Source organism: Polyodon spathula, chromosome 18 (genome assembly GCF_017654505.1).
Source record: "Polyodon spathula isolate WHYD16114869_AA chromosome 18, ASM1765450v1, whole genome shotgun sequence".
NCBI lineage: Eukaryota > Metazoa > Chordata > Actinopteri > Acipenseriformes > Polyodontidae > Polyodon > Polyodon spathula.
Window position 1 is genome coordinate 1,878,683 of NC_054551.1, and position 72,089 is coordinate 1,950,771.

At 39.2% G+C, this 72,089-nt stretch overlaps 4 protein-coding genes across 7 annotated transcripts in view; 2 read left to right on the forward strand and 2 right to left on the reverse strand.

Moving 5' to 3' along the window:
* Window positions 1-7,922: 7,922 nt before the first annotated feature.
* On the reverse strand, window positions 7,923-37,052 carry LOC121331116 (ubiquitin carboxyl-terminal hydrolase 31-like). 2 transcript variants are annotated; one of them, XM_041278320.1, is made up of 16 exons: window positions 35,435-37,052; window positions 23,560-23,697; window positions 23,224-23,312; window positions 22,328-22,420; window positions 17,089-17,224; window positions 16,125-16,272; window positions 15,633-15,807; window positions 14,527-14,638; window positions 13,967-14,061; window positions 13,207-13,284; window positions 12,823-12,952; window positions 12,134-12,253; window positions 11,498-11,723; window positions 10,596-10,754; window positions 10,222-10,374; window positions 7,923-9,959 (listed from the first exon to the last, which is right to left on the reverse strand). In XM_041278320.1, the coding sequence occupies exons 1-16, from the start codon at window positions 35,957-35,959 to the stop codon at window positions 8,464-8,466; spliced, it is 3,873 nt and encodes a 1,290-aa protein (XP_041134254.1). In that variant the 5' UTR covers window positions 35,960-37,052; the 3' UTR covers window positions 7,923-8,463. The 2 variants fall into 2 exon arrangements, with proteins under 2 accessions (XP_041134254.1, XP_041134253.1); XM_041278319.1 differs by having other exon boundaries at window positions 7,923-9,962; window positions 35,435-37,051.
* A 2,236-nt stretch (window positions 37,053-39,288) lies between these two features.
* LOC121331146 (conserved oligomeric Golgi complex subunit 7-like) lies at window positions 39,289-48,225 on the reverse strand. 2 transcript variants are annotated; one of them, XM_041278357.1, is made up of 18 exons: window positions 47,870-48,225; window positions 47,034-47,266; window positions 46,394-46,542; window positions 45,405-45,521; window positions 45,139-45,307; window positions 44,631-44,713; window positions 44,256-44,378; window positions 43,520-43,718; window positions 43,250-43,377; window positions 42,918-43,072; window positions 42,460-42,576; window positions 42,040-42,105; window positions 41,683-41,869; window positions 41,138-41,278; window positions 40,624-40,707; window positions 40,372-40,486; window positions 39,885-40,028; window positions 39,289-39,630 (listed from the first exon to the last, which is right to left on the reverse strand). In XM_041278357.1, the coding sequence occupies exons 2-18, from the start codon at window positions 47,194-47,196 to the stop codon at window positions 39,464-39,466; spliced, it is 2,307 nt and encodes a 768-aa protein (XP_041134291.1). In that variant the 5' UTR covers window positions 47,197-47,266; window positions 47,870-48,225; the 3' UTR covers window positions 39,289-39,463. The 2 variants fall into 2 exon arrangements, with proteins under 2 accessions (XP_041134291.1, XP_041134292.1); XM_041278358.1 differs by lacking the exon at window positions 47,034-47,266.
* Window positions 48,226-51,500: 3,275 nt separating this feature from the next.
* LOC121330669 (interleukin-21 receptor-like) lies at window positions 51,501-66,136 on the forward strand. Its single transcript, XM_041277359.1, has 9 exons — window positions 51,501-51,729; window positions 54,232-54,348; window positions 55,102-55,210; window positions 55,719-55,909; window positions 56,805-56,953; window positions 57,117-57,288; window positions 57,882-57,972; window positions 59,716-59,803; window positions 64,122-66,136. The coding sequence occupies exons 2-9, from the start codon at window positions 54,291-54,293 to the stop codon at window positions 64,932-64,934; spliced, it is 1,671 nt and encodes a 556-aa protein (XP_041133293.1). The 5' UTR covers window positions 51,501-51,729; window positions 54,232-54,290; the 3' UTR covers window positions 64,935-66,136.
* A 5,027-nt stretch (window positions 66,137-71,163) lies between these two features.
* The window catches only part of LOC121330614 (interleukin-21 receptor-like), an 8,942-nt gene continuing 8,016 nt past the window's right edge, over window positions 71,164-72,089 (forward strand). For both annotated transcript variants that reach the window (XM_041277254.1, XM_041277253.1), the window contains exon 1: window positions 71,164-71,285. The gene's annotated coding sequence lies outside the window, so the exon portion shown is untranslated. The remainder of the gene's footprint in view (window positions 71,286-72,089) is intronic.

Sequence of the window (72,089 nt, forward strand, 5' to 3'; positions counted from 1 at the left end):
CATTACCCTGTACCTACTACAGAGAAAAAGCTAAAGTCAACATCGTCCATCTGGAAAGCTACTGGCAGAGAAATAAGTTTTTTTTTGTTTTTTTTTTCAAACATTTGGCATTTCATATTAAATATTTAGCATTCTACCCAACAAATAACACAGGCTCTGGAAATGAAATGTGATTAACATTTTGCCTAGAACCCCAAGCAACGCTTATCTAATTTATCTGCATTTCAGATATTGGCACAACTGCACAGAACGAAACTAAATGAAACTTTCCCTCCACCAGCTGCTTTCTTTTACAGGCTGATTAATCAAAGCCACCTCAAAGGGTTCCACTAATTATTAGCTGCGTGAATCAGCTCCTTCCCATGTCAATCTGCAGGCCCACCACTCTGCCACACTAATTGCTGGATTACGTTGGAAAAATAAACCTCACAAATCGATTTAAATTCTTAACCCATTTTTCTCCATTCCCTCTGAATTTATACAGCAGCGGTTCTACTGTATTGTACAAATCCAAAGTAATAAACTTTAGAAATACCGTGGTTAGAGTGCCCTCTAGTGGAAAAACAATCAATCGTCTTTTGCAATCCGCATCATGTGATTTACACCTGGACAGAAGCAAGTCATGACACAGGTTCAAATACTGCCGCTACAACATTCAAATGTGACAGTACATTCATACTAATGCTGTGACTACTAACACAGATAATAGCCAAGGTCTCAACCAAATAGAAAGTGCATTATATGTACTTTATGGTGAAGCCGTAGCTTGACAGGAATGAAAATGAAAAAATAAGTATCTATTCCTTTCATTACAGAGATGCTGATGCCATCTGGTCAAAAATATAAACTGCTTCACAGAAACGCAGGTGGCGATCAAATTTATATTCAGTGCTAAACTAGAGCAAGCCAAACAGCTGAGCATGTTTCATGTCAGGAAAGCTGCCAGGCTGTCAGATTCATGGAATTAGATAACTGCCTGCACCGCATAACTGCCTTCACTTCAGTATTTAAACTGGATTCAAAATGGATTTCAAAAAGATTATTTTGATATTCAAAAATGAATGCCAGGGAAGCAAAATATGCTACTCAGCTTGAAGGAAAGACTGAAGGGTGCCAGTGGAGCCAAAGGCTAAAATTCATTTCACAGCGGAACTATTGCCCTCTAGTGGTTGACTATAGTGACTGCATGTACATTTATAAACAACCAGATTTACCTCCAGGCCCTTGTGGGCTAGCAAGAGCTAAACCGCAAAGCATGGCTTTACTAGTTAAGACAAAACAAACTGTATTTAATTGATGTTATTACCGGAGAGTTACTGCACTACCCTGTATTTAATTGGTGTTTTTACCGGAGAGTTACTGCACTACCCTGTATTTAATTGGTGTTTTTACCAGAGAGTTACTGCACTACCCTGTATTTAATTGGTGTTTTTCCCGGAGAGTTACTGCACTACCCTGTATTTAATTGGTGTTATTACCAGAGAGTTAGTGCACTACCCTGTATTTAATTGGTGTCTTTTTCTTGGAAGTCAACATTTCAGTGAAGGAGGCTGACAGAGCAGGAGGAACTTGCAGACCTGTGTCATTGTCTGTGTCTTGAACAGGACTTCTCTGTAGCAGAGCAGAGAGATGGATAAGCCTCCCTTAGCTGTACGGTACACCCTGCAGAGACAGTATACAGGTAGAAAATGCAAAATAAGATTTCAGCTCCAGGATAGCTGTGTTCCTGTGTCCAGTTTGAGTAATCACTGTCTAATGGCTCCACAGATCACAGCACAGTTGCACCAGTTCGACCACCATTAGACAGCAGAGGTGGTTTATACAGTGCTGTAGCTATAAGATGCCAGTCTTTTAGGGAAAAAACAGAACTACCAAAACTTAAGTGATGACGCCAAGCAGGGAATTACCTAGTTACGGTGACACTTGAGTTTAAGGATCCATTTACAGTACATCTATAAGATTACAGTATTAATTAGTTTGACAATTATTAACAATACATTTCTTACAATGCCCATGTCGTATGTTTAAGCCTGTATTGGTTAACAGATATTCTGAAGGGACAAATCCAGTGTCTAAACTACAGAGAGTAGATGCTGAAAGGAACCATTAGCAAATGAAGCATACAAATTGAAATGCTCAGTCTTGGAAAACAATACATCTTGTGCAAACTTTAGCAACTTTAAATGAAGTGATCTCTTGTCCACACAGCATCTTTCACAGCAAAAGACATGCCGGGCTAAAGCAGCCAATCAAGCGGAGTTACACGGCAAAGTTGCAGATGCTTATCGCGATACATGACACAGCACGGTGATTTTCAAGTACAGGATGCAAAATCAATTTGCAAAAACTTAAAAAACTGTGAACGCTGGCATGGAGATCGATCTCCATCACATGAGAGTGGATGTTAAAACTTCATGTTGATTTGAACTCAGCTCTCGCGAAGATAAGCGCCAACTAAGCTTTACAGTAAACTAATGTGTTCCATCTGCATCTCCATCCATTTGCGTTACTTTCCATCTGTAGAGCTCCTTCTGCCTGGTGTTGGTGGCTGAAGTGTAATGCTGGCTCCAGGGATCAGCTTATTTTGCCTCCCCAGCGCATCAGCATGACAACCGTCTGGATTGAGCTAAGTAGGGTACATCTCTGGGGTCTTCAAGCGGGCATCTTCCATCCTTGGTGTTCCATCGACCAGCCCACGATACCTCAAGAGGGCTCCACAGTGATTCTGGCATCCCAGCATCACCCTCCTCCGTTCCCCACTCAACTCAGCTCAGCTTACTTACCCGTACATCAGCACTGCTTTCTAATAAGTTAGAAGCGGCATCATTCAGCGAGCTGACAGGCCTGAAAAGAACACCTTCGTGTTCACAGGAAGCATCGTTTAAAAGGGTTTTGATGGGCAGCTCAGCATCTAGATTGTGTGCTGGCATTCCAGTAGAGATTTGTGTCTGAACTAAAGGCTTTAAATTCTTTTGATGCTTATCATACATCAGCAAAAAGAGACTATCAAGTTCTTACCTAAGGCACACAGTTTTAACTGTAAACACAGAGCGGAAGATAGCTGATGCAATATATAAAACACATGATTCATGTAAGATATGGAATATTTTTCATTCGCAGCAGCATTCATATCTCTTTATATACTCAAATCACTGTTTCTCCATTTACAAAGCTATCGATAAATTAAACAACTGCATCTAAACAACAGTATTGATGCTAATGCTTTTTTTTTCTTGAACGAAAATGATCATGCTAGTCAACCTTTATTATACATAATGTAATCTGATGTTTTAGTAGATCTTATAGGATGTTTTCCCAAGAAAAGGATACCAAAATGCATTTTTCCTCCCCACAGGAATAAGGACTCCATACACACACACACACACACACACAAAGCCAAGAAAAAATAAAACAATGTACATTTTCAGTGTTTTATTACATTTCACGTTTTTGTCTTGCATTGGTATGCCCAACTTTATGTATACAAACATTTTCACTCTTCAAAGAAATGCATTCCTTCAAACATAAAAAAAATAATAAAAACTTTGCATATTAAAAGTGCATACACCTCAGATAATAAAACATACAAATAAATTAACAAAAAAAGGCAGTGACAGATCACACACTTGCCACAGAATAAGTTAAATGGTACATTTAAATTTGTTTTAAAAAAAAAAAATCTACAAAACAATTTTCTTTTTTTTTCTGAACTACTGTACAGTATAACATTAAAATACAACCTAAAAAATAATAAAGTAGTGTAGAGTAATACGGCAGCCGTCCTGCTTCGTTAAAGGCCAGTGTATAAATGAAATGAGAAAACATGTGTTTCTGGCTCAAGGACCTAGAAAAACGAATAACACATTTAAAACAGAATCATGCCTTTCAGGATTTCCACGTCTCAAACCACTCCAATACGTACTTACAATACATACAAAACTAACAGTAACCTCCAGGGCCAAAACGCAGTAAAAGCACCAAGAACCAAGTTCCCAAAAAACTACAAACACACTGAGACCGTACTGCAACGGTGGTCAGATGGCATCGATGCATGAATTGGGTGCCATATTGCGTATACTGTATGCAGCTTCCGTAAATTTCAATGACGCTGCTCTTTTATGATTTTGAGAACATGGTCACAGGTCAATGAAAAAATGTGTTCATTTGTTCCTTTGTTACCTTGTCTGAGGTGTATGCCACCAAAGCAGCCTACCAACTCAACCACAAAATCAGAAAGGGGGCAGGGTGGTAACAAGCAACAGCATATAAAGCAAATGTAACAATTGCAAAGGCTGAAAGGTATGCTACTTTACACAACTGATACAGAAATGTTATTAGCATCTCGGAAGAAAAAAACTAAAACAAGGCTTACCTTCCCCCACAGACTTGTTTGTGGAGAATTAGTGTTTAAAACAGCAAGGGACAGACCAATACCAAAAAGCACTAAACTGCTGTAGAGAGACACTCTACAGGGTAGTATGATACTACAGACCTAAAATAATTCTACAAAATGCCTATTGCAGTGTGGGAACTGACTATTTATACTAGAATGAAAAAAATGTTTAAGATATTAAAAAATAACCTAGATGTGTATAGTATTATATATATTTATAAAGGGTTAAAACCTGAAAGGTCCAACATGCCTGTCGGAGATTTTTTTCCAAAAGGTATTAGCCTATATCGGATATATATATATATTGTGTGTGTGTGTGTGTGTGTGTGTGTGTGTGTGTGTGTGTGTGTGTGTGTGTGTGTGTGTGTGTGTGTATATATATATATATATATATATATATATATATATATATATATACACTTGTTTGTGACAGAGTCTTCAGGGACAAATGAAATGGGGTAGACCATGCATCGTCGTTAAATAATCGTGTTACCATCATTCTCACAGCAAAGAAAATCCATTAGAAACATATATGCAAATAAAAGGATACTGTCCATGCTTTCTTGAATACAGTTAGCTTATGAAAAAATAGGAGTAAAAATCGTCTACTCTTCTACATTAACTGCTTTAATAGCTCAGTGCAGCCATTTTTTTTAGCAATAGTTGCTTGCATAGTTAAGTGCATGCAGAAGCATAATCATGCAAAATTGCTTTCATAAATCTTAAAATGGCATTTTCTTTCTGCTTGTAAATTAGTGCTTTGAAAAGCTATTAGCTACGCTTTTAAGCAAAAAAAGCCTCAATTGGCTACATATAGAAATGGTGCTGTAATTTCACTTACATTATTTACTAAGGAGGTGGGTACGGCTGTATTTTATATGATAAAACAACAAATCTTGAAGAGGGCACTGTGATGTGTTACAGTAACCTTATCATAGTGCATATTACTTATTCCTAACTCAATTCTTAAGAAATGGTTACCTACAAACTCAATTCGGTCAAGCATTTTCTATTTTATTCCAATATATTAATTTACGCAAAAGTTCCTTAAAAAGGCAAGACATTTGGAGTCAATCTTTCATGAAAATGAAAGACTGAAACATCAGATTGAATCTGGCTATAGGTTGCCAATTCTATTGATATTGTTTGTAGTCCAATGCCCAGCCTAGTGTCTGGAATTGACACCAGGGGGTCTATTATAATGATATAAACAGTGGTGAATCTAAATACCACCGCCCTTTAATTCAGTGTTATTCTTGCTGGAGTTTTCCCATGGGGTGATTTATTGACCCTGCTTATTAACATTATTACAGATCAGCCACTTCCAGTTCAAGAAAACAGCCCCCTAGAATGACTACAACATAAACAGGGTGACTGCTTAAACAGTGACCCCCAGAAGCTTGATGGCAGGCAGGCTACTTTTAAGACGGTATTGGCTCGCTGGCTATAAGACTTAACCCTGAATCTAATAGTCACGTACAGTATATACAAAGGATTTGACCTAAACATCTTGCAACGCGCTCAGCAATTAGATGTGGTGTGTCAGACTGCAGCAGTGAACAGCAAAAACACGACTGGGCGTGGTTTGCTATCATCATTCAATCTGGAGGGCAATATTTCACAATGTAATTTGCAGAAGTGTTAATATCATCTCTGTTGCTGCTGCTCCTGCTGCTGGTAAAATACCACACATTGATGAATGGGTACTAACTCAGTAAAAGGGGTGGAAAAGGTTATGTAAAACAATGGTGTTCACTTCGTCATAGGGGATTTGATTTTCAATGGGTTTTTTGGGGGGTTTTTTATATATAGATTCAGTAACTGCTTTACAGAACACCCTAGTCACATGCTCACTATAATGGCCTTCTCAAACAGAGTAACACTTGCTTTTAATTCATTACCCAAACAATACAGATGGCATACTACTGTTATCTTAACATTTACTCTGTGATACCAGAGTTTAATGCTTCAATTAGGCTCAATTCATAAAATATTTAGTTACCAGTATAGTACTGGTGATAAAACTCTTTCCTGAGTAATATTTGCAGTAGCAGAAGCCTTTCATGCACTCACAGGTGTGAGCAGCATTAGAGATTACAGTTAATGTTTACCTAGCTCATATCATTCTGTACATTTTGTGTTTATTTGTATGAATTTTTTATTTTTTTTTTTTAAGTGGAAAAAGCATTCCAGGATTATCTGATGCCCTTGCTGTTCTGGGAAACCACACGCTACTGATTCTTTGCATACCAAAGGATGTTCTCCCTTTCTGTAGTCCTGATGCTAGACACAGTAAAGTTTGAAAATGTCTAACCAAGTCTGGTAAAGAGATCCAGCATTTCACTGTTTTAACTCAACCTGTTGTTAATCAAAGGTTTCTGCTCATCACCTTGTGAAAGTCTGAGATTTCAGAATTCATTACATAAATCGACTTGCACGGCTTATGGAACACAGTGAACAATTTGGTCACAGTATGCTGGAATTCAAAACCTAGAGCGAAAGCATTTATTCATTGTGTTACTTTTGCAGTGTTATAGAGTGGAATGTACACACAGATCGTGCTTCATCAATCATTTCCTTGTAATATTCTGGTTTTATTTACATTAAACTAACGTAAACTATTTGTTTCGGGGCTGAATGGAGTGGAGTGTCACAGAAAATAGAAAAGGATATTGTTATTTTATGGATTGGAGATTTGTTCAGTCCCTGCAAGTTGTAATTCACTGAGGGGAGCAGGTGGTTTGAAAGCATAAAGACATGCTCTCACCCGACACTTTAACGATGCTCTGAGCTCTGAAGCTAAAGATTATGAAGTTAGTTATCTATTTCTATTGCCCTGTAACCGAGCGGACAGTTATGGGTCACAGTTGTAAACACTGTCCTCAGTAGGTAGTAAGAAACAAATATACACACTTCTCAAAAATCAGGCTAAATTACATTGACAGTTTAGAAATAATATTTTACTAAGTGCGAAGCCACTACATTTCTGATCACTTTTGAAAAACTCCTTTGACATTTGATCCTTGATTTAAAATATTGCCCTTTAAATAGCTTGAGTTACAAATAACACTATGTAACGCAATTTTTGTTCCTGGGTAGTAAGTGTTATTTCCTAATTGCTTATGCCTCGAAAGTACAGAAAATGGCTATTATTCCCCACAAACTTTGCTTTTGTGACCAGGACAGTGATATTTCAAAATATCACTATTTCCAATGGGAAAACGGGCAAATGTGTGTCTTTTCGTTCACATAGTCAGAAAAAAACAACATATGAATCCAAATTAACATGTATTTCTACTAAATACAGTATAATTGTAAATCTCGAAAAACTACTCACTTCTAAATCTTTTGTAGTCATACATGTTAATTTGGATTCATATGTTGTTTTTTTCTGACTTTATGTGAACGAAAAGACACACATTTGCCCATTTTCCCATTGGAAATAGTGATATTTTTAAATATCACTGTCCTGGTCACAAAAGCAAAGTTTGTGGGGAATAATAGCCATTTTCTATACTTTTGAGGCATAAGCAATTAGGAAATAACCCTTACTACCCAGGAACAAAACAAAAATATTTTTTTGTTACACAGTGTAATCAGCCTGTCAGTTTTTTAACTTAAAGTCTGTGCTGTACAAATGCGACACATTATACTGTAAAATTAATTTGCCCCTCGTCCATTAATAGTTTTTTAAAAATCTGCCTAAAACGTACCTCTTCAAAGCATGCTACAGTAACAGGGAGTTTAAAAATGACCTTGTAATCAAATGTACAGTTCATTAAGTTATATACCATTCTTCGGCAAAAAATGATTAAATATATACAAAGTGCTTTGTTAAAACACACTTCTATACAACTATTCAGTACGTATACAGCAGTAGACTTAGTACCAGATCTTGCAAATGGCAATTATTTGGTTTGATGGCAGGATAGAAAGACGTTTCAATAATTTACAGTACGTTTTCTTTAAGGAAAAAAATATATAATTTATATTAGGCACATCAACAAAAGAAAAATAATCAAAAATTAGCTGCATTACCAGAAAAAATAAATAAACTGCTATGCAAAATATCACTGAGGTTTCAGAACAGACCGTGCGGATGATTGCATGTTGGAAGAAAGCTTTCTGGAGGATGATGTCTTTTCAAGTGGCTTTTTCCCATTAGCAGGAGACTGAGCACCTATTTCTGGTGTGGAAGACTTTGCTTTACTTGCAGACAATAAAGACCGTTTGACAGGGGTGGAGCTCTTAGCAGACTCCTTTTCTTTCACAGAAGCCTTGCCTGTTTTAGGTTCTGGTGACTTACTTGTCACCTTACTTGTCCCCTCAACTGCCCCGGTGCCATTTCTCATACTAGATTTCGTGACTGCTTCTTGGGATTTCTTAGACAGAATCGTGGTCTTGCCGAAATCTGCTGACCTGCGAGTCTCCTTTTGCCGCAGCGCGGTTTTAAAGAACGACAACCCTTTGTCCTCTGACTTGCTGTTCCTTCGGAGATCAGTCTTCGAGGAAACACTGGGAGATCGCAAGCTTGTAACAGAAGAACTGCTGCTGGAGCTTCTAACTGGCCTGCGCTCTACTCGAACGCTGTCACTCCCTTTCACCAGCAAAGACCTGGTAGAGCTGCTGGTTCTGGCCACACCAGGTGTCTCTGCAAGGGGGCTTATGCAAGAGGACTCCCTGCTCAGGCTCCTTTCGGACAGCTTTTTCCTCCCAGCAGACGGGGTGGAAGCGCTCCTCTCGGTTGCTGCCGACGTCGTCTTCCCCGCTGGCGATGGCGAAGAGGACTGAGGTGAAGATACCCCGTGCTTCTGAGGTGTGGCACCGGAATTAGTTTTTTGGGAGGAATCCTTTTTGGACTGAGCCGATGATGAAGATGCTTTCTGGCTCCCTGGCTTGGTAGAATCTGCTCTGACTTTCAAACTAGTCGTCTTCTGGGAGCTTTTGCCTTGGGGACTGGAGGAAGCTTGAGAAGCAGCAGATGACTTTGAACTCTTCTCCTGCTCCAGAACTGCCTTGGAGGAGCTCCTTGCAGGAGCTGCTGTGCTCTCGGCTTTCTGACCCGACGCCCCTGAGCTGCTTCGATGTCTTGTATCTTTCGATGAAGAGCCGTGACCAGAACGACTCTGATCGACAGAGTTTGTTTGGTTGTTGTTATCTATAGAGTCTGCTTTGGACACCTTCTTCTCTGTCTGTGTTGTACTCTTGGTATACTGCTCATTTAGACACGTGCTGGATCTCTTGTGACTGTTCTCATCACTTGCTATGTTTTCCATAACGGCGAGAGGTGCTTTCCCGCTGGACTTGTGCTCGTGTTTACTGGAGCTCCCAAAGCAGGAAGTAGAGACTTTATCATCACATGCTTCCCCGATCCTTTCTAAAGTAGAAGAAGAGTGTGAATCTAAGGAGAAGCGTGATGGGGAACTGGATCTCATTTGGAGTTTGGCTGACAGTGACCACAAGGGCTTGCTTCCATTTTCATTAATCGTTAAAGGGCTAGCCATTGAAGATCTGGAAGATAAGCTCTGGCGTTGGACACTTTTTACAAAAGGTCGGGTTGAGAATCCTCCTTAACAAAAACAACAAAAAATTATAAACTATTGCACCCAACACACAGAATGGTATGCACACAAACGCTATTATAATATTTTTGGATTGCAACATCCTCACATTTATTTCATATTCAAAAAAGTATAGCAAGAGAAAGCCTTGCAGGTTTCAGCTGCTTCTACTGATCAACACACTCTAACAATGGGCTTCCTCTTGTGTGAGGACCCTTCAGAAGTTCAATTCCAACAAATAAACAGACACACATATATGCTGCTCACCCTCATCCTCGCTCCGGTCCCCTGCAAACTCCACAGATTCCGAGAGAGATGCCAGCGAAGTGCGCCTTGAAGACGCTGCAGAGGCAACGCTGGGCGGCTTGCTACCAGGTAGCCTATTGACCCAGTGATCACACAGAGACGAGCTTGTGGAGCCTGCAATAACCACAGCACATCACAAGATAATTAACAACCTGGAAATTTAAAACATATTGATCCTTTTTACATATTTGCTATCCTAAACACCTGTACCTCCTTCCCATCTGAAAAAATTCCCCCTTCACAAATACTGATAACTGTACGTTGTAAAATGATCGGCTACTGTGATACTGCTACTCCTAATGTGCGATTGCAATTGCTTAGGAAGTTCTCCTCACCTGCTGCAGAACTGTTGGCAGACCAGGATGGAATGGTGGTCCTCCGCTGGTAAAACAGGATATACGCAGTCTGTTTGCAAAGATCTTCGTCCGCGATCGGCTGAACATCACTGTCATCAAAACAGTACCACTGGCCATCGACCGAGTTCTTACAGTAAGCTGCGAGGGGAAAACTTTACTCATACATCCACAAAGGAAGCTCACCGAGGGGGTTACTTCAGGAGTTGGCAAGCGAGTTTATGTTTTCCATTACAATAAAGAAATGGAAAATATATGTGGATTAATGTGCGTATGAACCAAGGTGGGCTGTTGGTAAATTAGAGACTTAAATTATTTTTTTGTATTATTTATTTAGCTATCCAAAAAGGAAACTGGCAAAATGGCATTTATTGCAAACCCTTTCATGGAGCAACTTGTCATATTATGTGTACAAGCACTACATTGAACAACTGAATATTTATCTTGTGATGCAAAGTTATTCACAGATAAACTGCTAGTTCCACTTATACAGACCTGATGAAATGAATACACATTCAGAAAGCTTAACTGAAAGCATCATCTCCTTCCACTCAGAACACTGCGTGCTTGACCTCCAGCACATGTTGACACAGTCTGAACAGAAGACGGCTGGTAAACTTCACTTGTTTAAATAAAAATGACCTGAAGGTCACAGCAGTAAGTAGTTTGCTGCTAATACAGTAGAATTATTCAGTATAAGCCCTGCAATACTTTTTATTGAATTCAATATTAACTTTTATTTCTTTTTTTTGCGAGTTGTGAAAAAAAATTGTTTCCTTACCAAGAACTTCACTTATATGAATTCATGTATGGTAGATCAGTAAGCCAAAGCACATTCGCTGGTTTGATATCATTGTCAGGTGCTGTTCTGCTTGGTTCTATACCTGTATAATGGCCTCCATGCATTGTCCCGTGATGATTGCACACAGCATACAGATCATACAGGTAGTCTTCAGGGTCTCTGCCCAGTCCATAGGGCCGTCTCCAGGGTGACCAATGGGAGGGCAAGCTCCAGCTGCTCTGACTGCGCTTCACTACGTGGGGGGTCATGTCCAGGCCAGTTAGGGGGAACTTGACCATGTTCTGCATTTTCATTCTCCTGTCGCCTTCCTGTTAAAATACATACAAATAATACAAATAATACAAATAAATACAGCTGAAAACTTGCACAGCATGAATTGAGAAGTTTCAGTAAAATAAAACAATGAAATCACTACAAAACAAGAATAAAAAGCAAGCTAAAAATGCAGATGCCTCTGGGGTTTAACACGGCAGCCAATCAACACCATAACACCATGAAACAGCTTTCACCTTGTAAGTAAATGAAAAAAAAATACACACACATTACAGAAAGCACAAAGCGACTTACATCCTGTATAATACAATATAAAAACCAACACATAAAACCGAAACCAGTGGTTCCCAATGCCAAGATCTAGTTTAATTTTCATTTGTTGTTGTTGTTGTTGTTGTTGTTGTTGTTGTTAATATATATGGAAGTTGGGAATGCATAGCAGTACCTGCCTGAACCTTTTCAGGTGCAGTATGAGAACATCAGGAAGGGTCCACAGATTCAGCTTGATGCTTCCCTGCTGCAGCTGCTTACAGTGAGGACAGCGCCATGCATCATCGGGAGCCAGCTGGAACAGTTCAAAACAAGGAAGAGGTGAGGGAAACCCTGTCTCTGTGTGTGACCAGTGAGAGAATGAACTGCAGAGCAATGTAACTGATGGGGGCACCAGCTGACAACAAGATTCTAGAACCACCAAGTGCACTGCATTCCATACATATTAGTTATTTTCTACTCCCTAACAAGAGAGATTAGTTTCATGCATCAGGACATCAACCAAACAGCAGAAGGCAGCATTTTATCACTTCATGACTCTTCCCAGATCTCATCTTTCAGATTATACTGTGAAGTGATGCTCGCATATCACACTTTACATAACAAACGTGACACTCAAGCAGAGCTCATATTTCTAGCATGGAGTTCCCGTGCAAATATAAGCCTTATTTATAATTTGGGTGAGCAGAGAAATTCAAAATTGAGATGCGAAAACTGGGCCAGGCTTTTCTTTTGTATCATTGATGATTGCAACACATAAAAAACATAACAGTCATGACAATAATATTTTATATCCACGAACTCAGACAACAGCACAGCAAGGCAGGCTCAGCTTTAGCACGAACGCTAGTTTTAACTCTGTACCTGTTCCTCTTTGGTGTACAGCTGGAAGCACTGCGAGAGGGTGCAGGTCTGAGGCTGGTGGTGCTGCTCTCTCTGCTGGTGCACACTTTCTGAATCAGGGACGTACTCATCCTCGGTGTGCCCGAACAAACTGGATTGAGGCAATCAGGAAGAGCAGAGAGGAAACAATGCATGGCAACACGAGTCAAGCAAAATCGGTTAGCTTTGGAGCTAGTTAGGGAGACAATGAAGGCCTAGTACACTTTGTCACTTACATCCAACACAATTAACTGCATGCAGGTAAACAAATTAAATACAAATTAAAAAAAAAAAAAACATGCACATCACTACTTTTTTTGCATTACATTAGACACATACACCCATGTGACCAATTAACACACTTACTAGTCCTTGGTCTCTTTGTCCCATTCCACCACTACCTTTACATGAGGAGGCCCGCCTTGACCACAAGATTTGAATGCTCTAAAAACAGAAGACAGATTTTAAAACAGATTGTTGAAAATAAGGAGTTAAAATATCCTGAAGAAAGAAAGATACATTGTGTGGAATTCTCCCCCACTTCTGTCTATTCTCTAGTCCAGGGATACACACACACACACAGAGTGGTATTCCTATGGTGAAAGGTACGCACACTGTTGATGTATAAATATTATGCATTCTGTCTAGGAAACACCTGCACTTTGTAAAATGAAGATAAATATGACAATATCAGTACACACACACATTTGGTTTCATTTCTTTATCTTTGAAACAGATCAGAAAAGCTCCCACAAAATCATTCCCAATGAGAATCACCACTTCTCCTTCAAAGAGTTAGAGCTAATTCGTTCAACAAACGCTGCAAGCTGACATCTGTGACATCTTCCCATGCTAACCACCCTAGGATCCTTTTCAATTCTAAAGACAGGACCACATTTGTAATTATGGCGCCACTATCATCATATCTGCTTTTCAAAAGTATCAAATTATAAAACAACCTGCAACTGATAAAATTAAATAAAGTTATGCTTTTAAGCATTTACTGAATCATGACTGCTTTAAAAATTGCACGCAATTTAATGTGTAGTTTTTTAAAAGCCACTAGAAGGATAGTGGTGCCATTATTATAATGTAACACTTCAGAAAGACATACTCATTTCCTTACCTTTCCACAGTGGGGTGGCAAAGCGGCCGTTCTTCTTGAGGTAACAGGTATGTAATCCCCACAACTCCGACTACACGCAGGCTAAAAGGGCCAACCTAATGACAATGTAAAAGAGGGGATCAGCCACTCAAAAACTATACATGACCATAGTGACAGACATGTCCATAAATAACACAAACAGAATAAAAATGTATATGTGGCATATTTTTGCATTTTGCACAGAATCTGAATTATCATCATAGCTCCTTGTCATGCGGTGCCCAGTCCTCATGAATATTAACTTCCACTGCCGTGATTAAATAAACAGCTAGACACAGAACATTCTTTATTTCAATGTTCAGTCCTGCTGCTTAATGCATTAAAGTCCATTGTAACATCTGGCAACTTTGCAAGCAACGTTTTTGTCCATGTAACTCAAGATTTTATAGATATTGTAGCTTGAACTATTCTTACAGGAAAAACTGCTTACAAATGAGTACATGTATGTTTGTGCATTCCACAGTAAGGGAGTAATGCTCCCATTCTACTATCAGTAACTCTATACTGGAAGCTCAACCCACCTGAATATACACACCAGGCCTTAACAGGTGGCGCATTTTCTCCAGGATTTCTTTCTGTAGGACATCCCAGGTCACAGTCTGCTCCACGCACAGCACGAAGGGGTGGCCGAACCTTGGGGTGGGGGGGGGCCCACAAAGGTCCAAGTTAAAAACATTGCAAGTATTTCACTTTTGCAATTTACAAGCCATTTAGTCCCTTCATTCTTGACTGCTTCTTATTTACAACATTTATGTTATTTTATTTATTGATTTCTTATTGTTAGAAAGCAACTCAGTTCAAGGATGAAACGTGGTGTTGCTGAGCATTAGTGAGCCTAGTTCTTATTTTTCTCTATTTGAAAAATCTATGAAACGTAGATTCTACAGCCTTAGTTTGTACCAGCTAAAGAGCATTGACTTTATTGGACAGTAAGACCTGCAGGAATGCTGCAAGGGGAAGCAGTTTATTCTCACTGAATATCCTGGCGTGCCTGGAAAGACGGGAAACAAAGGAGACGCAGACTTGACTGTGCACAATGCCATGTGTATTTTATGAAATCGTACATAGGAGTTGGCTGACCACACCCAGTATCATGTAATTATAAGATTCCAAGTTCAAACTATCATCATTTAAATCTGAAATTGCAGAACCACCCATTTCTCATAAAAACAGAAACATTGAATAAAAACCCTCATTTAAAAAAAAAAAAAAAAACTCAATTTTCCATAGTGAAGAAGTTGCTCTTTAGTGGTAAGCCCATAAATCTTAAACAGTGACTGGCAAATGTATTCTTAAAATACAGAGTAGACCAACTCTCAGCTATACTAAGTATTCCACAACAACTCTCTTCAAACAAACGCACTCTGCTACATTGCCTCTTCTATACTCCACAAAACTGGGGAGATGCATCGGACTGTTTCGATAAATACAAATACAAACACTTCTTGTACACTGGCCACTTAATAACTGTTCTGAAATGAAAGGACATGAATACGTGTTTTGATCACTCCTTCACGTTGGGGCATCTAGCTCTTTATCTATATAAAACATTTTTGCAACGACATAGCATCAAATGCAATCTAGTTAAGACTGCACAGTAGTTTATTTCTCGCATATGAGCCCTTACCTTCTGCCCTGCTGCCCCATACACGCCCTGTTGCAAACCAGGAGAATGATCTTCTCACTTCTGCTGTTTTTATTGGGACATAACACAGGCATCACTGCTCCATGCATGTATGAAGAAGTCCTGTTATGCTCTGTGCCATACTTCAGGTTGTTCTGGTTTAAATTTGCATGCAGCCCTTCAAAAGAATATGAACGAAGAAATACAAATAAATCAATAAACAAACATGCTGCAAAATCTAATTTAACACATATGATGTGTACTGTAAAAATATTCCAATAATGTATTTATAAGAGTTTGATACCATATCAAGGGACCTCCAATACCTTGTCAACAGCACATTAAACAGGACACAAATATATTATACAACACACATGTGGTATGTACATAAAGCATGGTGAAAAGAAAGTTTGTCAAGCAAACAGTATATAAATAGCTTTATCGTGATCCATACCAACTGCAAAAGCGAACAAGTGAATCAAGAAACAGGTATACCTCTTTGATTTAGAATGGTTTCTGGCCTGAATATTTCTGGAGTTTCAAAAGCAAAAATACAATCACTTTCTTGGATAGAGTTCAGATCGTCCTCATCATCACAGAAGGACCGGTGAAATCCATCATAATACATCTCCGTCAATACTATCTGCACAGAGGGATGAATAATATATAGTCAAGAGTGTTAAACATCCTATAGCCAGTCTTTCAATCCTATATCCAGTCTTTCAATTAAACCCCAGTGCTATACCGGGGATCCTGAAAACAATATTAAAATAAAAAGATAAGGAGCATTTGCAGGGGCTCTCTGAATTTAAACAAAAAAAAAAACACACATATTTGGGCACCTGTAACTTAAACTTAAGGGGTCTTGGGGATATACAGCAACTCAGCTATTTGGGTACACTGCAATGAACGCAAAGCTTTTAGAACAGGACACCAACACAATTCGGCATTCAGCTGTCTGTTATTGCATTCCACTGTCAAGCAGGATGAGATCACAGTACGTGACTTTGTCCCATTGTTCAGATATCAGGAACCTAGTGGTAACCCAACAACCTGCAACTTAATTTACAGCCTATTGTTACCATGTGACATTGTTAGATGACATGCGGGTTCGTCAAAACAAGGTTTAATTGTTTACTTTCTCACAATAGCTAATTCTTTTCTTTTTAACAAAGGATTCCATTTCACACAACATCGTCTCACATACCAATAGGATATAAATAATGGACTTGCCCCAGTTACTGGATTTATAAAACAACCGGAATGTTTAAAACGAATCAGAAATATTAGAACCAACAGCACCTGATAATTAACAACATATGTGGTTTGGGGGGGGGGGGGGAATAAATAAAGCCCTTTTTGACAGAATCACCTTTCATTTGTTGTGAAACCAACACTTGTGGCAAGTAAAATCATATTTGTCTGCACACTCCTGATAATAACCAGACAGAAGCGCTACCTGATCAGTAGGGATCTTTGTTTCCTGTGACACAGCTTCGCGTAGCCTGGACACTGTACTGGTCAAGGGCACCGCCACTCCGATTCTCATGCAGTGAGAGCATTTCCCTTGGTAAACCACGGTGACGTACAGAGGTCTGGAGAGGAGGAGGGAAAAGTGATTAGACATTTCAGCAACATTTCTATAGCTACTGGGATCACACAATCCCAGATGTACTTCAGTACCTGGTTAGGATTCCTTAGGAACACTGCTTTTAAATTTGTAACAGTGCGACAAAGAACGATAAGACAAAAATAACACCATGTCTCATTTGCTTGACTTCTGACCCAACTGTGTCAAAATTATTATTATTATTATTATTATTATTATTTTTTTTTTTTTTTTTTTTTTAATGAAAACCAGCAGCGGAAAACATAATGCTTTTGCATTAAATATCAAGGAAAGGAAGCTACCATACTGCAGTCAAGTAACTGGTGTGCATTGCAATTAATTAAACATATATATACACACACACACACACACACACTTTTTATTTTAAATGAAACATTCAGATTCAGAAACCAAACCTTAGCTCATTTTTTCAATTTCATATATTTTTGTTGTATCAATATTAAATAATGATTACCTACATAGAGAGAGAGTCTTTTGCCAAAAATCAATGATGTGAATTCACTTTCACTCTGGCTGGCAAATGAAGCAAAGACTGTACGCAGCTTGAGGGATGAACAAGCATGGCAATAAAATGTGAACACAGTTGGCATACAGAGAGCAACCCGCAAGCAACATTGGCATATTTTAACTGTATTGCAGTATTTAACAACAAATCAGTAATCGTTAGACTGTCGTTAAATAATTAATGTACTGTGCAAGCTGCAACACATTTTAATTCATCAACAGATTTTATTATTATTATTATTATTCTATCTCTGTTTTTACATAAAATTCCAATTCGGAACAAATATAAAACTACTGCAACATACGGCTGAGAAAATCATTTCTCTGATGTTACTGGACTGGTTTAAACTGGTCTCTGGGTTTTTTGTTTTGGGTTTTTTTAAGTTGATTTCTTAACAGTGCCAATAGGGTCCAATCTGTTGCTAGGTAGGAACCCAGAGACACTCCCAGCACGCAAAATGAAAAGTGCATAAACGAATATCGAGCTTACACAGCTGTCTGCTCCAATTATCCAAGAGCAACAATCAGAGTATGCAGATTTCTACTGCCTCAACTATTAATATTCTCTGCTAAAGCTGTTAATAACCACTTCCAAAATTAAATCTCTTATTTAATGAACATTCGCTCTTTTCAATGTGTTGTGAAAAGGTATGAAGTGGTTAGAAAATGACACACCAATAACTATAAGCTCCTGATTTAAATTCAGATTCAATCCTCTCCAATACGTGATAACTCCACAGCTGCCCACATAATCAAACTTGACCTAGAGAAATCATAAAACACAGATGTTAAAAAAAATAATAAGAATAATAATTATTGAAGCTAATAGGCCTGGTGGTGAAATTGTCCATTTAATGCATATACTGTGAAGGCTTGCAATTTGCACACTGGGAAAAATACACAGCCCAAAATCTTTCTCATCTATAAACCTAAATTATAAGATGAAAACAATATGCCAGCCACATTACGTCACAGGTCAAGACTCGCATGTGTTTATTTTAAGCTGCTGTTTCAAACTCCCCTGCCCTAATTAGGCAATCAAATATTGAAAACAAACAGGTCTCATGACATTTGATAGCTTGTGGCTCAAGTAGTTGTGCCCCGTCTTCTTGTGGCAAGCGAGAACCAGCTCTCAAGTGACCGTCATAATGAGAATAACGGAGATACTCTGTACCACTAATGCATCTTACAGACAACCATTTCCAGATAAACCCTGACATTCTTAAGCACTTAAACTCTATCCAACAAAAATGATTTTCAATAACCAGCATGCCCTAGTGCATAACGCACTGCTGTTGTACAGTGGGCAAGCTTGGACCTGGAATAGCTTTGCAGACCATGGAATTTAGTGCACTTATGGACCCCAGATACTGTGACCAATTTGGCTTAAAAGATACAAAAGCAACACAGTGAGTGAGTTTGTGGTGATCTTCTGAAAAGCTAGAGAGGCCATCAAAGACATTCCAACTTGAGAATCCCAGCCCGTACCCTTTAGTATGGCAAGAACTGCTTTGGCTCTGCATAAAGCAAGACCTCATCAACACAGCAAACTGTCTTCACCAGTTAGAAGTTTTTCTTTTCTAAAAACAGTTTCTTCCAAAACTTCTGCTAACCCACCAAAAAATAATTAAGCATGCAATCTAATTCCGTTATGGACAAAACACACACACACAATAAACTGTGTAATGTCAGTCCAAGGACAGTTAACATGACTTAAAGCATTCCCACTTCCTGTCTAGACTAACTGGGTTTCAAGTGTGACAGGCAGATATTAAAACGATTGCTTTATGCAAAAGCAAAATTGGCACCAAAGTTGTATGAGCCACTGCATGCCACACACCAAGCAGGCCTTCACAGAGCATGTGTTGCTGGAGCACAGCAGTCTGAACAACAGCGTTCTAAATGAGAGAATCTCGTCCGAAGGCTAACAGCCAATTCCACTGTCAGTTTATTACAAGCATTACATAAACCCTCTCGTGTAAAACAGGATTATAGACTTTTCTTTAGCACTTGCGTGGCTGCTTATTTTCAGCTAGACTATAGCAAATAATTAATGCTTCTTACCCAAGATGTCTAAGGAAATAACAGGGAAAAAGCCTATTTTATTTATTTATTTATTTATTTTATTTATTCAATTTCTTAGCAGACAAATAATTTCTTATTTGTGCTCCAATTCTGACTTTAATATTAACCTGTCACAAATACAGAGCTACTGTGATAGGAGCAGCCACCGGCTACCCTATATCCAGCACACACTAATCACTTACTCTAAATATTAGTACAGGATAGGATGCTGGAAAAAGTCTGTTCAAGACCTAAGTCCACCACCACCCCTCAAAAAAGGACATCAGTCCAATTAAAAATCCTAGCCAATAGCAATTTCAGCAATCCAGAATGCCAGTGTGACATTTCAACAGCCCGTGTATTCCCTTAAAGTCACATCAAAGGTGTATATTCTCATCGTCGATTTACAATTCCAGAATTCTCAGAAGAGACGCCTAACTAGTGCGGTGTTAACCCCCTAGATATAAACAATGTGACCGATTTCATCTATTTCACACATTGTATTGTGTGTCATTATAAAACAACCTTATACTCTGATGCTTCTAATATGGTTTTTACTGTAACCATTCATCTTGTGTCTGTGTCCGATTAACAAACAGCATTTAAGTCTGGTTGATCAACTCTTTCAACAAGCCGATAACTCCCAATGAGATGTATTAGTTCCTGCTAAACAAACAATCAATATTTCATGCTATCCCGCTGTGATCAGCAAGTCAAAACCGTATGTCAGAAGCAAAGGTTAAATTCGAACCAGATTGACTGCCAGCAGAGACAAACATGCATCACAGTCTACAGTAAATTTTACACGCCGCTGACAGAAATGTCACAGGGCTACAAATTATGGGTCAGGTCAGACACTATATTATAATAACATGCTTAAGACAGGTATTTTAGAAAATAAAAGAAGATCTAAAAGATATGGTTTTGCAAACTTCCAAGGGCAAATAATCGCAGGTCATTTACACAGTAGGTGTGTAAATATGCAGTTGTAGTCAAAAGTTTACATACCCCAATGGAAATTTATGATTTCAAAAATTTTCTCGAAAACAAATAATTTTAGGAAAAATACAAAAAATAGAAACAAGTTTATTTTTGCAAAACTCCAAACATGCTAATTCAAAAGTATTCATACCCTGACAAAGAAAATGAAATGAGTAGCTAGTTGAAGCACCTTTTGCAATAATAACCTCTTACAAAAGATTACGATATTTGTCAATTAGCTTTCTGACCATTCTTCAACGCAAAATTGTTCCTGTTCATTCAAATTCCGAGGACTTCTCTTGTGCACAGCCTTCAAGGCACAAAGATTCTCAAGCGGATTTCGATCGGGACTGTGACTGGGCCATTCTAGGACCTTGATTGTATTCTTCTTTAACCATTCTGAAGTAGATTTTGATGCATGCTTTGGATTGTTGACGTGTTGGAACATCCAGTTGCGCTTTAAACCAAGTTTTGAAGGGGAGGGTTTCAGATGATTGGCCAATATGTTCTGGTATGCTATGGAATCCATTTTACCATATACAGGAACTAAATTTCCTGTGCCATTAGAGGAAAAACAGCCCCATAGAAAGATATTACCACCTCCATGCTTGACAGTAGGTATGGTGTTCATTTCTTTGTACACCTCACCAGACTTTCTCCAAACAGAACGACTATCCGTGTGACCAAACAGCGCGATTTTTGTCACTCCACAAAACCTTTGATCAGATATATTCATTATTCAAATGCTGTTTTGCAAACGTTAAGCGATTGTCCTAGTGAAGGCTTTTTCCTTGGCCTGCAATACTCAGCCTGTGGTTGAAATGGAAACCCCGGTCCCACTTGCAGCCAGTTCACTTTGAGTATCTTTGGCAGTCAATCTCGGATTGTTATTAACCTTCCTCACAATTCTTCTACTTGTTCTTGGTGAAAGAACCTTCTTTCTTCCAGACCGAGGGAGCATTGTGACAGTACCATGAGTCGTGTACTTCTTGATAATAGAAACAATAGTTGAAATTGGGATAATCAAATGCTTGTAAATCTTCTTGTATCCTTTTCCAGCTTTACGACAATAATAATTTTCTGCCTAAGGTCTTCAGATAGCTCTTTACTTTTTCCCATATTTACTTATTAGTAATGACAGCAATCATCCTATGCCTAGACCTTTTATACTCTCTAAAAACGTTCACCTACAATCCAGCATTTTCTAGACTTTTCTAGAATTAGTTTCTGCATTATAATATTTAAATTTCTAGCACCTTGTAGACAATACTACCATAGCATCAAAGGATATGAATACTTTTGAATTAGAATTTTTGGAGTTTTGCAAAAATGAAATTGCTGAAATAAATAATTGTAGACATTATTTCTTGTAACTTTTGCTACAAAAGATTTTTCCTAAAATTCTTTGTTTGAGAAATTTGTAGAAATGATACATTTCCACTGGAGTATGTACACTTTTGATGACATATATACATACATTATATATATATATACACACACCTCATACTACTATACTTACCGGGTGTGAGGCAGAGGGATCGGTAAAGAAATGCACAGGAAGGGATCGAAAGTGTTGCTCTGTTTCTGGCAGTGAGGGCAAGTCAGCGAAGACCTAAAAGATAAGATCAGACACACACACACACACACACACACACTAATGCCAGTTAAAGAAAACCACAAATTAAGAATGATGATTTACTGGAAAGAATAAGTTGCATTTCATAAATATTTAGCTTGTGAGTAGCAAGGAGTTCAGGATTGGCCATTGTTAATAGTGCAGCTATCCAGCTAACACATTGGTGTAAAAGTGAATACTGAGTAACGCTTTACATTGAGTGGCATAAATTAATATAAATAGATATGAAATTGCATATTTAATTATATAAAATTAATAATTAATAAATATGCAAGAGCTGGTTTCTTGGTAAACATTAACCAAATGTCGATTGAAAATGTTATTGCATATCCCGTCCATTTATATTATGTTTTGTTACCCTTGAAAATATGTAACAATTTCCCATTGTTTACATGTGTTTAATTAAAAATAGTTAATCTGACAAATGCTAATGGAAAGTAGCAAGGAATAACTGAACATACATTTAACGTATCAATTGCATATCTATTTAATATTAATTTCACATTAATTCAATATGCAATTGCATATCTACTAAACATTAATTCAATATGCAATTGCATATCTATTTAATATTAATTTAACATTAATTCAATATGCAATTGCATATCTATTAAATATTAATTTAACATTAATTCAATATGCAATTGCATATCTATTAAACATTAATTTAACATTAATTCAATATGCAATTGCATATCTATTAATATATAAAGCGTTACCACATACTTAACAATGTTCAAGGATTCTATTTCGTTTTCATTATAAAGGTCCTCTATTACCTGTACTGGGCCTGGAAAAGCTCTTGTACAAAAGTGCTAGCGACTGGAAGGGACGGTCCTTCAGAAGCTCCATCTTCTTCTATCGGAGGCTGGAAATAAAAATGAGAAGTAAGCGACAGACTCCCTGAACCTTCAGGGAATATATATACACAGATCTCACTACAGTAGATATTGGGTGATTTTAAGTTTTTAAAAAAAGTGCTTTTTTATATCTTTATAGGCAGCAGTCAACGTTATGAGACTGTGCTAGTTATATTAACGCTGTTTACTGAAATAATACTGCTTGCCAGATAACTAGTGCTCAAACCATATTGATTCTCCAGCTGTGCAGCCTACCTTTATGGAGGGTCTAGCATGCGGGTTCACCCTGTTGTTCAGGTCTTCATGCACCCGGTCCAGAAGCCACAGCAGGAACTCCTGGGCATCTTGCTGAGCATTCCCCCGGTATTGCAGAGCGTTCTTCGATACTGCATTCTGAAAAAAAATACATCACAGCATTGGTTACAAAAATACTGTAGGTGAGCTTTCTTGCTCTTTTGGCTCCTGGGGGATTGGTTAATATCACAGACACAGCACAGTCAGTCTTTGTCAGTGTGTGGTGCTGTGGTACTACTGCTGAAAAAAATCTCACTCCATGCAAGGACAGAAAAAACGATCTGGATGGCTGTGACAATGAGACAGTAGGGAGGGGTAGACGCTGGTTTTGTTCTTGACGTTTTCTTATGAAGAGTTGCTGTGAGTTGATCTCAAGTTATTCAATTGGAATGAAAAACAGGACAAAAACAGGGTCCCACAATGTCAAAATTTCTAACAATAGCCTTGCACATTTAAATAATAAGATGTCTTTTCAGAATAATAAAAAAAAAAAGTATGGTTCAATTATCTATTGTTCTTCAAACAATGCTAAAATAGTGTGATGGAAAACGGAAGAGCAGCATTTATCATGCTGTCAGAATCTGGCACTCCGACAACAAGTCCTGTGTTTCCTCTCTGGGGAGCTCAGGTCAAATCTGCTCATAAACAGAGGTGTAATCAAACCAATACACACTGCTGGCTTGGGGAGACAATAAAATGCACCAACAAGGTTGTGAATACTGCAGAGTAAAAATAATAAATACGTAGTGAATTAGGTATGCAATTTATTTAAACATAAACTAGTAAGCCTCGCAGGGACATCAAAATGTAAGAAATGAGACATACCATATTTAAGGCAGAGAAACTGGGAGTGGCCTGCTTGTCTGAGGAGGTGCAGTCTGTGTGTGTGAGTTATACCGTCAAAGCGAGTTTACTGCTATGCACATTAAATCAGCTGCAAGCAGATTTTGATTGAAAGTAATTAGATATAATTATTTTGCTGGTACTGCTTTGAATAACAATGGCACTGTTGTTTTGAGAATTTGAACGTTTAGTCCAGAAAGTAACAGAGGATGAAGTCCCTGTTTGCACTGAAAGTATACTGGATGCTGATTTTAAGTGTGGCATTAAACAAACACTGTCTCAAATTGGGTTCTGATAGGAGATCAAAGCAGTTAGAGTTTACTCTGAAGGAATTAAAGAAAGCTAAAACTACTGGACGTGAACAAACTGATTCGGTTGAAATAACAACTGCAAAAGAAGCAGAAGTTAATTCTACCCGAATCAGCGAGATGGTACTTCAGAAAAGGAGATGAGTTAAAATTGAAATATTTATCAGTGGTCTGAAAAAAATGGAAAATAATTTTGACACATTGGTAAATCTGAGAGATTTGTCTGCAAAAGGCATTGTGTACTGTGATGGAAGACAAGCAGTCTTTTCGGGATCAGCTTGCTTCGCTCAAAGGGCAAAGCACTGAGAAACAGCTGTGGCACACAGACTGACCCACTGCAGTCAAAAGACAAGAGGTCAGAATATAAGAAAGAAGGAATGATTTTCAATCTCCCTGCCTTGCGGCATCTCTCAATCAAAACCCTTCATTCCCAGTAAATGGGGATCTTTCGCTGTCAGCCCGGGAGACATTCTCGCATAACAGTGAAAACTCTCCTAGCAGCTGCATGACAGCCCATGGTGAAATTGAGTTCAGCCTGTCCATTCTACCCCTCGCTGTTCAGACTACCTCTCATAGAGAAGGGGATCCGAGCTTAGATTGGCAACAAGTGAGAGAATTGTTTAGAAACATTGAAACGTTTGTTCCCTCCACTGTAACGTAGCAGCGTACATTAACAATTTGAATTTTGCCCTGCGATTTATGCCAAAAAGCTACAGAGCTTGAAAAATTATATCTCTTTCGAATCACGAGTGACCCTACACTACGTGGTTGGGTTTTTAGACAGAAGCTAGAAATCTCTGATAACTTTACGCAGATGTGTCAAGCCCTGATTACAAAGTTCTCAGTCGGCTTGGACAGAGTCGCTGATGAGAGGGCTGCATTGCAAATCAGGCAAAACGAGATTGAGTGTCCCAGGAATTATTACGAAAGGTTAAGAAACATTTTTCTGAACAAAATCATCCAGGAATGGAAGAAGACATCTTCTTGAAAAGATTGATTATTGCTAACTTATTTCCTACAGACAGGGAAAACATTACGCTACTTGTAGATAATGACCGCACAAGCAGCCAAGAAATTTGAAAAATGGCACAGATCGTGCGGAAACATCACCAAAGCTGTGCCTCGCAAGCAGACAACAGGGGGGACCCTCTGTTAGCAATCCACAGAGGAAGAGGGGACCCTCCCTCGAGTTTAGTGCGGTCATATCTCCACAACGGGAGTAATCGACGCACTAAATCGAGACAACAGCTCCCATGGTAAAACTAAGAAGCATTTACACAGCCCACAAGAGTTGTCAGCCAGTCAGTCTGACAGAGGGGGTTGAGTGAACTGCTGGAAGACTAGCCTGCCAGTGAAAGTTCCTGTGGGACTTTAGAAGTTTCACTTCTGAAGTGTTTTTTTTTTATTTTCTCCACACTGAGTAATCAGAGCGTCACTCTTTTAGCTAGTTTAACGTATGTCCAGAATCTGGAATTCTACTTAATAACCCCAGTGTATGCACTGTGCACTAACCCCATTGTGAAGAAAATAAATCGCTGCTAATTTGACAATTAGTTTGATATCCCATGCTATACTGGTAAGGCTGCACTCATACAGTTTATAGAAATACAACCAATTCAAAGTCCAAGATTAAAAAGCAAATCATGCAATGTGAACCTTGACTTATATTTCAAATGGGATAGAATAGTCAATGAAGTAAACATGATTAAATTCCTAGAAGGAATAAAAAAAAAAGTAGAAATTAACCAATTAATAACTTTCTGAAAATTACTGAATGTAATATACTGAACAATACAGATGTTAAGGATGCTTCAATGATAAGTAACCTATCATTGTACAACTGATATTCTCGATAGTTTGGTTATGAGACTGACGAGTGCAAAACAATGTAATGTAACATTAAGGTAAGAATCAATCAATACAATGATTACTTAATTCTCCGTGGAGATTTAGTGCTCTTGGTGAGCAAGTAATTTGTTCCAGAAAGCATGAAAGCTTTCATTGCCAGAGGCGTTATGACATTTCCCATGAACACTGTCTTAGAGACTGAGTTCTCTTAATGAACAAATAAGTTCAGGAAAGTTTGTAAACTTTCTTAGCCTAGTGGTTTGTAATGTAGCTATATTGAATTCTAGACATTAAAGAGTAAAGTATTTCATAATCCCCTGTGGGAACACAGTGATAAGGTATACTCACAAGCTGCTGTCATGAGTGTGACCTGCAAGGTTACCATTAATATTTTGCAATACACAGTTAGTTATTCTGACTAATTACGATGAGGAAATCACTGTGTATAGATTGTGTGGGAAGAGTCAACACACATAACCCCACATAACCCTGTATATGATTTGGATATTGTATTACATACATCGTTTCTATTACATAATAGTTAAATTACTGAATATTTAATATAGATTGGTAAAGGTGTGAACATTTTTTTTATCAAAACTACCTGTAGTTCTAACAGATATTAAAATGATTCCAACTATGTCTACTGAAAGTTCATCCCATGATGAGTAAGAGCAGCATTGCTCTATTTAATTTACACATGGTAAAATGGGGATATGTAACTGATTAATATCATGTTGGCCTACCAAGTGTGTCACACCCAACTGGAACAACCAACTGGAAACGCCCCACGTGGACTTGGGCACAGCCCAAAATAAACAAAATAACCAATCACAGGGTTCAAGGAGAACAACAAAAGCAGCCACGTGACTTTCGAAACAGGCGCTCCCCACAAGAGAAGCAGGTTCCCCGTAGGAGGAACGCAGCACTTCCCACACGAGAAACAAGGCTCCAGGCATGCTAAGAGCAAGTGGCTTGGAGTTCGGAGGAATGAAATGGTAGCTAAACTGCTCTGAAGAAAGTTTCTGAAGTCAAGGCAGCATAAGTGCTCGAATTCGCGGAAGGCAAGGAAGAACCAGTGTTCTGAAGAATGGCTAAGATCATGTTCTGAGAAGGCTGAAATCAGTTTTGAAGAGAGCCTTAGCTCTTTGCCCTACGAGAGAATGAAACAGTAAACGGGACACTGCCTTGATCTGAAAGCGGGTCTTGGTTTCCACGTCGCTCCACAAAACGGACAGAAGCACAGCCAGCAGCCTAAGGTCAAGTACTAACCGTACAGAAGAATTTCAACGAGAACACTTCTACATAACTTTCCAATTGCAACGCATTATCTGAACTGAGTTACGTCTGATCAATGGAACTATTCCCAGTTGGAAAACTGCCAACAACAAAGATAATGCTGCAAGACTTGGAAACCAATAAGCTGATCTAAGTTTGAAAATAACTATTTGTTTATTGCGAGCTGACGAAATACAATGCGTACTTCAAGCAAAACACTGTCTTCTTTCATTGGAACTTCAGATCCTGAGAGGAGCTGCAGTGTTCATCAACAAAGAGTGGCTTATTCTATGTTGAAAATCTATAAGTGGGCAGCAGGAATAGAATGCAACTTCCTGTTTAAACTGTGTAAGAAATGTATTTTGTTTGCTGAAATGTGCAAATCAAAGGAGTTACATCATAAATGCAGAGAATTTGATCACTGGCTCATTTCTGAGTTAATCGGAACATATAATCAATTGAGGTTGATAACATATGTTTGTTTGGTGCACCCCTTTTTATTCTTAAATAAACTACTGTTTTATATTTCTGACATGTGTGAATGTCGGGTATTGTCAAGGGAATCCAAGTTCTACCTGATTCCGAATTTAAATATGGTATGTCTCTTTTCTTACATTTTGACATCCGAGAGGGCGACTAGAGATCAATTTATATTTAAATAAATTGTATACCTAATTCACTACAACTAGCACTGATCTAGGATTGCATAAAAACATACTATTTACATGTGTGTGTATGTAAGTGTGGATTAGTAAACGTTTACAGTTATACTTGACTGGCTTTAGTGTTGGCCACACAGTGTTGCAGTTTTTGCACAGTTTGGTGATCCCAAAATCAACACAGAATTCAGGCTGCAGTCAGTTGGAAATCAAAGTAATGTTTTATGGCTCCTGCATTTGCTGGAAACCATACTGTGAACAGAATGTCTACCATCAAAAATGAAACAAAAAGCCTATTTCATTTACAGTAATTTCACCAGAACCTGGCAACAGGCAATATAGTACTATTAACTGTGAACCAAAAGTCAGCATTACTAGATCTTATTACAGGACTGCATGTTTTAGTTTAGTAGCTGCTTCCATGTTGGCTTCTGCAAAAACAGAAATGTAACAGCTTGCATTAACATTGTAAGTGCTCCTGTCCAATATTAGGATACAGTTCCAACAACATCAGTTAATAATAATAATAATAATAGTTTATTCAGCAGCCGCCTTTATCCAAGGCGACTTACAGAGACTAGGGCGTGTGAGTGATGCATCAGCTGCAGAGTCACTTACAACAACGTCTCACCCGAAAGACTGAGCATAAGGAGATTAAGTGACTTACCTTATCAATCTTTTTAAACACTATCCTGCTATTTACTCCCTCTGCTAGAATGGAGATTTCCTTCCCCACCTGCCTAGTGAGATGGAGTTATCCAAAACAGACTAAGTTATTGTACATCTCAACATTTTATCTTTCTGATTCTATACTGAGAACTAGCGTGACCATGGACAGATATCTGGGAAATGATGTGGATCTGTCACAAACCTACTCTGTACGTATGAAAACACAGACTCCTTCAGCACTGCTGTATAACCTTTCCGGTAATGTTTCCGGTAATGTTAAAAGGACAAGAGGCTCAGGAAAAAAATACAACGCAACAATGTCTGTAATAGATGACATTAACAAGAGATGTACAGTACACAGGCTGATCGCATTCTCTGGGAAGGAAGTTGGCATGGAATCTCAGGAAGAAGCAAAGCTCCTTATGTTTTCATGCAAGTTTCATCAAAAAAAAAAAAAAAAAAAAACTGTTATCAGTCTCCAAAATACACAATGTGGCATGAGTCAATGCTGAGAGGTAATGGGCACTTCAGGACAAAACTTGCCTGCGGTACACTGGCTGGAACTACACAATCCACCACCCACTTTTCCAGCTGGCACAGGGATCTCTACAAGTGCAATCACTGGAACAGTGTTTACGCAAATGCTAAATAACAGGTCTTAACACCCTTCAAAACACTAAACAGACTAGCACTGCTTGGTGTGCTATGGACACCCACACAGTAACAGTGCAGATTTAAAATAAAGTTTTACACTGTTAGCTGCAATCAATTCGGTACATAAAGAATAAATCTGCCTTTTAACAGAGCTTTTCATAAGACCCATCAACGAGTCTGCACAAGGTGAATTGGGGCTCCTTATACAGCCCTAGGGGGTAGAAGTAAATAGTGTCACATTTCAAATTCCAGAGAAGCAAATTATTTTTGTTACTTCACCCTGCACACTTGGATAAGATTACTGGACTACAGCAGGGTCACAATTCTAAACCCAGAACACTAATGCTTATAATTTGCCCTCAATTTTCACTGTGTATACAAACAGTGAGCTGCATTGGTTTTATTTGTGCGTAAAAACAGGCAAACAACTTCCATAGACTGCATGCGATACACCATACACTACAGTGCCTATAGTAAGTATTCACCCCCCCCCCTTGGCCGTTTTCACAGTTTGTTGTGTTACAACCTGAAATCTTGATGCCTTTAAATTGTTTTGTTTTTTGATTTATATAACCTACTCAACACTTTGAAGAGGCAAGATAATTTTTATAAAAAAAACTAAAATGTCTTGGTTAGATAAGTATTCATTCCCCTGAGTCAATATTTGGTGGAACCATCTTTGGCAGCAATTACAGCCGTGAGTCTTTTGGGGTAAGTCTCTACCAGGTTTGCACATCTGGATCGTGCAATATTCGCCCATTCTTCTTGGCAAAATTGTTCAAGCTCTGTCAAGTTGGATGGGGATAGTTGGTGGACAGCAATCTTCAAGTATTGCCACAGAATCTCAATCAGATTCAAGTCTGGGCTTTGACTGGGCCACACTGGGACACTTTGTTTTTAAGCCACTCCAGTGTCGCTTTGTCCGTGTGCTTGGGGTCATTGTCCCAGGGTGAATCTCTGTCCCAGTCTTAGGTCTTTTGTAGACTGAAGCAGGTTTTCCTCAAGGATTTGTCTGTATTTAGCTCCATCCATTTTGCCCTCTACCCTGACAAGCTTCCCAGTCCCTGCTAATGAACAGCATGACGCTGCCACCACCATGGTTCACAGCAGGGATAGTGTTACCTGGTTGATGTGCTGTGTTGGGTTTGCGCCAGACATAACGCTGTGCATTTAGGCTAATAGTTCAACTTTTGTTTCATCGGACCACAGAATCTTTTGCCACATTTTTTCAGAGTCTCCCACGTGCCTTTTTGCAAATTCCAAGCAGGATTTTATGTGGGCTTTTCTCAGAAATGTCTTCCTTCTTGCCACTCTTCCATACAGGCCAGATTTGTAGAGTACCTGAGCTACTGTTGACACATGGACAGTTTATCCCATCTCAACGCTGTTGGTCTTTCACAGTTGTCGTTGGCCTCTCGGTGGTTTCTCTGACCAATGTTCTTCTTACCCAGCTGCTCAGCTTGGGAGGACGGTCTGCTCTAAGCAGATTCTGGGTGGTGCCGTATACCTTCCACTTCTTAATGATCGACTTGACTGTCTCCAAGGGACATTCAATGCCTTTGAAATATTTTTATCCCCCCCCTCCCTACTGCACACAGATGGACTCCATTGAACTTATTGTGTGGATTCTGAAGGCAATTGGTTGCACCTGAGCTTATTTAGGAGTGTCACAGCAAAGGGGGCGAACACTTAACGAAGACTTTTCAGGTTTTTATTTTTAATTGATTTGTTGTCGTTCCCCCCCCCCCCATTTTTCACAGATTGAAAGTGTTGAGTAGATTGTGTAAATCAAAAGGGAAAAAAATCCCATTTAAATGCATCAAGATTTCAGGTTGTAACATAACAAACTGTGAAAACATCCAAAGGGGGTGAATACTTACTATAGGCACTGTGGCTATATCTTGCTATGGGGGTTTCTAAGAAATGAATAAAAACAGTGCTTTAATTATAGATAGCCTTTCTTTTAAATCTGTTGTCAATGATGTGTCCCTGCACAATTCTTTTGGCAATATACAGAACGATTTTGTAAGCAAAGGGGCAGCTACAGTATATCTTTGGTTACAGTAGTAAACCAGGCAGCTACAGAGATCTTGTGGTGTGCCTGAAGGTGACCAATACAAGAACATCCTCACCAGCACGTCTCAAAGCCACAAGGATGAACATGGTGATTTTTCTTTGCTTAAAGTGAAATGCTATCCAGCTTTACAAACACACAACTGGTTTTTATCCCTCTGACTGCCAAAGAGCTGATAATCTGCAATTAACTGTAGTACTATATTAGACCAAAACTAGTATAGTCAAAATGGCCAAATCAACATTTAATTGTACATGTCCCTCACTGATAAAACATGTTTACCCAGAACCTCTGCCCTTTGTTTTCCTTCAATGCCTTGCTTTTCTTCAAGAAACTTTGACAAAAAAATAAAAACAGGCAGATTGAAATACATCCATGAAGCTCGTCTATCAGACTAGAGTTTAGATGTATAAAACAGGTTATTCAGGAAATATGTCCTGCAAGTTAATCTGTATAACATTTCGATTGGGTTTTAAATTAATTCCCTGAACAAAAACAAAGCAGGCATTTGTTTTGCCTCAAAATGCAAACATACTCAACTATGAATAAATAGTTACAGTGAATAGTGGGAAGTTAAATCTGTAAACGACGATTTACACAGATGGGTTAAATGGTTAATCTAGTACAGCACATGCAGAGTACAAGACTGCACAGATGTGACTTGCATGATAATCAGACCCATGTCTTCAAATTAAAATAAACCGGGCACTGAACAAACTATTTATTATGAGAGTCGAATAACAATATCATTGAGTTCATTTGTGTTTCATGGGAGGGTTGAGAGTTAAAACAACAGGTCTGTCCAGATACAGTACGGCAGGAAGCTTTTACTGTATATTATACAGGGACAAGGCAACATCAGAATAAAGAAAGGGCATGCAGCTTTCATAGATAGCATGAAAGTGCACCATAGCATGGTATTCAAGAAGGATAGGTCAGCCAGGATTTAAGCTCATCAGAGACATTTGATACTGCAAAGGCTCAAGCTGAAACACTGAAATGGATTAGTGTTGTCCTTAAATAGAGAGCAAAAGGGATGATCACTTGGGATGGATCTGTGCCAGAGGCAGGAGTTAGATTTGAAACCCAGTCGCGGGCAGGCAGGCGGGCAGACAGGCAGGCAAGCAGAACTCCGGGTGAGTTAGAAACCATCAATGGAGCTAGTTAAGCGGGCGTGTTCTACACAGTGCCACACCTGGTGCAGCTGATACCTATAACACTTCTACAAAAATGCAGAAGCAATACAGAGACCCCCGAGCCCCCTGTGTATTTCGAACCCTGAGTCAATTAATCATAATATGCTTCATTATATTGTACTCTAAAGCTTATAAATTAAAGTAGAAGTGTTTGCTTCAATTTTTATAAAGGCTAATTAAATTATCTAAGCAATATTTTCAGGGTTGAATAATTATAAAAGCATTTAAAACAATGTATTGACAATTTAAAAAATAAATGCTGTTTCACATCTAGGTACATAAATTAAATCAGACCACTTCAACATGTTGACTAGTCCAGGAAAATCACTGAGCTTAGTTTATATTTGGTCTTCTCATCTTACAGACCATCAGACAAGTGATGTGTGAAATACATATACCGTATAGCTGCTAACTGTTAAAAGCACTCTAAAGATTTCCTTTCATTTAAATAATACAGGCACTGGTATTATTAGGCTACAATACAAAAAAGCTTACTGTAGATTACAGTAGGCGGCCACACCTAACTAATTGCTTCCTTCTGGAATGTGTCTAATTAAAAGTGTGTTTTCTGCTCTCTATCCAAATAAATGCAATTGAATGATCTACAGTACTTAAAACTGATTCTGGCACTAGTGTATTCCTTAATAAGGAAACAGACATTTTTTTTTCTAATCCAGTTAGCATGCTCATTACGCTGCTTCACTAGTTCAGGAAAGAATTTATTTTTCTTTTTTACTTTTTTTTGCATGCATATTGGTAGTTAGAACTCAGGTTGGCGAGGGTCAGGTTCTGTTTATAAATTACGCTACAGGATTACCAACACTATAATATTCAAAGAAATTATATACGTCAGTCCAACGACCTCTCTTCTAATTCAAAGTTCACAGCAAAAAGCAGTACAGGTGAGGCTAAACTATGGAAGAACGTATTTCATGTATGTTTATTTATTTGTAAAACTGAACTTTATTTCAGAATATAAATTAAATACGTGTCTCGTTGCATACATGGAGTCGCTTTTCTCTCAGCATTTTGCCTTATAAAAGTGTAATTTCTTAAGCTTACAGTAAACACTGTAAGTTGCTGCAGCTTATAGTATAACCACATGGCAGTGAAAACTTCGGTGGGTTGTTTTATTGTATTTTATTTAATTGAAACACCAATGTAATGGGCCACCACGTGCAGCCAGTTCAGCCAGTTCAGCCAGTATGCGCCGTGGCATAAAGTCTATCAGCCTCTGGAATTCTGCAGGTGGGATGCGGCACCAACGCTGTCTCAGGTGTCATTCCTGAATATCCCATAAATGCTCGATTGGGTTCAGATCTGGTGACTGAGAAGGCCATGACCTACGGATAACATCAGCGTCATGCTCATCAAACCATTGGGCGACCACACGTGCTCTGTGGATGGGGGCACTGTCATCCTGGAAGGAAAGAAATGCTGCAACATGGGGTGAAGATGATCACTCAGTACCATTAAGTAGCGATTAGCATTGACCTTGCCTTCAAAGGGAATGAGTGCACCCAAACCATGCCAGGAAAATGTGCCCCACATTACAGAACCACCAGAACCCTTCACTGTTGAACCAAGCACTCAGGGCTGCAGAGTTCTTTAGGTTGGTGCCACACATGCACTCTCCATTTGTCAAGAACATTGTGAAGGATGATTCATCTGACCATATCACATTTCTCCACTGCTCTGTAGACCATTGCCTGTGCTCTTTGCAGCACTGGACTCGCAAACGTGCAATGCCAGGTGTGACGAGAGGTTTGTGAACTGCAACCCAACTGTGGTATCCTGTTCTGTGGAATTCTCGGCGGACCGTTTTTGATGAAACTGGCTGCTCCCGCCTGTCAATTGATCTGCAGTTGCTCGCCTGTTTTGCCTTGCACTTTGAATTAATGATCAGACATCACGATCCTGGAGTATGCGCTTCCCCCACTGTTGCTGTTGCTGATGATGTCTTTCCCTCAGAGTTCCACGCCGACATCACCTTAGACACCTCGTGAAACATCGGCAAGTTGAGTTGTCTTGGTCACTGAAGCTCCTGCCAAACGCGCCCCAACAATCGCACCTCTTTCAAAGTCACTTGCAGCTATGCTAGCCATAATTATAGGAAACCAGGCCTGTCCAGCATTTTTATACATGACCCTAAGCATGCTGGGATGTTATTTGCTTAATTAACGCATGAGCCACACCTGTGTGGAAGCCCTTGCTTTCAATATACTTGGTGCCCCTCATTTACCAGGGGTTTCCTTTTTTTTTTGTCCACTACCTGTGTGTGTAAAGAACATATATAGCTACGCTTACCTTGAACTCCCGGCTGTGTTGCGGGGTGTATTCAAAAGTCCACAGAGCTCTGACCAGACCAGAAAGCTGCTCCGTTACCTCTCCTCTCTCCTGTGCGCCTTTCTTTTGAAACAGCACCCCATTGGATTTGGGCTGCTCCTCTTCATCGTCCCCTCTGTACTGCTCCAGTGCAAGATACTCGGCGAACAGCTCGGTGTTGCTCAGACACTGAAGGATAGCATTCATGAAGCAGGTGTTGCCATGGTTCTTCAGCCCTGCTAACCCGGGGATCCTGTCCCCAGTCGGCAGGAAGCCTTCACAGTCGCCCACATCAGATGTACCCGAGCTTTTGCCACCAGTCTTGAAGGTCGTGAAGCCACCATCATCCTTGTCAGCCTCTACCGTGTGTTCCTCGGTGCCGAAATGAGATAGAGTGGAGAGGGTTTTGAGGACTCGACTCATAAAACTCCCCGCCGATCGCACGGTTCCTTTCCTGAACAGTTTCTTGCTGAAGGATTTTTTCTCCTTGGTGGCCGCTTTAGACATTCTGACGGCTCTCACTTCAAAGGCATTTCCGAAAGATATTTTAAAAATAAATAAATAAATAAATAACCGTTTGGCACAGCACAATTTGTCTGGGCTTAGGAACTTCGCAATGCCATTCAAATTAATACGCGTCTAACTTATTTTATCAAACGCTTGCACCGTTTTATGGATGGTCATTGTTAAATTCGCTAAACTAGAATATTACAAATAAAAACGAATTACGTTCCCTTACGAGTTTCCATGGAAGTGCTTGACGACTAAACTACCAGTGTCAAGTCAATCAAATCCCCTCTCTCAGGATTCAAATCTTCAAAATAAGTCGTACTGTTCTTTTTTTCCCCTTGAAGCAAATAATATATCAAAAGCTTCAACTTTACTATCTCGTCACAGGGTGAAATCCACTAAAACTGTAAAATATTCTTCACTCAATAGTCGCTGTGTGAGTCACGCCGCTCATGTATCCTTAAACAAACTGCTGACCCAACCCTAAAATGGCATTCCTGATGACTTGCGACTCCTAAGCAACACACCTTTCCTGGAATCAAACGATATATATATATATATATATTTTTATTTTTTATTTTTCATTCACTGCCAGTTTGCAATTCCTTTAAATGCCTCCCGGTGTTGATGTCCTCTGCCCCCGCCGCTGCATTCAGGAAAACTCCCTAAAGCTCACAGCTGCAGAAACCCACATTCACCGGGATGCACTCGCGATGCCTTTCAGACATCAAAAGAAAGAAATTCCCTGAGATTTAAGTCGCTGCTTCTTTTGTCCTTTTTGTAATTTTAATAAGTGGTGATATCTCCAAATAATCCGTCTACATACACCAAAGGCCTCGGCTCCGCTCTCCCGCATCAACTGAAATCACCGAGCTGACTGTGTAGGGCGGTGGTGGCCTGTGACGTCAAGAACACGGGTGTCCACAGAACACACTGCAGGTAGCAATTGGTAATGTCTGTGAAAGCGTGTTGCAAGGTGGTCTTTCTCCTCCAAAAAAAAATAAATAAAAACGATTTAATGAATGAGAAAACCCAGTGAACACCCCGGGTCTTCTACAACGGGAGCATACGACTTTAAACTGAATCTACAGTCGCGTAACTAAAGTATTCAAGGGTAAAATAATGTGGCAGCGCAGAGGGATTTCCTCTCTCAATGCAGAACATCTAATGGAAGAGCTAGAATCAGTGTGAAAACCCTTCGAAGTTACACTGCCCTTGTAAAGAGCTGTTTGCGCATTCTCGTCCATGCAAAGCACTGCATTATGGTTTTCTTATTTAGCAAAGGAATAAATAACAACGGGGAAAAAAAAGTAAAAATATAATTGTTTCTTTACATTGAATATATATTATATTATATATATATATATATATATATATATATATATATATAGATAGATAGATAGATAGATAGATAGATAGATAGATAGATAGATAGATCATTTTTAAACAAGTATCCTATAATTACTACGCTTCTTTTTTTTTTTTCAAATTAAAAGTTTTTTGGGGGAGAATGTACACAAAAAACGTTAGATGATTTTAAAGATTTTATTTCCAGGACATTTTCCTTCTTCGTTTTCTATAAACTGTTCCAATGAGTGCTCTGAAGATGGCTGCGATAAGCTTCTTCAAAACAAGCCATACTCGCTACAGGTACTAAAGAGTTCCATTCTGAAGTCAATGTGTTCCCATGGCAACGCTGAATTACGTTTTCCAGGGGCTTCAACTTCTTGTGTCTAATTTCAATCGGACAGAATGCCGTGCAAATGCAGAATAAGGTGGTGCAGTATGTGCAATCCGTAAAAAAAGAAAAAGAAAAAAGCAAGCTTCATGATTTAAAAACATCAATTCGTCCATAACTAAATAACACTGCTAAATGTAAAAACAGTAAATGTTGTTTGGAAAACATTTAGACTATTTTCAGTGGAATGTGTTTTTTTTTTTTTTTTTTAAATACATGTCTGGCATAGTGGCCCTTCATTGCCTCGGAGGTATGTAGCCGATTTGTGAGCTGTGCCGTGGTATTAAGCACTGAAAATATAAATCCCTTTATTCAGGTTGCATGTATGTTTGTGAGTAACAAGGACCATAGCTCACGAACCACATTGCACCAGCAGTGTAAAAGCATTCCTTCATGTTGCATAAGTGTGTGGGTACACAAGGTGCAGAGGTTGTGTGGGAGCCTGTTATGAGGCAACAAGTGCCCTTTAAAAATGAATGGCTCTTGTATGTTTATTTTCAGGCTTTGAGTACTGTGGCACTGCAATTTGATGGTATTATTCCAGAAATGCGTTTGCACAATGACAATGGGTTTAGCATGCTTTGAATGCAGAAAGGGGATGGAAAAGGAATCAGAATGTCCTGGAGTGCCAATCCATTCCAAGTTTAATAGGTGTAATTAAATGAGGACCCAGGTTAGAAGTGTAATTGGTTTCAACAAAGACCCTGGACCAGATGTGCCAATGTTATCTACCCTTGGTCCAAGCTGCCCTGTAAAACAAAACCTTTATTGGCACAGGGACTGGGTAATGCCTTCCAGCTGGAGTGATTGTTGTACTGAAATGATTAGTGGATTGCAATGATTAGCCACTGTCAATTCAGCACCCTCCATGTATTAATCGTGCACATTTATTAAGCGCTGTCCTAGGAAATTACCTCCGAGCATCCCTGCTATAAACATTTCTATAGAATTGATCTACACCAGAGCTTGCTAACCCATTCTGGCATGATTTATCATTTGTTTTAGGAGCGTTACTAATGCTGAGCTTTCCTAGTTGAGCTGCCTGTTTTTAAATGGTATTGCAATGGTTTTATTTAAACACCTACTCATTTTCACGAGGGGAGGGGAGGGGGTGCTACTGCTGCACAGAATAAGATCACAATGGAGATCACAATGATGCAATATAAAAAATCCTCCCTGGGGGGCGCTGTTGAATTTCATGTGTGTACAGTAAGCATGCAAGCTTCCACACCCTTTCCTTGTTTAGTATTTGCATCTCTTAATTGTCTTTACTCTCAAAGTCAAAACGTAGGCTGCAAAATCAACAACACTGTATGACGACTCCTTCTTGCCAAATATACCGCATTGAACAATTTAGTGAGCGCCCAGTCATTTCATTCCTGCCCACTCTCACATGTTCTCAGAAATGGCAGCTCTTTTATTAGTCAAGTTTTAATTTGAGTATTTTTAATTTTACACACAGCCTCTGACTGCAGCTTGCAAAACGATAGGCAAATCAGTCAAAGTGTTATAACATGTGATGAAGTCACCTCCAGTATTAGAAGTGGTTCAGCAATGCCCCGCACAGGTCCTGAGATTACTGAGCGTTGCTGATCTTTGGTTTGAATAAAATGTCAAATTTGGGGAGTTTGTTTTTTATTTGTAACAGTTATGCACATAACTGACAATCGAATCAATACAAAAGGGAAACGGCAGACATTCAGTTAATATTAAGAAAATACATTTTAAAAAGTGTGCCTTCCTCCCGCTTTGTCCTGCAAAGCCTAATAATCGAGGCCCCTCATTGCTGCAAAAGTGCAGGCCAGTCTTCTCGGCAGGGTTTTTGCTGTTTGTCTGTAGTCCTCCGGTTTGGTCTTCAGAAGAGTTACAATCTGCTGCAGCATGCGTGACGGCTGTAAGCCCAATGCATCCATCACATTACTCAGGTAATCTGGGGATAAATTAACATGAATCCGAAAGTTCTTTTACCATAAATCTTTTGTCAATCACTCAGCCTGTATGCAAGCAACATACCTGGATTGCACTGAAATACAGTACCACATTTAAAACAACTCCCAAGTTAAGAAGAGTGTAGTCAATATTAAGAGTTTTTAAAAGCTAAACCACCCTATGCTGATTGCACAGTACTGTCCCTAATAAATGCAAGACAATAATCGGTATTAGCCACAAACAAGCGCCCCTTACCTATGTCAGTAGCCAGCTGTTTGGTGGAGTGTGCAGTGAGTTCTGGGATCTGCAGAATAACATCACAGTAGGTCTGCATCGTCGCTCTGGCAACTGATCCAACCCAGTAGTCTGCGATATTGTCCAGTTCTGGTAAATCATCACCTATTAGAAAAGAAGAAAACAATTAGAATTAGTAAGATTTTAAAAATAGTGAGATTTTTTTTATTTAGGAGATCACTTTTTTAATAACTGCTCCAGCACCCGTCAACCCGACACCTACTCTCAGCCATGTATGAAAGTCTGCCAGATTTGCAACCTCAACATAGTAACCATGGAATCAGCACGCATGTGGTTGTAAGGTTTTGACTTTACTTACAACATCTAGATCATGAAGGAAAATATCAAATCAATACTGCAGATCGGCCCAGTAAGGTGTGTTCTCTGTCCCTTGTACTGCAACCACCTGATTAAGAAAAGCCAAATGGACAGCATGGACAAGTGCTACCTTGCTCTGGAGGGAATGGCAGTTTCCCTGCATGTAGTGCCAGCTCCAGGGCTGAATCTTCCTGGGTGACAAAGGACTCCAAATGTAAAGGCAAGGACATGATATACTGACCAATCTGGGGAAGAAAACACAAGTGTTGGAATCGTTACTGAGTGCGATTCAAGTGTGCAAATAAAAATTTCTGCCAATGCCTAAAGCTAAAACTAGGAAGCTTTGAACAGTCACTCCTCCAGCAGACAATAAATCCCATACGTTGGTGATGTATTCAAGGGGGGACAGGCTGAACGTGGGCAGGGCCTCCGTAAGAGTCTCCCCACTGCCACTGGAGTTCCAGCTCTGCGGAATAAACACAATAAAACAAGCTGGGAACGGGAAACAAAGCAGGCTTATCTAATCTAGATATTATTAAAGCTCTTCACTAAACATCATGTGCGTATTAAAAAAAGGATCGATATATAGGTACTTGCTCAATAAACAATGTAATCTTCCCAATAAATAAAAAAAAAAATAGCTTGCTATGCTTAACTGAGCAGGTCCTGGTTTATTTGTTTCTATGTTTTAGACATCACTGCGGTAAGGAAAACTGTAAGTCTCAAAGTGACTTTGGGTAAAAGACTCCCTTTTCCAACCCCTCTAATCTTTGCTTTCATCTTATTCGCTCAATTCTAGGGCAGAGACACATCTAGAGCTCCAGACATATGAACCAGGCAGTCGAGTCTCTAGTGTCGTTTCATTCAGTGTCCATGATAAAGGCTTTTAGTCTCACCTCCAGCTTTGAAACCAGGACGAGCTGCTGTTTGATGCGCAGAAAGACCGAGTCGAAGGCCAGCTGGTGTGCCTGCTGGTTCAGACGGGTCAGCGCAGAGCGAGGCTCAGCTAGCAGGCTTGAGTTTCCTGTCCCTTTCTCCTAAAACAGGACAACACTCACTTTAGATCCAAGAACCTAGAACTGCCTGCTTTATCTCCTTCTTGTAACGCAAAGGAGGCGCACTGAGGTATAGGCGAGCTAAAGGTGTTTAAACTAATCAGTGCCATGACCTATGTGAGCTTTATTTTCAAGGGTAAAAATCTGATAATGTATTGTGCAGTGTCTTATCCCGAAATGTTCTCTCGGAATTTGAAGCTGCATCGTACTTTGAGATCAGTGTAAATGAACGGCTTTCTGTCAGATTGCAGGTCATTGCTGTGAGCAGTCAGCTGCATCTAGCCACAATGTAACTAAGTCCATCAGTGCGTTACAGAGCCCCATCAGAGCACTGGAAATGTTAGCGATATCTCACTGTGTAAGTGTGTTTTAAAATGAGTTCTTGCCTTTAAGTTATAGAGCATTTCCATCAGGCTGGCATACTCAGCCACGTTTCCCTTCAGCAAGTAATTGTACTCCTGCCACGGGTTTCGAGTGGAGCTCCTTCTGTCTACAGCACTGGCCTCTTGAATCCCAGTCAGGCTGCTGGGGCTGTATGAATCAGACAAATATCTCCCTGCTGTCGACAGGAACCTACAAGCAGACATAGTGGGTTCAGTTCACAACCCCATCAGATTTAAAAAATGAATCACATTACATCACATGAACGGTGTTTCCAGTGACGCTACACGCTTTAGGATAGCTGATTTTAATTTTAAAATCTTCATGATGTTTCCATAAAGTTTTCCGATATGTAATCTTACCTGTTTGCCAACTGCTGCTCATAAGCTCCGCACTGCCTTAGTAGTTCACCGCAAGTTGCTATTATTCTGAAAGACACATTGAATCAACCACAATTTTTCTTCAAGCTTAAAAATAGTTACCGTTACTTAAAAGAAAAAGCCTGTATCTCTCTATAAACGAAATCACAAGTTTGCCATGACTTCCCCTTAAAAGCTCCAGGTACTGACAATCAGTAATATCTGGCTATGGTGGAATCAGTCAATTCTAATGAGAGTCACCGATTGTTTCCTGCTTCCTTTCCTATTCCGTAGTAAGACAGTCAGACCTTAAGACACTGTGGTTCACTTATCACCACTATCACCAGACCGCAATCTGAAACAACTGGCAAACCAACCTAACCTAGCTGAAGTCTGAGTTCCTTTTCCATGTTAGAGACTCACCTAACAGAGTTCTGAAAAGCCGTCCAGTCTTCTTGAAACAGGGAACCGTTCGGCATGTCTTCCAGTTTACACTTCTTTCGTATAGACTGGAGCGTGCCAGAGAAGTCCGAAACATACCTAGGTGCGAACAGAACGTGCAGCAAGACAAGTTACAAAACAAGATGGGTACGAAAAACAGTTCGAAAAAAAACCCTATTGTTCCTGTGCACACATGGAATTACTTTTTTAAATTACATCTGTAATGTAACGTTATTATGTTAGCCCCCACTTTTGGTCCGTTTTAACGCAAGCAAGAGACAACCGGTATGAACGGTGGGTGACGCTAACCTTCTTAAAATCAATGGGGTTTCTTGCTAATAATGTAATCTACAACATCACTTTCATAAATGGAAATTTCACTGTGTCATGATACTTTTCCATGATCTGAGAGAGATTACCATCAGTTTCACATAGCGTACTTTGTAAAAAGAGCCCTCAGCGCTTTGAGCAGCCCACACACCCCCAGGCCATCCGTCAGCTTGATGCATCGGTCCACGGCTGCAGAGGCCAGGCTGAAGAGCTTGTTGACAGAGTGACTTAACTCCTGCACACAGTCTATCACCTCCCCACGTTCCTGCAGATCAGACACATACAGTACTGGAAACAAGCAGCCAGCAAGGCACACACACTAAGCCAATACACATCATCAAAAAACAATACAGCTCACAATGACTCAAAACCGGGGAAAGGGGCAACGACAAATACTGTAAACTCCTTCTTCGAAGGAGACTCAGACAAAGTTTCATCTTACCAGCGGCACAGCACTGATCTGAATGAGCAGGTTGGATTCCTCCAGCTCTCCGTATTGAAGCTGGTATGGTCTATAAGGTCCGTACACCGCAGTGACCAACTCCCCAACTTTCAGCACGTTGCTTTCACCTGTGGAGAACGAAAGACTCACAGCCTGGTTTGTTCTGGACAGTTTTTAAAAAGGCATCCTGAAAACTCGAGCGATGGGTATTTGAAAAAATATTTCCCAGGCGATATGCACAGGAGAAAAAAAGACACTTCAAACACATACCAAGGTGAGGTAACATGGCGGCTTCTAGTCCCTTAGCAAAGTGAGCAGCTAACTCATAGAGATCCAGCAGGGTCAGGAGCTTGGCTTCCTGTCCGGCTCTCTCCATTGCTGTGCTGAGGCACACTGGGATTGAAGGCACCATGGTCCCAAGGGTCTGAATTAGAAGAACCGTCACAATCTCATAAGGGTTTTTAAATACCTGTTGAAAGACAAACTCCTTTAAAACGTGCGAACGCTAACAATAGAGTGATAAAAACACAAGTTAACAAAAAACAAAAAAAATTCTAGTAAAATAAAAATCCAACATTATGCAATGAGGCCAAACAAGTTTCATAAGAGGATAATTTTATGCAGAAAAATTGGAAGTTGGACTGTGTCTCTAAATGTATTTTTAGGGGCCATTGAATGCTGATCACAGTTAAACAGAACAGTGCTCCACAGAGTTATAGTGATCAATACCAAAGAAGGATGCAATTCAGTTATTAGATAAGCAGATAAACAGTGCTCTGTCTTTATAACGCTGCAGTAACAGATGTGCCGTGTGTTCTATGTTACGAGAATGTAAGAACAACAGTGGCGTAATGGGTCGAATGGGAGATGTGACCATACCTCCTAACAAACAGCTCGGCAGCACAAAGGGCTGTCTTAAAAAGAACTATCGACTTTACAGTTGTAAGTTTGCGCTAGTTGAATGTGTGCGCGTGTGCATTGCAGGTTTCCAGCTACAGTACTGGACCTGGCTGCTCCACTGAAGCTGTGAATGCCACGTTGACAGTAGTGTGTCGTAGAATTCTGTCAGCTGCCTGTCCAGACTCAGATCGCTCTGGCACAGCTCCTGCCAAACAGCCACCAGCTGGCCCTGCAGCGAGGAAGAGGAGGATGAAACAACACAGATGAAAATTGAAATGCCTATACTTTACTCCTTCAGGGTCTTTAAATAGATGGGCACAGACAGGCATATTGTATTAGTTTACTGATCTGAGCTTTTAGAGTGCAGCAATATATACTGGCATAGTGCTCTGTAGTTTTGAGAGGCGCACTCTTTCCTAATCCTGTATACAGGTCTGCAGTGTTAAATCATATATATTAACGCATGTAAGAAAGGACACACCTTGTGGCACTTGTAGTAGTAGGTGAGGAGCTGCGGCATCCTGTCAATCTCCATGAACACTTTCACAAACACCTTGGCTTGCTCTGCAAAGACACACATTACTACAGTTACATTGAGCGGTACTGTAGCATTTGTACAGCTCTTTTAATGGCAAACAATACAAAGCCCTTTACAATCAGGAAACCATCAGATAAACTCACGAGCCCGGTGATAAATAAGTCTTTCATATTGTAATGAGTGAAAGACTGTTGGTAATTCAATAATGTTTTTTCTGCAGTAAACCAAAACATAGTGTATCAAAAACTATTTGAAAACAAACAAACATGTCAACCTGCACTAACACGATTAATAACACAGTCAGCAGTAGAATTTAAATGAGTCACTTTATTAATAATAATACGATTTGGAAGCGATTCCACTAGTATGTTTACAACACAGCAGTGGTGCCATCTGAAGGTCGTTTGTCGCATTGCAACTCCTGTCCAGTCTGCAGAATTATACCACTCACCTAGAGACTGTGAATTGAAAGTGGCAACGATCTTAGGGCTGGCCATAGCCTCCAGTCTGTTCTTCAAGGCCTCCAGGTGAACACATTTCTCTGAATAATCAGGAGTATCTACCAGCATGGCTAAACTGCTCTGCATGCTCGTCAGCTTGGAAGAGATCACGACTATGTCCTGTGAGATGACAGTCATACAAAGTGACATTCTAGCGTTTATGCAGCTTGTACAAAAAGTGGGTCAGTAAATGTTCACAGCGCTGGGCTGAAGTTACCTGTGTTTTGAACGTCTCCTCGATATCGGCACTCAGTGTGCTCCACTTGTCTGCTTCTTGGAGTGCCTCTGCAGCATCCTGCATCCTCGATTTAACCTGGTCGATTTCCACAAGAACCTGAAATACAGAGCAAACCAGGGTTCCGCCTCTGGCAGGGTTCATTCTTCTATCACGGCACACTGCGAACGAAACTGCCAGATCTTTTCAATGTGGAACATCCAGGCATTTTGGGGTGATTGAGATGTGGTCAACTGTGCAAGACAGGTTCATAATCTGTTAATTGCTAAGACTTGCACTGTTGACTTGTTGACTGCACGTTTGGTTTAGAGGTTTGAACTGCACTCGTTCAACACCGCCGGAAGCTTCGTTGACATTGCTATTTATGGTGTTACCACAATCAAGTTTGTCACTGTGGCAGCTTTGAAGAAACCAGGGTTCTATTTCCTGTTCTGGGTTTCCCAAAACATCATAACCATCAGCATCGATATATGCACACTCAGCAAATTAAATAAGTTGTTCTCAACTTCTCTGCTTTGTAACACCAGGTCACAATGATCTGCTCTAATTTCAATCTTCATGAAACTGAACTAGAAGAACAGCACATCACCATGGCTATGTTTCCATCCAAATTTGTCAAGCGAGCTCATGCTTTAGGCTAGTGAACAGACAATTAAAAAAAAAAAAACATTTTGTTCTGGTAAGAGAAAACATATGCATGACCTATATGTCGCACATCAGTTTGTTTACTAGAATTGAGTTTGCAAGTCCTGTTTTGTACTCTAAGATCCACATACATTTCTGCACCAAATGTTGTAACTTTGCTAGAACTGTGTCCAAATTCTGAATGGAAACATAGCCAGAGGTAGCAGTTTTGTGTAATACCAGCTTGTTGGCCGATTTCTTCAGATCTAATTCAGACACACACAAGTTGTTTCAGGATCTCCTCGTGCTTGCGTGGTGGTCTGTCTGAGCGGTGGCTCTGGTAATACCTGCATGGACTGCACTGTGTCCTGTTCAAACTTCCTTATGTCCTCTTTCACAAGGACCATCTGCTCTTTGAGGAAGGAGGCCTCCTGTTTCAGGGCCTGTACGTCACGCAGCACTCTGGGCATGTTCTGCAGGGCCTGGTGACTGCTCTCTGTGCAAATACACGGGAAGAGTCAAAACACAAGGGAATCAATGCTGAAGAGGGGTGAAGAAACTGTTCCTATTGTGCAGGGCTGAGTTTCAACCAGACCAAGTTTATTAGACAGACAAACAAACTTAACCACCACACTGTTGTGGTTGCCATGGGTTACTCAAAAATACAAGCTTGTGAGGTCATAACGCCTCTTATGACACAGAACTACACTGCATTACGGTGTTCATAGCAAAATGGAGGGGTTTTTGAATCGCATAAACCATGTCTTTCTGCAAAACGGTGGGTGGTTAATATTATAGTGAGAGACTGAAATTTCCAGGAGGTATTTGCTATGACTTCATCCCTGACCAATAAGTTACATTTACTATAGTGGTACATTTGTTCTAGTCTGCATAAAACGATTTTCCGAGAGTCACAGAGTTGGTCAGTGAGTGCGCTGGGATTTAAATGAGTGTGATACGTTGGTGTCATTGCTGTTGTCCCGTTACCTTCAATGGCATTATTGACTTCTTGTATGAAAAGCTGTAACTTCATGACCAGAGTTGCAGCGTGGCCGTCCACGCCAGGTGCGTCCTTCTGGACAGTTTTAAAGGCCCCGTTCACCCAGTCCTTCACATCAAAGTCATCATCCAGAAACTTGGAGAAGTCCATGTTCCCTCCTACTGACACTAAACCTAAGGAAGATGACCCCGGCAGACTTCACATCCCTTGGATCTCTTGCCTGTAACAAAACAGCAAGTCAGTGGGGAAACCCTGAATAGTTCTTAATTATATTCCACCTGCTACCAGAAGGTACTTCCAGTCCAAGATGAAATATGCAGTGTTTTTTTTTTTTTTTTGTTGTTTTTGTTGTTTTTTTTTTTTGTTTTTTCTCTCCCTATCGGTACAATGCTTTCTTCGTAATTTTGTAAAGCAGGGGTGTCCAATCACGTTCCTGGAGGTCCATTCCACCAAGTTTAACAGTTAAAATGATATAATTATCTACTTCAGGGTCTGGGTGGAGGTTTAATTGTTTCATTTGGCAAAAACCCTGCACATCTTACTCAGAATGAAACCAGCGGTCTAATTTGACATTACTCAGAAAACACCAAGCGCAGTATGAGTACTGATATGGAGCAAGCAGCGTTTCACATGAACATCACGCGTAAGACTGTCAATAAACCGCCTCGGACCTCGAAATTAAACAAGCTGACCGCCCGGTTTAATCTTTAACACGATTATAAATGTTTTTTATTACGCTCGGGAAAAAAAGACAGGACCGCACAACCCAATCGAGCAACATTCTCCACTGCGGTATAACATTAAGCTAAACATTAGTATTTACCTGTCTATTTCCCCATCACAGGTCTGGCTACGTGGATTGAAATGCAGCACCCAGGAGAAAGATAGCATCCAAAAAAAAAAATAACAAAAGTTCGCTCACAGCCACAGCACCCCCAAGAACGAATCCTTAAATAAAAAGACAAGCAACCCCACAAACTATTTGCAAATAAAAGAATATCGCAAATCTTTCCGCATACTCAGGTGCTGCTTCCTGGAGACCAAAACACTATCCCGCGACAACAACGTGTAGCTTCCTCTGGTTCCCACTAGACGCACATTAACTGTAGGAGGAAGGCAAGCGTTCTAAAACTAACATTGAATCAGATGTTAGCAGTGTGATGTCTATGCACTGCCGTTTCATTTACAATTCTGCTATGTGCGTGTTAAATAACACTTCTTATTCGTTCATAGTGCTTTGCAGATACGTGGCCTGGTGTTCCTTTATTTGAGTTCCGACTAGCGCACACTACAAGCAACGTAATTGAACTGAAATTATGTAAAGCGCTGGAGTACACCAGCCCTAACTTCATGTAATTAATGCACAGCTTGAGAAACCTTAGTAAATAAACTTCAGAGTACTGTATTGTGTATATATACAGCTGGCTCTTTGAGATAATATATATATATATATATATATATATATATATATATATATATATATATATATATATATATATATATAATATATAGTATATTATAATCTATATATATTATATATATATATATATATATATATATATATCTATATTATATATATATATATATATATAGATATCTATATCTATTATATTAACAATATCTATTGGTTGACCAGAATTATTATAGATAACCAACCAGTTATGTACAACAGTAACCTTTTTTCTTTTTTCCCAAAAAAAAAAATAATAATAATAAAAATTTAATATTTTTTTTCCAGATTTAACTTAAATCTTTTATTTTTCCCCAAGATTTATAAATGTTGTGAAAATAAATATTTTTTAAATGTGTACATTCAGATATAATTTATAAATCTAGTTACAAGGTTTAACATTTAGCTAACTATATAACTAAATCTTAAATCTCTTAATAAGATTCAACATTAAGCTAAATATATAACTAAATCTTAAATCTCTTAACAACATTTAACATCCAGCTAAAGCTGGAGTTTGTATGCAAATGAGCTCCGCCCGCTTTGTGCTTTCACGCGATGTGATTGGCTGTTGTAATGTCTATATCTATTCAAATTAACTCATAAAATGCCTCCATATTTGCTAGATGACTTTAAAAGACTTCCACGTACTTTGCTTTAAATTACAATTTGCAGCCACGCCTGAATTTCTAAGTTTACGCAGACATGGGCGAGATAGCGTTGGCGCCCTCGCTGCTAGAGCGGAGTGCTCGGCTCATTCTGCTCTTTGAGTCGTTGTAAACACGCTGTTTAGATGTTTAAAATAAACTCATTCTAACTAGTTGTGTTGATGTTTTAGTGTGTGTGTGCGCACCCAAAGTTGAAATCCCTGCCTACGTTCCTGCATTTTACTAAACCGTTACTAGTTACTTTCAGTTCATAATGTTTTTGTTTATTATTATTATTATTATTATTATTATTATTATTATTATTATTATTATTATTATGTATTTGCCCTGCTCCTCTGCATGGTTTGCTGAGTACCTGCGATGTTTTTGGCTGAAGTGTTTTTTGTTTTGTTTTTTTCTATTAGCTTTGAAGGCATGATTTGCATTATAACAACCCTTTCTTCCTGTCTCAGAAAGCTGCACAATATCTTGTTACCAGTTGTGCATGAAAACAAAAGCCTTTTCACTGGCGCTGTTCTTTTTCTGCAGAATAATTGCGAGAACGGAGTTCAAACATCTTTTAACATCTGCTCTCATGTAATGTAAATCTTAACTGCTCACACATCACACACAAAAATGAAACAGACTTAATGCAATTAACAATAAATCTCCCAGTTGTGTCTTTTGTATGTGAAGACCAGGTTTACCTTTCTAGACTTTTTGCTGGAATATTTTTTCAAGCTACCTGCATGGTTGCACGCACTATATAATGCATTGTATGACGTCAAGTCACACACCAGGTTTACGTTGGAACTTCTACAGTAGTTATGTATTGAATCAATATGTTACAGTTCAACCAGAAATTACCTTTACTCCCACACATGTCTTAGAATTAACCAATTGGTCTTGGTTTAAAGACTGATAAGTACTCTTAAAGCTTCCAAGTTCTTCAATAAACTTTCAGTACCTGTAACTGTTTTCACTTTACAGTCTAAACATATCTAAACATACAGCACATTTGACTTACAATGTACTTGAACTTAAAGCAACAAAATCACTTTATAAAAACAACTCAATAATAATTGTGTGAGTTAGCGTCAGCATCCTTACAGTAAAAATGACAAAATCACCCACAGATTCTGCTATGATGGCATTGATCTTCTTGAAAATATTCCAGATGCCTTTCTCAGAATGAAAACATTAACAAGAAGAAGCATTTAAAATGTTTGAATCACTTCTGCAGACAGCTATGTAAACCCTGAGACACTAGCATTTTTTTTCTGCACTATTTTGGTGCAAATAAAGCAGTTAATGAACTGCTCTTGACCCTAGAGGTGGTCCCACAGGGGCAGGTTTGAAAAATGTGTGTGGAAGGATGTGGGAAGTTTTGATTGACATTCACTTTCACTGTGTATTAAGGGAGAGCAAATTCAAATAAAAATTAAAGAACATTACTTTTCAAATTAAAACTAGCCCCATTTTTGGAATCACTAGGCACTTGTTTTAGAAAGTAGACCATTATTATGGTTAGCGGAAGAGCCTTGACTCTTATTGTAGTTACTGTAGATTGTGAAACCATGACAGCTTATTTGCTTTTGTTTCAAGAAACATGAAGTAGGCTGGAGAAACATGAAGTGATGTGTTTTTACTTGTTAGAAAATCACAGCTAAGTGTCTGCTTGCTCATACGAAAAGCAAGAGAAAAACACATTGTATTTACTGGTTCCACTGTTGCATTTTGCATTGTATTTTTGCAAAGGGAAAACAAAACTGTTAGTCTTACAAAACTAGCAAACAACTTGAGCGCACTTTGGGTCCTTAACTCTTTCAGCACTGAGTAAGTTTACAGAACCTCATTAAACAGTGTTAGTGTTTGACACTGAAAAATACATTTAAAAATGCATACTGACTAGATAATTATGTATTACTGGTTTGCTGTTTTGAGTGGAATTTTCAGTAGGGGAGACACCTTGAATTGAAACACCTTGGGGCAGTTGTAACACCTTGTCCACTGTTTCCCATAGTATAATTGCAGTTCATCGTTTGAACCGTTTGTTTGTGGCTTGATTTTTTAAAACGTTCTTTCCCAAATCACTGGTGCAAAGTAAAGTTTGGATTACTAACTTGGATAAAATCCTGTCCATTGTGATGTCCAAAATGGCTTATCCTGAAACCTGTCTGGTAAAAGTTCTCTAAACAAAACAATAGCTGGAGCAACTTGTGACAAATGACCTTTACTGAAGAGAGCTAATGCTGCCAGTCACCCACCCTTTCAAAGACGCGCTTCTGCAAAGCGCTTTGTGTAGGTGAGCTGCATCATTTCGAACATGGTTTGCTCTCAGCAACCACATCCTTTCACAAGCGCTCAGCTTCAGAAAATGACGTTGCATTAACATTTGATAATATACCCGTTATCATACAGGAATTACTCATGCTTTCTCACAAGCTAATCCGCGCTCTTGAAAATAAGTCAGAACACCACTGTTACTGAAACAACTGCATTTCAAAACGTAATCGATAAAAAAAAAAAGGAGACGACAATAAATGCTTTCTGGATTATTTCTCTAACGGTCTAAATGAAGATAAGGTAGGTAAAATAATAAATACATGCTTTTATAAACTGCAAGTGTTGTTCTGTATATGAAAACGTACAGCCATCTTCAGTGAAACTACACAGAGTTAAATTAAAACGAGGGCTGGAGATCACTATGCGGAGACATTGTAAGGGTTAAATACTGAATTATAAAGGAAAACGTCTCCGGCCAATGAGCGACAGTTGACTGGTCTGAGTAGCCTGTTTACACGTTGATTACGTACTGGGTACTGTATGGTGATTAGCGTTTATTTTGTTTGTTTTGTAACTTGTCAGTTTGCGTTTTTCTGATATGTTGCAGTATAGTACATATAGTGAATCACGGGTGCTGTGTTGGCTATGACCAGTGTAGCCTACAGTTTGTGAACAATAAATCAGAACTGTTTGAAAAAGCAATACGAATCGTGTTCGGTAGAGAAAGCACACTTGCGGATTTTCATAGGGCGTGTTTTCAATTAATTTACTTTTTTTTTTTTATATATATATATATATATATATTTGTTATTATTTTAAATAGATAAAATACAGTTGAATCGTCGTGGAAGTCGTGGTGGCTTCTTTAACAAGAAGAGTCTAGAAAAAAAAAAAAAGTTTAATAAATATCAAACTTGTATTTAATAAAACATACTTTGAATAAAAGATTCTTTCAATACTTCAATAACAAATATTTTAAGGTGTCATTGGAAAAAAAAAAAAACAGTACTCGTGTGGTTTAACATTCTTATCTTATCTTATCAGAATTATATTTCTGCTCCACAGACACGCGTCATGTATCTCGCACTGCTGTGAGAGGTAAGAATAACGCACGAGACAGTCTGATAACAGGTCGTTATTATTGCATTGCATGGACTTGCGAACTAGTTCATTCTTATCTGGAATGTAGTTGCATCTTTAGAGTAATGATAATAAGTCATGCTTGTTTTTGTCTTGTTTCTTCGTGATTAACACGTGCCTAATTTCTTCGTGATGAGATATTTAACAGTACATCGCTGTCCGACCTGTATTAGACCAGCAGGGCAACCTGTGTATATTGACCCCTTTGATGAATCCCCATATTTCTATAGATATCTGTTGTATTAAATAATCTGGCTGTGACGGCCACTAGTCCATAAAGGCCATTTTCCCTTGAGTTGACTTTTCCCATTTTCCCTTGAGTTGAGTTTTCCCATTTTCCCTTGCTTAAGGTTTATGTCTAACAGAGCATTATTAAAATGAAGTGTTCTCAGATTCGCAAACCTTGGTAAATTATCGTTTTCGTTTCAACATTGCCTACAACCTTAACGTCGCAAGACAAAAAAATTTTCAGCACATTTTCATTTATTCACGCACACACACACACAAAGTTCAAATAAAAAACACGCATTGAGAATCGAGTAATAGCAGAAGCTGGCACGGTAACTTCAATTGGGTACTGCTACAGCTTTCACGTGTAGGGAATTTTTATATTTGCATAGGTTGAATGTGCATACAGTATAAATTGAGCTGGGGACTTTTTGTAAAACATGAATAAACTTGTGCTTTCAACTTACTTTTTTTTATAACGTTGCTTAGTTAAAAAAAAAAAACCCTCATCCTTTATACAAGGCTCTCTGAGAATTGTCAATAGACTACCAAAATATGCTATATATTATACAATTCCATAAACACAGACTGCTCATAGTGGCATGTAAATATAAACAAAGCCTTATGCATATTATAATGTACCCATATATTAATAAAAAACATATATATTAATTAAAAACACAATATGCTTACAGTAGCTTCTCTGACCACATCAGTCCTCAACCCCAAGCCATCCCATCCCACCCTATCCCATCCCACCCACACCCCGCCCATTAATTCAACTATTCACTGTTCCGAAATCTAAGGTCAGTTTTGCAACCGGTCTACCAGAACGAAACTGTTTAACTCCCTCCACCCCCTTATATAAGTATGTTGCGGTATTTCGTCGATGTTTTGGACTCAGAAGCTGGATTGAGGCTGCAATAGAATTACTTACTGTGCATGACACTCAAAAAAATAAATGTCCACAATACAACAGCCTTATGAATGCTATGTTTATAAAAACCTTCCACTACTGCAACCTCCCTATTTCAGAGCAGTTCCTTTTTCAGTACTATTTCTTGACAATGTGAAACTCAAGTGGAGAAGTTTCTTATTTACTTGATTTGGTTGGGGTTTTTTTTGTTTTTGTTTTTTTTTGTTTTTTTTGTATTGTTTCAAGAAACCCAGCCCTACCCTTTGGTATCTACCCCAAAGCAGAACAGTGACAGTTTCATGAAGAACTGAAAGGTGCTATGGAGGTGTAAACAACAACAGTACTTTCCACCTTCAATTTAGAGGACCAAAGCATGAAAATAGATATTCAGATAGTTCAATCATAGATTCTGTAATGCTGCTCACCAGATGGACACAATCCCAGTTTGTGTTTGCAAGCTGGCTAGGATATGATCCTGTATGATCTGAGATATGACTTGATTTTCTTCTGCCCTCCAGGTATTATCAGCCTCATCAGTGAGATTCTAGAATTTGAAAACTATTTCCAGCTTTGCATCATGGGAGTTCTACAATCACTTGTGTTTTCATTGCTGATCTGTGGCCTGATTGGGAACAGTAAGTCTCTGTTTAATTGGTATTGTGGTCAGGTGCTTGCACTTTGACTGGTTTCTGTGCCCCCATTGTCTCTTTATTATAATTTCATTAAGATTTATCAAGACTTGTAGTACCCCTGACTAGTATTGAGCTCACATAGGTTTTAGGACCATAGTACAGCCTGCAAAAGGGTTTTTCTACAAACAGAACCAGCAGTCTGTTTTTTTTTTCTCTTGTGTTTGTTTTTGTGGCATCATATCTGATGGAACTTGGAACACAAGGGTTGTCAAAAAGGTTAGAGAATGAAACACCTCTCTTGCGGTGGTGAAGGGTTTAGCAAAAGCTAAGTGTGGAAATGTGGAATGCATTGACACCCCAAAACCACCAAGCAGGTTGACTGTAGCAGGAGGACCAAACAAAACAGCACTGACAAAATCAGAGCGGTCTTGTGTGCTTCAAATCTCATTGAGCATCGCACTCAATATCACTGAGCAGATATTGGACTTTAGATACACTGCATCAAACATTACAATTGAGTTTTAGCTGTCCATGATCTTATCTGCAAAAGCCTGCCTTCAGAGCATGCATGAACACAGTGATCGTCTAAGAATCTGGGAGATAAACAAACCCGGCTCTTGAAGTCTCACATAGATGAGCTTTTAAATTAAAGTACGCCTGCTTAGATCAGTAGATACCATGGTATTTATATTTGTTAAACTCACTGGTGCAGTAAACAGGTGCAGTGGAAAGTACATGTCTTCTGTTTCTTTGCAGCTACATGCTCCTGTAATGTGACTGACTGCTTCACAGACTACAAAAGCTCACTGAGCTGCTTCTGCTCTGGCACCCTGCCGTCCTCCCAGTACGAGCTGTTAACTCAGTGGTAAGTTTTGGAGTATGATGCCGTCACGAGCTGTCTGCTTTTCTTCTTTCAATCAATCCCAGCCACCACCTTCCCTTTTCTAAATGTCAAGCTTTAGTCTTAAAGATAACAACTCTGCAGAAAGGGCAACTCTTTGATTTTTTTTTTGTTAGTTTTTGCAGAATGACATTTCAAAAGTGCATCATTTCAGGACCACATTAATTTGTCTTTTTATTAACTTTTTCAAAGATTAAAAAAAAAAAAAATTCATTGTGGCATTTGAAGAACATTAGCATGAACGAAGAAATGCCGTAATGTTGCCATGCACGCACACAAGGAGAATTACACCTTTAAAAAAAAATATATATGTGTGTGTGTGTGTGTGTGTGTGTGTGTGTGTGTGTATATATATTTAAATGTCATGAATTCATGGGTCTCATGAAAGTTTTTCTAGATTGGATTTTCTGCATTGTTAAAATTATGGGAAGGGAAGGGATATAAATGTTTTTTTTTTTTTAATTTTTTAAAGGGATAACTACCCGTGGAATTCAAGCTGTAAGCTGGAGCCAGTTGAAAACGATTCTGTGGCAAGGCATTGGTGTGTTATGAGTATGGAGGATCTTTTAACAAATGACAATTACACTGTGTGTGCGCGGAAAATGAGCAGCGAGGTGGAGGAGGAGCGCACAGGGTGTGCCTATGTGAGCATTGCAGAGAACAGTAAGTACAGAGAACATTCAAACAAAGACTGTACAAAAAGATTTAGCTGGGGGGGGGGGGGGGGGAAAAGTAGCTTGAGAAGGAATTCACAATCCAAAAAGATTTTTGTAAAATAAAAAAAAGCTTGATGTCAATAAAAAAAAAAGTGTTTTTATTTGTTTAGTTGTCGGGAGAATGTTCTGAGATATTACGACTCAATTTTTGAGAGAGAGCGAGAGAGAGAGAGAGAGAGAGAGAGAGAGAACCTACAAGCATAACCAATGTGAGCATGCATACTGTATAATGAAGTTCACTGACTACATTTTACAAACATGGAGTCTCCTATTCATCTCATTTCTAAGATATTGCTAAAAATATATTTTTTATTTTTTTATTAACACATACTGTAGAATCAAAGCAACTGAAGAAGTGTGAAATTTGTAACTTAAGAAATTACTCTATAAAGACCTATGTCCTTACCAAAGAACGTAGGCCTAACGTGGGTCTAAAGTAAAGGGCAACACATTCAAAGGGAGTTAGGGGAAATTTCCTGAAAGATCCCGACCCTCACATGAGCTTCACTTTCACCTGCATCAGAGCTGTCACAGACCAGGGCTGGTTTCGTTTTCTGTTGTCACACCTGTAAAATGTCAGTGACTCTTTCAGAAAGATAACTGTGGTTAACAGCTCAGACTTGCTACTTCGTCAGCAGATTGACTCAAAACAAGCTGTACCTTTTCATCCTGACTCTGAATTCACAAAGCTGTCCACAGTGAATAATCGCTCGCTGTGATTCTGTGAATGTGTCAGTGTTTCACGACCCTCTTCAGCTTTGCATTTTGAACCCACAGTATGAATCCTGACGGCTGCTTCGGCCAAGTGCGTCTCACCCTTTGTTATGTGTTTTGTTTGACAGTAAAACCACCGGCACCTTTTAACCTGCGACTAACAAGTGACGACAAGGGTTGCAATATCTCGTGGGAGATGATCTACACTGAGGGGGATTTCCTGAATGATGAGCTGGAATACGAGGTGCGCTACAAGAAGAAGGAGCAGTCGTGGGAGGTGAGAACGATTTTCATTGTCAGCTTGGGGAAGTGAAACCAGGACAGCGCACCTGGCTCCTGCTGAGACGAGGGAATGTGGCAGGAATGGAAATGGAATGCCAAATTCAATTAATTTTGCATTGATTTTATAGGTCCACTGAAACAGTTTCCTTTTTTTGCAGAGCCAAACTAAGAAACATATAGAGGAGGACCAGAGAAACATATTCCTTCTGTTTGGCAAACTGGAGGACTGCTCGATGTATGTTGCTGAAGCCCGGGCCGGACCCAAAGAAAGCAGCGGCTATACTGGTTCCTGGAGCGAGTGGAGTTTGCCGGTCACTTGGAAGACTCGGTGTAAGTGTGTATCGAGGGGACCCCTGTTCCGTTAGCCCCCCTTCGAGGAGGTGACCCAGCATGTCGTGTCACTGCATGCTGCAGCCTGTATGTTCTCACATTGCAGCCCTGAACCTTAAACTCCCTGGGGTAAAATTAAAAAAAAAATATTCAGATTAACTTCTGTTCATTTTTGTTACCAGCAGACAAGTCATTTTGAACTAGGACTCTCTCAGTCTCTCAGTTAGAATCTTTCATACGCAAATGTCACTGAGAATTTGTGGGAAAAAAAACAAGCATACATAAATAATATAAACAAGTGATGGCCACGTCTATATCGGACACATTCATTTCTACTTAGTCAATTTTTCACGCCCATTAGATTGCATTAGATAAGGAGGGATGGATGGGGGCTTCTTTCATACAGCAATATCTTGAACATCATAGAAGCACCAGTGTCTCTTCCTGCATATGGTTTGAAAATAAACGCTAGGAAACAACAAAATCTTGTGCTGAGTGCTTAGTGTTGATCATGAGGAGGCAGGGCTCTCATTAGTACTGGGTGTGGGTCTCAAGAAGGCACTGATGAGTTTTCTTCATTTGATTCTTCACAGGTAAAGGCAGGCCGCTGTACAAGATCTACACACTGATGGCTCTGGTGGTGGTGCTGCTTGCTGTGGGGCTCTTAGTCGAAATTAGAACAAAGTAAGCACTGGGGTTATGAAATAATACCAGAGAGTCTGTCTGTCTGTCGTCATGATTACAAACGGATCAGACACTTTAAAAAACTCAAGAGGGAATAGTGCACTGTTCTCAGGGCCGATGCTGGGATCGCCTGGGCAACCCAGTAGAATAGGTAACCAGAGTTCAAAACAGCCAGGCCTCGTCCTGCCAATGAAAGTGAAACAAAGACACTACATGCATCCCATCTCTATCGCTACACTTTATGGAAATATTGTGCACTTTGTAACATTATTGACATCAATATAGTTTAAGCATAAAGATCACACCGGATGTGTGGTTACGATGACGGTAAGTTAGCTATGCATCGCTCTGGTCCCTTATATATGAGAGTAGGCACATACTTTCCTTGCAATACCTCCTACATTTGAAAACCACAGACCTTGCAAGTCATATAATAAAGTATCTGAGTGGAAAATAAAACAGAGTGGAAGCATATGAATACAGGAAATTGAATCCTGTGTTAGTGGTATTATATGCAAGCCTTGCACAGTTTACAAAACCTAGTCTGTATAATACCAGAGCTTTGTCTGTTCCGAACAGTGCAGGACATTGCTGAGATGAGCACCCAAAGCTAAGCAGCTTTCTGAGAATCGCTCTTCATAGACTTGAGCACTGCTGTTACAGAAAAGCAGTCATATCAAAGCTGTTTGTGCAGAGCAAGGAGGGAGAAGTTGAATCTCTTTCTGATTCACTGCTTTGCTGCTGATGCTGAGACTGCAGAGGGTGAAAGTCTGAAGGGCCTCAACACACTTTTACACACTTAGAAAACAAAAAGAATGGAAACTTAGTTACTAGGGGTGCGCTGTTACTCAATACCTGTGCTTGGAATTGCTCTTTCCGCAAGTATTCAATTAATCTATTCATTAACGTGTTGATTTCAAAACTAGAGAAGCTGTCCTTCCCCCAGTTTACAATTGAGTACCAATTGGAGATGATTCTCCTGACATTTTTACTGTCGCCCTGGCCAGAAACTGACTCAGTTTACCTTAGTATCCCGGCTGAGAATTTCTCTATGATTTGGCTAATTTCTACAGTTCCCCTAGGATGCTGACAAAGACATATTGCTAAACCCGACTGGACCAGTTTGACTCTGGAGACCAAACCCTTTCCAGGCAGCCAGCCCTGTGCTTGTCTATGTTGTATTGAAGAGAGATCTCTGAAGCACAGGCTGGTACTGTCCCTCTCGTTTGCACAGTGAAACTCTTTCCATTTCAGCTCTTCTTATCTTTTTTCCAAGCTCCCACTTGTCAGAGGTCCCTGCAAAACAAAGCTTCTGACATTTCCCCTGTGCTCTTGAAGTCATTTTGCAGAGGAGGACAGACAGCCCAAAGCCCCACTGCCATCCCACATACTCGATGAGCTTTTGTGCCATTGTGCTAAGAAAATGAGGTCTCTTTTTCTATTATTGTTAGCACAATTGAGGTGCAACTGTGCTGGCCCTGCACGTACAAAGTGAATGAACTAAACTCAGTTCTGTAATTCATATTCGATTCTCTACAACTGCGTAGTCTCATTTTTGAATGATTTTTCATAGCAATGTGATGAGCAAAATCCTCCTCGACATTCCTGTAAACGTTGAGAGAGGTGTAAACAAATAGGAAAGTCCAGGCTGTGGTTTGGGAAGAAGGGACAAGGCAAGCTGGGAGTCCATTAACAATGACAAGGGTGTATGGACTTATTTCTTGTTTTTGATTTCTCTGACAGAGGGCTGCAGAAGAAGCTGTGTGGCCTCATCCCCAGCCCGGAGGATTTCTTCAAGCCACTGTATGTTCTCCACTCAGGGGACTTCAAGGTAGCAAGACTGATATCTCACTGCATGACTCATGCAGTCTGCATGATGCTTTGTGTATGGTGGGGAGTTTCACAGACAGAACGGAAGAGGGGAAATTGTAGGCGGGGCATTTTCACCACAGAGCGCGCGTCACTCTTCTGTGTAGAGGTTTGACGGTGGCTGTCAGCTCAACGCTCAGTGGAAAATACCATGAGTCTCTAGCGCAGATGTTGTTAAGTTTAGCTCTGATTGGCTATTTTTAGATGTTTTCTGTTTCGGGGATAGTTTCTGAAATATTCCAAAGGTTGTTTTTTTTTTTTTTTTTTTGTTGTTCTAAAGGGGCTGAGGACAAAAAGAATGAAAGTCATTTAAATTAAATATTTTTTTAACACAGAAATGTTCACAGTGGGTGGGTGGGGTGTCTTTTTGTGGGCTTAGTTAAGGGCCCTTGGTAGCAAACTTGTAGTTGAGTTGTTTATTTAATGTGGAAGACACTAAGATGGATATCTCTGTTTGTTATCAGTAAGGTCAAATAGATAGTTAATTGTCAAATAGACACTTACAATAAGGTCTGCAATTATATTTGCATTACAGCACAAAACTTGTATTCTTAAAGAAAACTTGGTAGATGTGTAAAGTGAAAGAGCTCTATTAACAAATGGGTCTTTCTGTTGTTTTAGATCTATATTGGATCTCTTACTGTTCCAGTCATCTCGTGCTGGTGACTTTTAAAATCTTTAAACCTTAAATGACTTTAAAGGACCACTGTGGCCTCTCAAAATCAAGTCTAAGTTCATCTGGTAGAGTTTTAATTATTAGTCCGCCACACCCTGCAACGCTCTGCCGCGAGTGCATACAAGAAATGTAAAAAGCACACATGTAGTAATTATTATATCCACCAGGGGGGGTGATAGACATGCTGCTGCGAGCTGTAGGGAGGCTGCTCGGGTGCAGTGAATCTAAACAACGAGAAGTGTGCTACAGTTAAAATAACTCTGATCTCGAAGTGCTGTTGAAACACTGATATGGGAATCAGAAGAAACATTTCCATAGTTCTTTAACAGGTCATGGCAATAACGGTTCTAGCTGTTGCGCGTTACCCTTCACAGTGTACAGAAGATCTCACGTTGACAGATAAGCTTTAAATGATTTAATCTGCAATAACCACTTTGTCCACAAGGGGGCTTTAAAGCTCTTTAACTCGAATCCTATTGCTTTTACGGTTGTCTTCATGCGTGCATTATGCCTCTCCTTACAATACCCACTTATTAATGACAAAATACAGCCCAGTATTTATTAATGTAATAAATAACTGTTTAATTTAATTGTGCTGGGAGACCTACCTTAAAGAGCCTGGGTGTGGCACCATGAATTGACATTGTCAATATGAAAACCTTAAGCTCTCCAATGACTGTCTGTATGACTTATCAGTATGAAATGAATGGTGAAAAACTAACATAGACGCATCTACATGCAAAATACACACCCGCTACGTGAAATGATTTGCTATTCTCACTAAGAGAACAACACGATCCGGATACAAGGATTTTACATTTTTTCCTATGAAAGTGAGGTAAACAAGTCCATACACACACACATTGACACACAAACATACATACAAACTCACACGCACACACACACACACACACCCACACACACTCACACACGACTGGATGCCTGTATCCTCAGCGGACAATAATAAAAATCAATACACATGCCCTACTGAACTGTGTAAAGCACAGTTCAAAGTTATTTCATCAGTGCATCAACACGTCCCAGCTTCCTGTACCTTGAAAAAGAGTGTTTGTTTAGTATTGCTTTTCTTTGTGTGTGTGTGTGTGTGGTGGGCCTCACTGTATTTAAAGCAGCAGTGGTACAGTTTAAGGTTTCCTGCCTCTCGTTTAATTCTCTACCACGATTACGTTACATTCCACATGCACTGCTGTTCTCCAGTTTCCCCTGATCGTGGTACTCCCCTGATATTTGGCTCTGGGTATTGCTGTGCTGAGATTAATAGATACAGTATCTTGTAAAAGCTTCCTCTGTTTTGTTAAAAACAAAGAATAAAAAAACACTAACATTGAGGGAAGAAAACTGGATTTCGCTACACCTACAGTAAACTAACCTCCTAAAGTCCTAATAGAACAGGTGGTTTGTGTACCATACCGATTTCATTTGCTGTACATAGAGTCCTTCTTCAATAAGAATTCCAGCGCGCATTACATGCTGAAACAAACAGCGCTGTAGGTTGCGATCTATGGTTCAGCATCCCGAACATTCCAAGCCCTCTCCATCCTCAGTGTAAAGGAATGTCTCCTAAACCCTGTCGCCATTTCATTTCCAATTGTGTGGGCCTCTGGTGCTGGTTTCTGTGCCGCTCTTAAAGCTAACTTTGTACGTATGTCGATTTGGAAAAGATTGGAAAGACTTCCAGTTTGTACTTTGAAGTGTTGACCGTCACAGTTTCTCAGATTGACCCTGGGATTAGGAGCACCAGTTTTAAACCTGGAGGTTATGTGAAATAATTGGTAAGATTATAAGCAAGCTTTTCCGGGATATGACTTGTTTTTGTGCTGCTCTGTGCATGTGTTTTTGTGATCTTCTCTGTGATTACAGCAGTATTTATCAGTCAAGCTTGTTTGCAAAGTAAACCGCTTGTCAACCCACACACTTTATAAAAACAACAATCTCTTGTAGATTTGAATATGGAGATGCAGAGTTTTTGGCGGAAATGTACATCTTTATCTTACGAAGCATATAAGTACAGCACCCAAATAACAAGCATAAGCAAATCAGCTCTGTGCATACAAGTCTAATTATAGAGACAGGAGAAAGGTTAAATGCAGATACACAACATTTTCAAAAAGCAAGGGCTGCATTCAGCCGGTAGCTGCATCATTTAAAAATACACACAATACACAGCAATACATCAGTAGCTGAGCTGCTTTATTTTTGGGCTAAACACTGTTGGGTTTCTATTCTGGTAACCATGTATCTGGGCTTACTAGTGTTTTTATCTGTCCAGTGAAAGTCCATTTCTGGTCTCTGCCATTCAGGAACAGTACTGTTTACTTTAGGAATACAACCACAAGGGGAAAGTTGGTTATGGGTCTTGATGACAAGAACTTCAGCTAAACCGACACGCGTACATAAAAAACACTGCAACTGTACGCCTAAGAGATATAAAGACGCTTCTTCTGCCTCTTCGTTCTTTATTACTTAACAGGCTGAGAGCTTTAACTTAAGAGTTATTTAGAATCGCTCTTCTTTTTTTTTTATAACAATGAGCCCTCTTCACAAAAATCTCAGGACTGTTTAATGGATTGTTTGTAGAAATTTGGATTGTAACAAGATTCCTGTGAGCCCTTTAGGAACTAAAAGGGTGGCTTGATTCATGTACTGTACACTTCTTATCCACTGAAATGTAATTACTAAGAAGTTACTGTGTTGAACAGACTGTTTCGTTATTTGTCAGTCCGTCATTCTGCAACTGGTTGCTGTTTCAGGTTTTTTGATGCTAGAGATCAGGTTATGCAGCAGAGTGCTAGTTATTATCTGCAGTGGGATAAAATCGCTCTTATCGATAACGAATGGGGTCAAGTTGTACGAAAGAGTTTGAACTGTGCTTAGTGTTCCAAAGATGCTGAAAGATACAAAGGTGACTAATTATGTTTTGACACCACACAAACCAAAGTACATTCTTCGTCTTGTAGACAGACAGCAAGAGTATTTTTTAATTAGGATACTCTGATTTTGAGTCAGATTTTATTTTGAAATTTGTCACAAGCTGCTGTAACATGAAATAAGCAGGCAAGCTGAAGTGTGTGTGTTCTAACAATGTGACTAACTTCACAGTTCACAAGTATTGATAACGAGAACATGGGACCTCACACCTCATATATCTGTTATCTGCCACAATGTTTACTTCATAATGCTTTTCAAAAACATCACAGCGATAAAGAAACAGGCTAAAAATGTCATCCAAATTTCCCACGAGGCTAAACCCTGACTTTCAAAAGTGAACGGCTATTAACTTTTAAAAAATTGTAACATTTTAGGGTTATTTTTCATGCCAGTTTTACTGCAGTAAATGTGCCAGCCAACAGTTTAATCAACTGAATGTGTGGCTATCAAGACAAGGCAGCCAAACAAAGGACTGTTGACATGATGAAGCGAAAGTGTCAACTAACCCTACAATTAAACTGCTTCTTTAAATAGAAATGTAAAGATTCTTCATAGATAGGCAAGTATGTTTTAGTCATCTTTAAAAAAATAATATCAAAGCAAAAAAAAAAAGGGCATCCATCCTAAATGTCTGTGTGTTTGTGTTTCGTTTCAGAGCTGGGTCGGCCCTGCCTGCACATTTTCAGCGTTCGACTTTGCTGAGAACACGGCAATTCCTGTCGTGAACGTCCATCAGGATTTCCAGAAAAAGCTGTGTGAGATTGAGGAGGAGAGCTCAGGCAAGCATTTGGGGGGACAGGGCAGGAGCAGAGACTCCAAACTCTATTTCTCCAGTGGAAGCGTCATGACTGACGAGAGGGACAAATCCACAGGTCATGTTTCCATCGACACGGTTACGGTCTCCGACGAAGATGGGCTGCAGTGTCCTCGGTATCATGAGTCCGAACAAGAAACCTACAAGGTCGGCCGGGGCAGTGGCATCAGCTTGGACTACCCATCTGCTGGGGATCTAGACGGCTCCAGCAGCTCTGAGGAGGACAGTCTGCTGGGTAGCAGGAGGGGCGGCATGGTCATCTCGTCCGGCTGTGTGTCAGTGGATCAAAGGAGAAGCCACGAGGCAACAAACTCGATGCAGTCGCCAACTCTTGGGCAACTATTTGACTCCCATGATTGGGAGCCCGAGCCTGGAAACCTGTACCCTCGGCGCGATGCGGAGAGCCTCTCGCTTGATTCTTTTGCCTCCAACGTTCGATCTGAAGAGGAGTACGGCTACCCAAGAATAGACCTGGATACTATTGACAGTGGCTTCGTGGAATCAGACTGCAGCAGTCCGGTGGAATCTGATTTTGACAGCAAGGGCCAAGTGAATTGCCCCATTTTGATTGATGAAGACCACTCAACGAACTACGTGAAACAGTGGGTTGCGTACACGGCCACGACATCAGACGAAGGCTGTTCTACCAGTTAAAGCAGTCTTTCATTTTCAAAACAGCATCTCGTGGTGAGGGGTTTGCAATGGCCTCACGCTTGAATTGTCTCTTGGGTAGTCCTGTTTCTGAACATGCTGGTTTATGGTGTACCGGTGACAGTAAATAGGTCACAGACAAACTAAAAATACTACCTTGAACTTGAGTTTTTTATTTGATTACACTTGGATTGTATTGCCAACTTGAACTATGGACTAATCACGGACAGAATAACTGTAATAGACCAGTGAAGTCTATTGATACCCTAGAATGACTCTGCCTGACCATGAAACCTCTGCTCTGGGTATTATAATGATCACAGTACTGTCTGCCATATGTGCCAGCTATAGGCACTCAAGAAAACTAGCATTGTTTGTCAGGTTTACTTTATGATCAACACACTCATTAGTCTTACAAAACAGCAACACAAGTTTACAGGAGTATAAAATGAATGAGTGCTAGGCTTTCTGACTTAACTGCATACAGTGCATTAGGTGTAATCTAATGTCTCTGTATTTATAAATATTGTTTTTTTTTTTGCTGAGGTTTTCCATGGTAAACTTTCACAGTAAACAAATGTTGTTACTGCTGTGCCTTTTGGAAGCTCTACATTACAACCGTTTGCTTTCCCAGTCCTTTATTGTATTTTACTACACTTTCAAATGCATTTACCTTAGTACTGTATATACTGTAGTAAACTTTTAAGTGGGTGATAACAGCTGTTGCTGCAGTTTTAACTTGTTTTGTGGACATTAATATAGGTTCTGCAGCAGTTACATGTATACTGATATAAATATACTTTTATATTGCACTAGAAGAAAAGAGAAATGCCATCATGTAGTAGCTGTCCAGCAGTGAATGATATGAATCTAACATTATGCAGGCTCAGCTTGATGACTGAAACTGCTTGTTTAGAAAGCTCTAACCAGTTGTAGTATTCAATTGTAGTTGTAATGTCAGAGATAGTGTATCCTCTACATTCAAAACACATACATTTGACCAGATTTGAATTGAAAAACACTGACTTTGTTTCTGTTTTTCAATGTACACGTCCGTCCCATATATCCGCTGTGAAATGTTGATAATAATGTATGAGTTTTGAACGCAATGTATACTACATTTTTGTTTTAAGAAATACCCTTTTGGCCTGCCATATTAATGATAAGCAATGTCTTCTCATTTGTATAATGTCAATAAAAGTGGAATCGAGATAATATTTCTTCGAAGTATTTTGAAGTATTGAAACTCTTGATAAATAACACAGGATGTGGATCCCTCCGGGACAAGTACAGATGGTAGGAATCCTGAAAATGACTGATAAGTTCCTGCAAGACCAGGGTCCTCCCAGACTGAGCAGCAGCACAACTCTCCCTTCTCCTCCACGAAGGGGCTACAAGATTTTGTAGATTCTAGTTTTTTTTTTTTTTGAAATGCAGAGAATATGTGTTGTGCTGCCACAGTCGAAAGCAGCATTTGCACAATTTTCGCCTGAAAGGAGAAAGCAGAGTTTAAAACTAATCAGAAACAACTTTAGACCACTCATAAGATCCTAAAAGAGATGTTGGGGTTGTTCAATTCTGGTTTGGAAACTTATTGTTGTGTTTTGTTTTTTTTTTTAATTACCTAAAAAAGTCGTTCTACAATGTGACAAAAAATGCTATGAGAGCCCAGAGAGGTATGGTGAATAAGATATGGTAAAAATGCACAGTTACCCTGAAATTCCATCGCTGGAATGTGTTCTAAGAGTGTGGAACAGGCTCATCTGTCAGCTAAGGGTCAGCCTGTCATGGGGTCAGCATGCATCTCAACTGGGCAAAGATCTAATCTGAACACAGGCCTCTTTTTAATCATTGTGAGATGCATGGCATTTGAGCTGCCTCCATGGCCTCTGTGACAGAATGGTTGCAGTTGAGATAATTTTAACTGTGGTAAGGTCTTTATGACAACTCCCAGATCTTATGGCATAAAAACCAAGTTGTTTACCAGCAGGAGGAATGGTCTGATCAAGCTTTTAGCGGGGTTTTGCAACAGAGCGTTTTTCTTTTTTGCTTACAAAATGCATACTTAAACGGTTCCTTCCTGGTGGATGCACGCTGTTCGATACGATGCCCCCAAGGGGAGAGCCGAAGGGATTGGACAGTGGGTATCGATTGTTTTACATTGTATTCATCATTGATGGAAAAAAAAACATGTTGCCTCTCGTATCCATAACTGTTGATCCTCAAAGCACGATGAGAAATAAATACTTTGTTTAAATGATTGATCATTTGTGAAATAGATGTCAAATGTGCAGTTGTGAAACATGTTATAGGAAGTATGCATTTTCACTTTGTGAAAAAGATTCTATACTAGTTTAAAGAAAGTTCTCAGTTTGTTTACCTTTACTGTCTTTGGTGTCAAAGCACGTCACTGGCTGCAGAGCATGTCAATCATTAGGGGAAGAAGCTGGTTGGTTACTTGCAGCAAATAAGCTGCTGATGGGGTAGAGACAAAAAAACAAGGAAGAGAAAGACTACTATGGTAACAACTATCATTTCTTATCAAGCTAAAATATGTTTGCTATACACAAACTTCTTTCAGAACTGCATACTAGACACCAATTAGAGCTCCTCAAACTGAAACGACAAGGCTAAGGTGGTATTATTTATATAACCGTGTGTCAGTGGGTGTGGTTGAGTGAGTCTAGATGCTTTTGGCAGGCTGCTTAAGCCACATGGTGTGTCTCTTATTGCTTAAATGATATGCTGTAAATAGATTTGAATTTGCTTTCTCTTCATCTTTTTTCATAGACAAATAGTTTGCAAAAGAACAGAGTGTCAAAGGTCACAAAAATCCTGCGACTGGACCAGTCTGGCATTAACTTGTAGCAGACGTGCTGTAACATGAAATGTAGAAAGGTGTTTGTCATCATTGTGGGCGGCTCTGGTTCTGGACCGGGTCCTACAGAGTTAAACAGCGAATCAGACACTATTTTTATACCAAAAGCCCTGGCAGCAAGTGGCATGCAAATTTAGACCGTTTTTCGTTTTTTTTTTTTAATTCCAAAGGCAGCACTCCCAAACAGCGCATGGTGCAACCTCTGTTTTTGTTATGGCATCTTTGCTGTGATTCTGCAACAGCTTGCGTGATTAGGACCCTAATCACCCTTACTGAACAGTGTTAGGGAGACAGGTAGCATGGGAAAAGCCAGGTGAGGTGACACTCTGAAGATTCTTACAGCTTAGCGTAATGTCAGCCTTCATGTTTTGGTATACTGCAAATTTGAAATGGAAGTAAGGTTGCTTTCTGGAAATGGAGCATTGCTCATTCCAAGAAGCTACCGATTCGAGATAAAGATTGCAGACGTCCGTCTGGCTACTGTTCAAGGGAGGGCAGCCAGGGCTGTTCATGATAGGCCACCAAAGCATTGCTCTCTTGTTCAGAACCATGCTTGTTCTCATCAATGGACCGTCTATGGGTGCCATTGAATTGCCTAGCAACCAGCCCACTGCCTTTCAACTCGGGTGGCATTTTGGAATAAGGATGGTGAAGGCAGTGCAGTCTCACTTCGAGCAAAGTGTTCCATTGCCCTATTCACAATACTGCTTTCAAAAGTCTGTTTCAATAATTTAAATACATATTCATATCAAGAAAAACAGTCCAGAACTGTTACTTGAATATCTAATTGTGTTTCGTCAACTTTGCGAGTAGGGTCTTGTCTTATTGTGAAGCTTCTTGCTATTTTTTTATTATTTATTCTTTTTTTAGTTCTCGATCAGTCATCAGTGTAACCAATCTTATCTCCAAGGATCAGCATCCGTTAGCTTTTCTACCTTCTCTTTTCTAGTTCCTCGCTTTCTATTTTTTACTCAGTCAGTTCCCCGTAGCAAGGTTGTTCTGGTTTCGTTGACATAGCAGAAAGGTTCACCTCTCCGCTATGAGGCCCGCAGGCAGATCTTCTCCTTCATTTTACATATAGTACATTTGTAATTTTTTATTGAATTCAGTCACATTTTGCATGCTGTAAATTGCCTACTGATGCTTTGCAGAACGTCAGTTAATAATGTGAGTTCCACAGCCACACAGTGAAAGAAGGGTTCTAATGGCAGTATAGCGAGATGGAAGTTAAACGTATTAATTCTCATTGGATAAGCATAAATAAATGCTGAAAGGTTCTTTCTTACATAACATATTTCCCATATATTTTTTGTTTTGACGTCATAAAACTATTTTCCATGCAAATGTCACGCATCCCGATGCATAGGAAGAAAGTCCCGATATTTACCCATAAAAAAAAATAAAAAATAAAAAAAATCATTTATTCTGCACTGTAGAGTTGGTGAAACCCACATGCTGTGCTCCTCTGCTGACACAACTGCTGATCACTGACTTATACAAAGGGAAGAACGTAATTGTGTTTATTTTTACTGTCATGATGGTTGTGTGGCGTTGAGTTATGGAGATACGTCTATTATATGATAATGAGTGGTAGATGCATATGAAAAATGATTACGTGCCTGGAAGAGGAGCATTCTGTGCCAAAGCCCTGAGATTTTAATTACAAAAATCGATTTTTGACTAGTACAGACCATTTTTTCCCCAGTAATCTTTTTGTGATATATCCCTGTGTTATCCAGTTTATGGATCCTTTTAGCGTTCTCATCCCTGATCTCTACTTATAATTGACACCATTGATTGCTTTTGGTTTTGTTGTTTCTTGCTGGAACAAGAGGTTTAGTAATGGCTTCCTGGGTTGAGGATAGTTGTAACACATGTACCCCCATATACCATTAACTGAACACATGAATCTGGCACTGAAGGAAACAACATGTTTACATACCACAGTTGTGACTCAGAGTGACATATTTTTGCTTGATAAGGCCTATAATTTTAGGGATGTTAAAAAGTTTTAAAAGTAGGACAACAAAAAAAAAAAAAACTTGGCTTGTGAACATTTTTATTTTTCAATGAAGATTTAGTTTTTGAGTTAGATTTAAAAACAAAACTAATAAAAACACATTTGCTTCATGTGAAAATGGATCTTATTCAATAAAACATTCAATTCTTGAGTTAAATTAAATGTGTTAGAATTGACCGTGGCTATGGGGTCAATTGTAACATCAGACACCTTACATTTCAAGCCCTCTTGCTGTATGTATGTAAGTTAAAACTGTCCCTGGTCTCCCGTTGCATTTTCAGCAGTACAAAATAGTTTATTTAGTGCATGTCAAAATATTCCAATGATCAAAACCCACTTTTAAAAACGCACATGTCGCTATAGCAAAGCAGTGGTGCTATTCTGCCTCATCTCTTTTTGAAGGTCTTGATTACTTCAAAGAACTGATAACAATCGGTGTTTAAAGATGATTTTTTTTATCACCCTCCTGCGCAAACGTTTTACAGCGTGCTACCTTGGCTTGCATGAAGTTCAAATATAACCTGTACACTATATAGCTATTTTTGTATAATTCCTATTAAGTAACTATTTCATTAATCTCCCTTATGGGCAGCGGGGAATCGATTGTCTGGAGCTGGTAATAAAAGAATGTTGCAGAACTATCAAGTTACATTTATGGCTTAAATTCAATTGCTGCCTTGTTGATTTTAAAACTTTATCATAGTCAAAACATAGCGAAGTGTAAAAAAGCATAGTGATGAAGCATAGTAAAGTATAGTAATGTAAAGCATATTAATAAGCATGGCAAACCAGGGTAAACTATGGTAAATGCATAGTATATATAACCATGGGAGAAGCATGTTAAACTGTAAAGATTACAGTGCAAAAATACTGGTACACTTTTTTTTTAAGGGTAATGACATCAAACAAATTGAATATTCTTGAACATAAACATCTGAACACACAGAGAGTGAGAAACCATTCTTATTCTGTATATTATAAAATATATGGTAATAGCATATGCGAACCATTTTGATAACTTTTATAAGCATACACTATTGTATTATACCATTATGGTTTTATTACTTCATGCTACTCCTTACGCCTTATTCAGTGTCTCTGAAGTTTGTCTCACCCCTGTATCATCATTCATTCATTTTAACTCTATATTATGATCTTGCACTTGAATAGTTCAATAGTTTGGGGTTCGTGTACAACCCCTTCCTTATTGTGTGTTTAATTTTAAAAAGAAGGCGCTATAGTTCGACTTTTTGATAGCTGGATGTATAGTGCGCTTTTAGTATGACTGTGCGCTGCGCTCAGCGGAACACCCACTCTCCTCCCATCTGCGCTGTTCTTTTTAAATGTTCTTTTCGAGACTGATCTTCCACTCGACAGAGCAAAGAACCGGTCTTCCAGGACGCCGAGTCCGATGACAGTCGCTGATTTACCCGTGCTTCAAGATCAAGACGGTCAGGTAGGACACTCAACTAACTGTTTGCGCTATGTTATCATCCACACAAACAAACACACTGTAACTATCCAGTTCGTTACGTGTGTGTGTAATTTACAATATGCATGCCTCTGTACAGTGACAAAGGCATGTCAGGGTAATCTGAAATGCTTTTGTTTTTTGGTGAGTGTGTTATTGATTTAGTCTATAGAAGTAAAGATACATATAATAGTAAAGCGTATATTACATATCAGGTACTTGTAGTTCACTTTCTATACTTTATTCATCACTAGAGAGAGAGAGAGAGAGAGAGAGAGAGAGAGAGAGAGAGAGATTTGAAATAAGGTAAAACTGCAATATACATAAAGGGTAACGTGGGTACACAAAAATGTGAATAATTGATTTAAAAAAAAAAAATCTATAGGACATTTCGGAGACCGAAACGTCTGGACATAATAGATTTGTTTATTGTTATTATTATTATTATTATTATTATTATTATTATTATTATTATTATTATTATTAATGATCAGTTATTCACATTTTTATGTACCTACATTACCCTTTTTTGAAAAAACATTACCCTTTTTCTTTACTTGGGGATGTTTTGAACCCTATGATAAACGACAGTTTTATATAATGTAAGGGTATATATATATATATATATATATATATATATATATATATATATATATATATATATATATATATATTTTTATTGTCAAACAACCAGTTAGTGGATTTAGATTTTTTTTGTTCACTCCAGATCGCATAGAAATGTGTATTTCTGTGTCACGTGATATGCATGTGGGGAACTTCCTCCGCTCA

Coding starts and splice junctions, on each gene's coding strand:
- LOC121331116 (XM_041278319.1), bottom strand. CDS start 35,959: ATGTCTAAAGCGGCCACCAAGGAGAAAAAATCCTTCAGCAAGAAACTG. Junction 15,808..16,124: donor AACCATTCTAAATCAAAGAG/GTATACCTGTTT, acceptor ATTCTTTTGAAG/GGCTGCATGCAAATTTAAAC. Junction 14,062..14,526: donor GGCCTGGTGTGTATATTCAG/GTGGGTTGAGCT, acceptor CATTGTCATTAG/GTTGGCCCTTTTAGCCTGCG.
- LOC121331146 (XM_041278357.1), bottom strand. CDS start 47,196: ATGGACTTCTCCAAGTTTCTGGATGATGACTTTGATGTGAAGGACTGG. Junction 45,522..46,393: donor ACACAGTGCAGTCCATGCAG/GTATTACCAGAG, acceptor TCTGTATTTCAG/GTTCTTGTGGAAATCGACCA. Junction 42,577..42,917: donor CTGAGGGCTCTTTTTACAAA/GTACGCTATGTG, acceptor GTTCGCACCTAG/GTATGTTTCGGACTTCTCTG.
- LOC121330669 (XM_041277359.1), top strand. CDS start 54,291: ATGGGAGTTCTACAATCACTTGTGTTTTCATTGCTGATCTGTGGCCTG. Junction 55,211..55,718: donor TACGAGCTGTTAACTCAGTG/GTAAGTTTTGGA, acceptor AATTTTTTAAAG/GGATAACTACCCGTGGAATT. Junction 57,289..57,881: donor GGTCACTTGGAAGACTCGGT/GTAAGTGTGTAT, acceptor GATTCTTCACAG/GTAAAGGCAGGCCGCTGTAC.